Consider the following 72089-nt stretch of genomic DNA (forward strand, 5'->3'; position numbering starts at 1 on the left):
AGAAATTGAGGCAACCTTCTTGGGCTTTTTCTTTGCGACATAGATTTATGAATGGTATAACATGTATAAGACGTATATCTACAGAGGTTTGATTATCTGTTGATATTGCAGAAAAGTAAACAATGAAGAAAACTTCCATAAAACAAGACAAGTAAAGAAGTAAACATGAGGAAATCTGCAGATGCTGGAAATTCAAAACAACCACACACACAAAATGCTGGTGGAACACAGCAGGCCAGGCAGCATCTATAGGGAGAAGCGCTGTCGACGTTTCGGGCCGAGACCCTTCGTCAGGACTAACCGAAAGGAAAGGTCGTAAGAGATTTTAAAGTAGTGGAGGGAGGGGGAAATGCGAAATGATAGGAGAAGACCGGAGGGGGTGGGATGAAGCTAAGAGCTGGAAAGGTGATTGGCGAAAGTGATACAGAGCTGGAGAAGGGAAAGGATCATGGGACGGGAGGCCTCAGGAGAAAGAAAGGAGGGGGGGGGGGGGAAGCACCAGAGGGAGATGGAGAACAGGCAAACAACTAAATATGTCAGGGATGGGGTAAGAAGGGGAGGAGGGGCATTAACAGAAGTTAGAGAAGTCAATGTTCATGCCATCAGGTTGGAGGCTACCCAGCCGGTATATAAGGTGTTGTTCCTCCAACCTGAGTTTGGATTCATTTTGACAGTAGAGGAGGCCATGGATAGACATATCAGAATGGGAATGGGACGTGGAATTAAAATGTGTGGCCACTGGGAGATCCTGCTTTCTCTGGCGGACCGAGCATAGGTGTTCAGCGAAACAGTCTCCCAGTCTGCGTCGGGTCTCACCAATATATAAAAGGCCGCACTGGACGCAGTATAGCACACCAGCCGACTCACAGGTGAAGTGTCGCCTCACCTGGAACGACTGTCTGGGACCCTGAATGGTGGTGAGGGAGGAAGTGTAAGGGCAGGTGTCGCACTTGTTCCGTTTACAAGGATAAGTGCCAGGAGGGAGATCGGTGGGAAGGGATTGGGGGGACGAGTGAGATCCGACGCAGACTGGGAGACCGTTTCGCTGAACACCTATGCTCGGTCCGCCAGAAAAAACAGGATCTCCCAGTGGCCACACATTTTAATTCCATGTCCCATTCCCATTCTGATATGTCTATCCATGGCCTCCTCTACTGTCAAAATGAATCCAAACTCAGGTTGGAGGAACAACACCTTATATACCGGATGGGTAGCCTCCAACCTGATGGCATGAACATTGACTTCTCTAACTTCCGTTAATGCCCCTCCTCCCCTTCTTACCCCATCCCTGACATATTTAGTTGTTTGCCTGTTCTCCATCTCCCTCTGGTGCTCCCCCCCCCTTCCTTTCTTTCTCCTGAGGCCTCCCATCCCATGATCCTTTCCCTTCTCCAGCTCTGCATCCCTTTTGCCAATCTCCTTTCCAGCTCTTAGCTTCATCCCACCCGCTCCGGTCTTCTCCTATCATTTCGCATTCCCCCCCCCCCCCCCCCCCCACTATTTTCAAATCTCTTACTATCTTTCCTTTCGGTTAGTCCTGACGAAGGGTCTCGGGCCGAAACGTCGACAGCGCTTCTCCCTATAGATGCTGCCTGGCCTGCAGCATTCCAGCAACATTTTGTGTGTGTTATCGAGTAAAGAAGTTTCGACTTCCTGTCGTCCCAGCAAATGACGTCAGCATGAAACCGGTCTATCTTGCCTGAGCAGATGACGTTCGAGGGAGCAACCACCAATCCACGACGCTCTTATGAAATCGCATGTGCATCGAAAAACTCTCATCATAAAATACAGTCCTTTTTAAATAAAATATATAATTTTAAGTGGTATTATTGTAACAAAGAAAGTGATGAGTATTCGACTGCTTTTAATATCATTGGAGCAGTTTGACCTCTAACCCCCTTCATGGCAGTGCTGTGCCTGACCTGTGACCGGCAGCTCCTGCTTTGGACTCTCTCCACGGGAACTCAATGGATAAAAGTCAGCAGGAGCAACAGGAGGAGGATTATGGCTACGGGCTATTTCCCGAACACAAAAGTAGTAAAGAAAAGAGGAGCATGTTAGAGAAAAGCCTCTTTACCTTCAACCACAAATGTCAGCTGATGCTGAAGGTTGCTCTGGACACAAGTGAGTGCGAGGGGAGAGAGGCGGTACTGTGGATGCTGGGGTGTGTGAGGAGGGGGAGGATGAGCAAAAGGGGCCGGTGTGGAAGTAGGGGTGAGGGAGGGTGAAGTAAAAGGAGGCAATAGTGTGGAAATAGAGGGTGAGGAGGAGGTGAAGAAAAGGAGGCAGTAGTGTGGAAATAGGGGTGAGGAGAAGGTGAAGAAAAGGAGGCAGTAGTGTGGAAATAGGGGTGAGGAGAAGGTGAAGAAAAGGAGGCAGTAGTGTGGAAATAGGGGTGAGGAGAAGGTGAAGAAAAGGAGGCAGTAGTGTGGAAATAGGGGTGAGGAGAAGGTGAAGAAAAGGAGGCAGTAGTGTGGAAATAGGGGTGAGGAGAAGGTGAAGAAAAGGAGGCAGTAGTGTGGAAATAGGGGTGAGGAGAAGGTGAAGAAAAAGAGGCAGTAGTGTGGAAATAGGGGTGAGGAGAAGGTGAAGAAAAAGAGGCAGTAGTGTGGAAATAGGGGTGAGGAGAAGGTGAAGAAAAAGAGGCAGTAGTGTGGAAATAGGGGTGAGGAGAAGGTGAAGAAAAAGAGGCAGTAGTGTGGAAATAGGGGTGAGGAGAAGGTGAAGAAAAAGAGGCAGTAGTGTGGAAATAGGGGTGAGGAGAAGGTGAAGAAAAAGAGGCAGTAGTGTGGAAATAAGGGTGAGGAGAAGGTGAAGAAAAGGAGGCAGTAGTGTGGAAATAGGGGTGAGGAGAAGGTGAAGAAAAGGAGGCAGTAGTGTGGAAATAGGGGTGAGGAGAAGGTGAAGAAAAAGAGGCAGTAGTGTGGAAATAGGGGTGAGGAGAAGGTGAAGAAAGAGGCAGTAGTGTGGAAATAGGGGTGAGGAGAAGGTGAAGAAAAAGAGGCAGTAGTGTGGAAATAGGGGTGAGGAGAAGGTGAAGAAAAGGAGGCAGTTGTGTGGAAATAGGGGTGAGGAGAAGGTGAAGAAAAGGAGGCAGTAGTGTGGAAATAGGGGTGAGGAGAAGGTGAAGAAAAGGAGGCAGTAGTGTGGAAATAGGGGTGAGGAGAAGGTGAAGAAAAGGAGGCAGTAGTGTGGAAATAGGGGTGAGGAAAAGGTGAAGAAAAAGAGGCAGTAGTGTGGAAATAGGGGTGTGGAAAAGGTGAAGAAAAAGAGGCAGTAGTGTGGAAATAGGGGTGAGGAGGTGAAGAAAAAGAGGCAGTAGTGTGGAAATAGGGGTGAGGAGGTGAAGAAAAAGAGGCAGTAGTGTGGAAATAGGGGTGAGGAGAAGGTGAAGAAAAAGAGGCAGTAGTGTGGAAATAGGGGTGAGAAGGTGAAGAAAAAGGCAGTTGTGTGGAAATAGGCGTGAGGAGAAGGTGAAGATAAAGAGGCAGTAGTGTGGAAATAGGGGTGAGGAGAAGGTGAATAAAAGGAGGCAGTAGTGTGGAAATAGGGGTGAGGAGGAGATGAGGGAGGATGAAGAAAAGGCAGTAGTGTGGAAATAGGGGTGAGGAGGAGGTGCATAAAGGGGGGAAAGATGAGGTGGTGTGGAAGTGGAGGGGTGAGGAGGGAATGGGAGGGGCAGGATAAGGTAAAGGAGGCAGTGGTGTGGAAGTGAGGTGGGGAAAGAAGATGAGTGAGGGGCAAGATTTTTACACAGTGGTGGGTGCCTGGGATGCACTGGCTGGGGTGGTGGTAGAGGTGGAAACATAAGAGACTTTTAAGAAATGTTTATATAGGCACATGAACGTGAGAGAGAAGGGATTAGTTTAATTGGCTATTTAATTGGTTTAGCAAAACATTATGGGCCAAAGGGCCTCTTTCTGCGCTGTTCGATGTTCTGCTTTCCATAGTTTCTTATGTCCATAATGGGGATTGTAGGTTCAGTTGCACTGGAGGCTGTTGGGTTCAAAACATGAATAGAATGTGTTAAATTCGTGGGGAAGAGATGTGCTGGTTTCAGTGATGCTGCCTGACTTTGTTTTGTAGCTGGTTATAACATGGCTCATTACTCTGTGCTAGATGTAGCTCGAATGCCGTTGATAAATTCGCCAATGTCACCGCCTTGTTGATAGAGACTCAGATGGTGATGAGGCAGTATACCAGACGAGGATAGATCAGCTGACTGAGTGGTGTTGCTACAACGGTCTCACACACAAAGTCTGCAAGACCAGCAAATTGATCCCAAAGGAAAGGGAACCCAGAAGAACACACATCAGTTCTCATTGAGGGGTTAACGGTGGGAAGAATGAGTAGCTTCAAGTCCTGGTCATCAACATCTCACAGGATCTGTTCTGAGGTCCAACATATTGATGAAATCATGAAGAAAAACTATTTCTTTAGGAGTTTGAGATTTGGAATGTCAGTGGCTCTATGTCATTGGGAGTTTGAGATTTGGAAGGTCAGTGGCTCTACATCATTGGGAGTTTGAGATTTGGAAGGTCAGTGGCTCTACGTCATTGGGAGTTTGAGATTTGGAGTGTCAGTGGCTCTACGTCATTGGGAGTTTGAGATTTGGAGTGTCAGTGGCTCTACGTCATTGGGAGTTTGAGATTTGGAGTGTCAGTGGCTCTACGTCATTGGGAGTTTGAGATTTGGAGTGTCAGTGGCTCTACGTCATTGGGAGTTTGAGATTTGGAGTGTTAGAATCAAACAGTTTTATTGTCATTGATGTACAGTATGTTGTGAAATTTTTTTGCAGCAATGGTACAGAGCAAGATATGTTTCTGTAAGTTACATATTTTTTTAAAGTGCAAAAAAGGAATAGTGAGGGAGTATTCATGGGTTCATGGATCATTCAGAAATTTAGTGGCAGAGTGGAAGAAGCTGTTCCTAAAATGTTGAGTGTCCGTAGGTTTCTCTGGCTTCTTTCTGAAAGTAGTAGTGGAGAAGTGGGTACGTCCCTGATGCTGAGAGTCCTTGACGATGCCAGCTCCATCAGGGGCACAGTCCTCCCCACTGTCAAGGACATTTCACAAGGCAGTGCCTCGGTAAGGTGGTATCTATCGTGAAGGGCCCTCACCATTTGAGATATACCCACTTCTCATTGCTACTATCAGAGAGGAGGTACAGGATTCAGAATCAGGTTTAATATCACTGGCATATGTTGTGAAGTTTGTTGTTGTGTTGTACTCAGTCCTGGTTGCCTCAATACAGGAAAGATGTGGAAGCCATAGAAAGGGTGCGGAGGAGATTTACAAGGATGTTGCCTGGATTGGGGAGCATGCCTTATGAGAATAGGTTGAGTGAACTCAACCTTTTCTCCTTGGAGCAACGGAGGATGAGAGGTGACCTGATAGAGGTGTATAAGATGATGAGATGCATTGATCGTGTGGATAGTTAGAGGCTTTTTCCCAGAGCTGAAATGGCTGCCACAAGAGGACACAGGTTTAAGGTGCTGGGGAGTAGGTACAGAGGAGATGTCAGGGTTAAGTTTTTTATGCAGAGAGTGGTGAGTGTGTGGAATGGGCTGTCGGCAATGGTGGTGGAGATGGATACGATAAGGTCTTTTAAGAGACTTTTGGATAGGTACGTGGATCTTGGAAAAATAGAGGGCCATGAGGTAGGGACATGTTCGGCACAACTTTGTGGGCCAAAGGGCCTGTATTATGCTGTAGGTTTTCTATGTTTTTGTAGCAGCAGAACAGTGCAATACATATTAACAGAAAAAAACATGAATTACAGTAAATAAATAAATGATGCAAAAATAGAAAAAAAAAGTAGTTAGGTAATGTTCATGGGTTCATTGTCCATTCAGAAATCAGATGGCAGAGGGAGAAAAGCTATTCCTGAATTGTTGAGTGTGCCTTCAGGCTTCTGTACCTGCTCCCTGATGATAGAGAGAGAAGAGGGCATATCCTGGGCAATGGGTCTCTGTAATAAAGGATGCTGCCTTTTTGAGGCATCACTCCTTGAAGATCAAACCCTTTTTTACTGGGCATCTCTAGAAATGTGGCTCATTAGAGCCTCGCTAACAGCCACTGGACTCAGCGGTAAGAAAACCACCGTTCTCAGACTCTGTATGTCTAGGGTCGATATGACCTGGGTCCCACCATGAAGTTAGGACATCTCACTCAACCAAGCCCCAAATTGTGAGGATATTGCCCATGATGGAGCTGACTAAGTTTACACATCTCTGCAGCTTTTTTCAAATCTATGCAGTAGCCACCACTCTCCCCCACCCCTGGCCCCATAACCAGATGGTGATGCAGCCAGTTTGAATGCTCTCCATGGTACATCTGTAAAGTTTTGTGAGTGTCTTTGGTGACATAATAAATCTCCCAAACTCCTAATGAAATATAGCTGCTGTCATGCCTTCTTTGTAACTGCATTAATATGTTGGGCCCATTCTTTCAACTTCTGATCCCTCTGAGAACTGGTGTGTGTTCCTTCATCTTACCCATTCTGAAGTCCACAATCAGTTTTTCAGTCTTACTGAAGTTGAGTGCAAAGTTGTTGCTGCAGCATCACTCAGATAGTTGATCTATCTCGCTGCTATACACCCTCTCATCACCATCTGATATTCTGCCAACAATAGTATCATCAGCAAATTTATAGATGGCATTTGAGGTGTGCCTAGCCTCACTGTCATGGTGTAGAGAAAGGAGTGCAGTGGGCTGAGCTCATGTCCCTGAGGTACGTCAGTGTTGATCGTCAGTGAGGTGGAAATGTTATTTCCGATTTGCAAAGACTGCGGTCTTCTGGTTAGAAAGTTGAGGATCCAGTTGCAGAGGAAGGTATAGAGGCCCAAGTTCTGGAGCTTTTTGATCAGAATTGTAGATTGTGTTAAATTCTAAGCTGTAGTCAATAAACAGCATCCTCCCATAGTTATTTGTATTGTCCAGGTGATCCAAGGCCGTGTGAAGAGCCAATGAGATTGCAGTCACCATAGACCTATTGTGGCGATTGGCAAGTTGCATTGGGTCCAGGTCCTTGCTGAGATAGGAGTTAATTCTAGCCATGACCACCCTCTCAAAGCACTTCATCATTGTAGATGTGAGTGCTACTGGATGATAGTTATTAAGGTGGCTCACCCTCCTCTTCCTGAGCAGTGGCATAATTGTCACCCTTTTGAAGCAGATGGGAATATCCAGTTGTACCAATGAGAGACTGAAAATGTCTTTGAACTGCAGCAGTTAGTTGGCACAGGTTTTTGGAGGCCTACCAGGTACTCCATTGGGGCCTGTCGCCTTGTGAGGGTACATCCTCTTGAAAGACAGCATAAAGTCGGCCTCCGAGACACAGATAGATCACTGGGTGCTGCAGGGATCCTTGTAGCTGTAGTTTTATTCTCTCTTTCAAAGTGAGCATAAAAGGCTCATCTGGAAGTGAAACATCACTGTCATTCGTGTTGTTGGGTTTCGCTTTATTGGAAGTAATGGCCTGCAAACCCTGCCAGAGTTGACTGTGAGATAGCCCTCCATAATTCTTACCTGGCTTTCTCGTGCAGACCAGAGTTGCCAGACTTGAATCACACAGATCTAACCCTCAGCAGTCGATGAATTCAGTGACAGCTGTGGGATTCTCATTCAAACTCAAAGATGAATCCCTGAATATAGTCCAGTCCACCAAATCAAAGCAGTCCTGTAGGTGCTCTTGTGTCTCCCATGTCCCTACCTTCTTGGTCCTCACTACTGGTGCTACAGCATCAGTCTCTGCCTATACTCAGAGTAGAAGTACAGCCAGGTGATCAGGCTTTCTGAAGGGTAGGTGTAGGATAGCACATTAAGCAGTCTTGATGGTGGTTTAATAGTGGTCTAGTGTGTTGGTTCCTCTGGTACTGCATGTGATTTCATCACTCCTTAAAATTTGACCGGAATCTCATCATGTTTATACCATTGTCTTTAAGACAGCTCTGGCTGTTCACCCTCCCTGTCCAGGAATTTTCTTGCCAGCTGCTCATTGATAATCTCTTCACTGGTACTAAGAAGGTGAGTGGCTATAAACCGGAGAGAAGGGCAGGAAGTGGCTACTTCCATAACTTTGAAACTCTTCTGTGCTTTCAGCTTTGTCCCTATTCCGTGTACGATTGAGCTACCCATAGCTATGGTTTTAGCAATGGCTGCACTTCCCAGGAGAACCTCTGCTTTTAGGAGGACAAGATGTCCTTAAAGCTGAGAAGAAATGGGTGGTGTGCTGAATTATTAAATTGCCTGTTTTTTTTGTGGGAGGGGACTTTACTAGTAGTTGCTAATTTCCTCTTTGCTACATTCTCATGAGGTTTGGTGGGGGGTGGTAACTGTCTGCTAAAACATGGGAACTGTGTAATACTGAGATTCACAGAATGATCATTGTGACGTTACTATAAAATCTATCACTCTTGTCATTGAAGTTTATTTGATTTTGCTAGAACCCATTATAGGAGTTGTGAAGAGTTGTATTTCTCTATAATGTTGGTCTGGAAATATTGCTCTCTCATAACAGCTCTGATTAGCTTAGCTCTCATTCTAAGATTAAGGAGTTAAGCAGTGGCCTTCAAAACAAAGTTGAGCGTATGTGTTTGCAAATGTTCAAATTTTTCAGAAATGACTGAATGCTTAAATCAGTTTGCATTTTGAGTTTCTGATTATGAGTTCAGTGTTACTCTTAGCACATTTTTGACACTTAATCCTTTCTGTAGGCCCTTTTGCAAAACTACTTATGGATGCCATGAAAAGTTCAGGATGGTAAGTTGAATCTGATGTTGAGTCTTGGCAGCTGTTAAAAGTCTTTTCTAAATCTGCAAATATTTGCTTTCAACCAATTTTACTGACTATTCTCACTCCAATGCATTTGAAATAGAAAGAGTACAGAGTTACAATGGAAAACAGAATCCTTGGGGCGTCACGGTGGCATAATGGTTTTCTCCACATTCCAAAGCCATAATGGTGTGGGCATGCTATGTTGGCAAGAGAAATGTGGGCTTGTAGGCTGCCCTCAGTACAAACTTTAGACTGTGGTCATTGGTGCAAGCTACCATGTTGCTGTATGTTTCAATGTAAATATACCAAATAAAACTAAACTAAATTAGAAGATATTGAAGACCAGATAGCATCTTGGCATATATAGTGGATTCCAGTTAATTGAGACACATCGGGACCAGTACATTTTGGCTCAATTAAGCAGCTACCTCAGCTTGCCAAAATTTCATGGAAATTGTTGAAAGAAAGAAAAACAAACGACAATTTAACTGAGTAACAATTTAACTATTGAAATGAAGTACAGAACAATTTAGAACACTACCAATGCCTGTAAAGTACTATTAAACTGTGTATTAACCCCTAGTAGTTATTGACAGAAGAATTCATGTACTGTTTTATTTTGATTCACTGTAAATGGACAAAATCAGTGCTGACACCTAGTGCAGATAATGGACTGCCTTCGTATAATATTGTAGACAATTCCATCCTCCAAATCTACATTTTAATTGTAATTTTGAAATAGTGAAATCATTACGTTTTCACTCCCAGCCATCTCTGCCACCTCCAAGCCTAAATGCTTGAAACCCCAGTAAAGGAAACAGTTCTGAATTGCCATACTGCTTATTTCTTGCCAACTATCAGTTCAAAAATCACTCCTTTTTGAACACAAACGCATGCAACTAATGTTATTTAACAACTGATTTCTCTAAGCAGGGTGAAGTGTCTACTGGCCACATGTGTACGCAACTGAGATGTTAGCCAGAAACATTTTGGCAACCGTGTCCTGCACCAATTAAATGGTTAAGGTTCCAAATAAATGAAGGGAATCCTGGAAGTTTTCTGGATTAGTTTTTGTTCTTTAAGAGTTGTCCCAAATAAGGGCCTGCCCTGATTAACCGATGATCCAATTAACCAGAATCCACTCTACATAGATGACATATACCCATATAACAATTACAGTACGGAAACAGGCCATCTCGGCCCTTCTAGTCCGTGCCGAACACTTACTCACCTAGTCCCGCTGACCCGCACTCAGCGCATAACCCTCCATTCCTTTCCTGTCCATATACCCATCCAATTTTACGTTAAATGACAATACTGAACCTGCCTCTACCACTTCTACTGGAAGCTTGTTCCACACAGCTACCACTGTTTGAGTAAAGAAATTCCCCCTTGTGTTACCCTTAAACTTTTGCCCCCTAACTCTCAACTCATGTCCTCTTGTTTGAATCTCCCCTACTCTCAATGGAAAAAGCCTATCCATGTCAACTCTATCTATCCCTCTCAATTTTAAATACCTGAATCAAGTCCCCCCTCAACCTTCTACGCTCCAAAGAATAAAGACCTAACTTGTTCAACCTTTCCCTGTAACTTAGGTGCTGAAACCCAGGTAACATTCTAGTAAATCTTCTCTGTATTCTCTCTATTTTGTTGACATCTTTCCTATAATTTGGTGACCAGAACTGTACACAATACTCCAAATTCAGCCTTACCAATGCCTTGTACAATTTTGACATTACAGCCCAACTCCTATACTCAATGCTTGGATTTATAAAGGCCAACATACCAAAAGCTTTCTTCACCACCCTATCCACATGAGATTCCACCTTCAGGGAACTATGCACCATTATTCCTAGATCACTCTGTTCTATTGCATTCTTCAATGCCCTACCATTTACCATGTATGCCCTATTTGGATTATTCCTACCAAAATTTAGCATCTCACACATAACAGCATTAAACTCCATCTGCCATCATTCAGCCCACTCTTCTAACTGGCCTAAATCTCTCTGCAAGCTTTGAAATCCTACTTCATTATCCACAACGCCACCTACCTTAGTCAGACCCTGTCTATCCAGATAATTATATATACCATCTCTAAGAATACTTTCCATTAATTTACCCACCACTGACTTCAAACTGACAGGCCTACGAAGGGTCTCGGCCCGAAATGTCGACATTGCTTCTCCCTATAGATGCTGCCTAGCCTGCTGTGTTCCACCAGCATTTTGTGTGTGTTGTTGTTTGAATTTCCAGCATCTGCAGATTTCCTCATGTAGGCCTATAATTGCTAGGTTTACTCTTAGAACCCTTTTTAAACAATGGAACACATGAGCAATACGCTAATCCTCAGGCACCATCCCTGTTTCTAATGACATTTGAAATATTTCTGTCAGAACCCCTGCTATTTCTACACTAACCTCCCTCAAGGTCCTAGGGAATATCCTGTCAGGATCCGGAGATTTATCCACTTTTATATTCCTTAAAAGCATCAGTACTTCCTCTTCTTTAATCGTCGTAGTTTCCATAACTTCCCTACTTGTTACCCTTACCTTACACAATTCAATATCCTTCTCCTTAGTGAATACCGAAGAAAAGAAATTGTTCAAAATCTCCCCCCTCTCTTTCGGCTCCACACATAGCTGTCCACTCTGATTCTCTAAGGGACCAATTTTATCCTTCACTGTCCTTTTGCTATTAATATAACTGTAGAAACCCTTCGGATTTATTTTCACCTTACTTGCCAAAGCAACCTTGTAACTTAGCTTCTCTATTTTCTTTCTTAAGATTCTTCTTACATTCTTTATATTCCTCAAGCACTCATTTACTCCATGCTGCATTTACTCCATTTATTGTAGATATCTCTCTTTTTCCTAACCAAGTTTTCGATATCCTGTGGCGACCCACTTTCTGTGCAGGCAAACCGGCTCACAAATAGCCAGCACGCAGGGAGAGACTCTGACGTCATTTCCACCCAGAGAGGGCGGGCGCTAGGGATTAAATGCCAGCGCCGTGAAGTTTGAATAAACTAGTCTCGAAACGACTTACCGACTGTGTGTCATCTCTAGCTCTGTATGTAGTACATCGCTACAATCCCTTGAAAACCATGGCTCTCTCAAACTTTTAACCTTTCCTTTCAACCTAACAGGAACATAAAGATTCTGTACCCTCAAAATTTCACCTTTAAATGACCTCCATTTCTCTATTACATCCTTCCCATAAAACAAATTATCCCAATCCACTCCTTCTAAATCCTTTCGCATCTCCTCAAAGTTAGCCTTTCTCCAATCAAAAATCTCAACACTGGGTCCAGCCCTATCCTTCTCCATAATTATATTGAAACTAATGGCATTGTGATCACTGGACCCGAACTGCTCCCCAACACATACCTCCGTCACCTGACCTATTTCATTCCCTAACAGAAGATCCAACACTGCCCCTTCTCTAATTGGTACCACTATGTATTGCTGCAAAAAACTATCCTGCACACATTTTACAAACTCCAAACCATCCATCCCTTTTAGAGTATGGGCTTCCCAGTCTATGTGTGGAAAATTAAAATCTCCCACAATCACAACCCTGTGCTTACTACAATTATCTGCTATCTCTTTGCAAATTTGCTCCTCCAATTCTCGCTCCCTATTAGGTGATGTATAATGCACCCCTATAAGTGTTACTACACCTTTCCCATTCCTCAATTCCACCCAAATAGTCTCCCTAGACGAGCCCTCTAATCTATCCTGCCAGAGCACCGCTGTAATATTTTCTCTGACAAGCAACGCAACACCTCCCCCTCTTGTCCCTCTGATTCTATATACACCCCTCCTGCAACCATGTTTCACTAATAGCTACAACATCATATTTCCAGGTATCAATCCATGCTCTAAGCTCATCCACCTTTCTTACAATGCTCCTAGCATTACAATAAATGCATTTAAGAAATTCTCCACCTCTTCCTCTCTGTTTATCTCTAACAGTACAAATAACTTTACTGTCTTTTTCTTCCTTCTACCATACATCTGTTCCTACACTCTGGTTTCCCTCCCTCCTCATATCTAGTTTAAATCCACTGGAGCCTCTCTAGCAAACCTACCTGCAAGCATATTTGTCCCCCTCCAATTCAGATGTAAACCATCCCGCCAGAACAGGTCCCACCTTCCCTGGAAAACTGCCCAATTATCTATAAGTCTGAAGCCCTCCCTCCTGCACCATGTCTTCAGCCACGTGTTGATCTGCACTATCTTACTATTTCTAAATCCACTTGCACGTGGCACTGGTAGTAATCCTGAGAGGAAACATAAGAGGAAGTTGATGCTTTATGGTAGCAAACATAAGAGGCAATTAATGCATTGGGCAACTTCTGAGTACATAGAAGTTGAAAGAAGAGGACTAAAAGTGGTAATACTCTTGATAAAAGTGGAAGGCAGAAGTGGTTGATGATGATGATGATGGTGGTTATGTGAGGAAAAAACTGTGATAAGGATAAGTAAAGAAAATATTAACTTTTGAATAAGTCAAGTTCAATTTATCGTCATTCAACTGTATTGATGTACACTGCCAAACAAAATAGACGAAGTGCACAACATAAAGTAATATTGCCACAAATAATATAAATTAAAAAGTAAACTATATAACACTACTGGTGCTTCATATGTGATGAATTTTTGGTGGTGGCTGAGAATTCAGTAGTCTTACAGCCTGGGGGGAAGAAACTGTTTCCCATCCTAACAGCTCTTGTTGTAATGCCTCTGTACCCCCCACCTGATGGTGGGGGGGGGGGGGCAGATATTATTGGATGGATAGGAGGTTATCATTGACAGTGCTAAGGGCATTTGTTTGCAGGGCTCATGATAAACATGTTTGATGAGTGGAAGAGAGAATCTGATGATCTTTTCAGCAGCCCTCACAATCCTTTGTGGAGACATGGTCAGATGCCTTGTAAGAATTTGTTAGGTGGGGGTGGGGGGGTGATGGGAGCTTAACTTGCCTCAATCTCCTCAGGAAGTGGAGATGCTGATGTGTTTTCTTGCCCAAAGAGGTGGTGTTGAGGGACCAAAGATTTACGCAGCGCATCTATGTCTAGTGAAAGACTATATATCTGAGTTTGAGTTCCCCTTGTCCTCACCTACCACCCCACCAGCCTCTGGATTCAGCACGTTATCCTCCACAACTCCCTCCAACTTCAACAGGACCCCACCACTAAGCACATCTTTCCCTCTCTACCCCTCTCCGCTTTCCGCAGGGATCGTTCCCTCCGCGACTCCCTGGTCCACATGACTCTCTTCACGGATCTCCCACCTGGCACTTATCCCTGCAAGTGTAAGTGCTACACCTGTCCCTACACCTCCTCTCTTACCACCATTCAGGGCCCCAAACAGTCCTTCCAGGTGAGGCAACACTTCACTTGTGAGTCTGTTGGGGTCATCTGTTGCGTCCAGTGCTCCCGGTGCGGCCTCCTCTAAATCGGTGAGACCCGACGCAGATTGGGGGACCGCTTCGTCGAGCACCTCCGCTCCGTCCGCCACAACAAACAAGATCTCCCGGTTGCCACCCACTTCAACTCTGCTTCACATCCCCATTCAGATATGTCCATACATGGCCTCCTCTACTGCCATGATGAGGCCAAGCTCAGGTTGGAGGAACAACACCTCATATACCGTCTGGGTAGTCTCTAGTCCCTTGGCATGAACATTGAATTCTCCAACTTCTGGTCATTCCCTCCACCTCCCTTCCCCCATCCCAGTTTTACCTGCCTCCTCCTCCAGCGGCCTATCACCTCCCTCATGGTTCCGCCTCCTTCTACTACCCATAGTACTTTCCCTTACATTCCTTCTTCACCTTTCCTGCCTATCCCCTCCCTGCTTCCCCTCCCCCCCCCATTCCTTGATCTTTCCCCTTACTGGTTTTTCACCTGGCACCTACCAGCCTTCTCCTTTCTACCCTTCCCCCACCTTCTTTATAGGACCCCCGCCCCCTCCTCTTCAGTCCTGATGAAGCATCGTGTTCCACGGATGCTGCCTGACCTGCTGAGTTCTTCCAGCATGTTGTACATATATCTGACATGTTAACTTTATTAGTTACTCCACATTACTGTTGGATTTGATGTGCTTTCAGTTTGCTTTTTATTTCAGATATGCAGCAGTCATAGTGTTGTATTTTATATATCCACAACAAAAGCAGCCAAATGATATCTACAATATTCTATGTCTTCAGCACTGTTTATACAGATCGTCACTTTTCCTGTGAAGACTGTGATGGAACAGTCAGTGGAGGCTTTGATGCTGAAATATCGCAGGTGAGTAACACACCGAGACTAAACACACAGTTGGTCTGTTGACCTTGTGTTGGGTCCTTAAAGTTATTCCCACTACTCTGCTGATTATGTTATAAATGTATTCCCCTTGAAATATTTATCAAATTCCCTTTTGTGATTCACTATCTAAATCAATTTTCAGTGCCGATGTTCGTAGCTCTGCAAGGAACGTAGAAGGTGGAACACAGCACAGTTCAGGCCTTTGGGCCAAAATGTTGTGCCAACCTTTTAACCTAAGGTCAATCTAACTCTTCCCTCTTACATGGGTGTGCATTTTTTTTCTATCATCTCTGGGCTGGTGTTCAGAAGAATGAGGGAGTCGATCTTAGTGAAACCTACCTAACTTAACTATTTTGTGTGTGTCTGTCTGTCTTATAATTTACTGTAATTCAGATTTTTTCTATATTTATTGCATTGTACTGCTGCCAGAAAGTTAACAAATTTCATGACATATTCCAGTGATATTGAACTTGATTCTGATTAAATATTGGAAGGCCTAGATGGATGGATGTGGAGAGAATGTACTGCTGCCAGAAAGTTAACAAATTTCATGACATATTCCAGTGATATTGAACATGATTCTGATTAAATATTGGAAGGCCTAGATGGATGGATGTGGAGAGAATGTTTCCAATAGTGGGAGAATCTAGACCAGAGGGCACAGCCTCAGAATAGAAGGAGATATCTTTAGAATAGAGATGAGGAGGAATATCTTTAGACAGCTGGTAGTGGATCTGCGGAATTCATTGCCTCAGACGACTATGGAGGCCCAGTCATTGGATATATTTAAAGCAGAGGTTGATAGATATTTAATAAGTTAAAGGTGTCAAAGTTTATGGGCAGAAGGCAGGAGGATGGGGCTGAGAAGGAAAATAAGTGACCACGATCAAATGGCGGAGCAATTCAATGGGAAATAGCCTAATTCTGCTCCGTTATCTCTGGTCTTAAAGGGAATGTGATGATATCGTTTTGAAATTTATGTTAGAATGCTGTGGAAAAATTTAGATAAACTATATGAGGAGTGGAAAGTATTTGAAAGGCTGCTAATCATCTGGGCAGAAAAGCCACCTATGTCAAACTATTGTTTATTGACCACAGCTCCACCTTCAGTACTAAAATTCCAAGCAAACTCATCAACAAACTCTAAAACCTGGGATTCAACAGCTGGATCCTTAAATTCCTGACCAACAGACTATAGTCAGCAAGGGTAGGCAGCAACTGCTGTGTCTCGATTATCCTCAAGGTTGAGATGCTACTCCCTGTGCACTCATTACTACATGGCCAGATTCTGCTTGATTTCCACCTGCAGATGATACTCCTATAGTGGGCTAGTAATGGAGATGGACAACCCAATGATAGTGTCATGGCAACAACCTTTCCCTCGATGTCAGCAAAACAGAAGAGCTGGTCATTCATTTCAGGGAGACAGGTGGTGCATTTGCTTCTATTTACATTAACGGTACTGAGCTTGAGAAGGTTAAGAGCTACAAGTTTCTTGGAATGAACACCACCATTAACTGGTCCTGGTCCAACCATGTCAAGAAAGGCTCGCCAGCCTCCCCTCCAAGGACTCACCTACACTTTCACTGCAGTGGTAAAACGATCAAAGATCCCACCCACTGTCCCCGCCCCATCAGGCAAAAGATACAAAAATCTGAAAGCACATACCGCCAGGTTCAAGGACAGCTTCTATCCCGTTGTTATAAGACTATTAAACAGTTCCGTAGTGTAATAAGATGGATTTTTTACCTCACTATCCACCTTGTTTTATATGACCTTGTACGTTATTGTCTACTTGCACTGTACATTCTCTGTAGCTCCAGCACTTCATTGCGCACCCTGTTATTATATGACCTCAAAGAACTGTTGTAAAGAATCGATCTGGAAGAATGGTGTGAAAGATAAGTTTTTTCCACTTTCCCTTGGTACCTGTGACAATGATATTTACCAATTTATTTTGATCAGTCATTTGATACAACATACAGTGAAACAACCAAATGGTGCCACTTAGGTTACTATGATGCACTTAGAAAGTACATTTCAAGATGTTTGTGATGGAAAAAGACCCTCTATCTTTACAGAGCACAATAACATCCTGTCAAGCATCCTCCTCTCCAGGATTATTTATAATTTGTTTCTAAAGATGATGATTATGTGAAATCTGGACAGTTGCTCATACTGGATCCTTAATCAGTATAATATTGCTGATGCCTTATTATAAATTGTGGATACTCTTCAGTGTAAGACTTATAAATTGGTCAAGTATTTTAATCCACAGTTTCTGTGCATTTTTCCTTTCTTGATGTAGAATAAGCTAATGAAGAGCTAAGGCCATGGAATGATAATCTTCAAATTAATTGTCAAAATATGTACAATATACAACAGAGATTCATCTTCTTGCAGGGATTTACAAAACAAAGAAACACAATAGAATTCACTAAAAAAACTCTCCCTCTCTCTCTCTCTCTCTCCCTCTCTCCCTGAGAACCAAAATGTTGTGCTAACATTTTAACCTACTTGCATCTCGCATGAATAGTGAAAAAGTAAACAAAAACACAAGGAATGTGAACTGCAGAGTCCCGGAAAGTGAGTCCACAACTGTGGAGTCCATTCAGCATTGAGGTGAGTTAAGCCCGCTCGAGAGCCTGATGACTACTGGACAGTGAGTGCTCCTGAACCTGGCGGCATGGAACACAAGATTCCTGTACCTCCTGCTCGACTGTGGTAGCGAGAAGAGAGGGAGACTGGTCAAATGCAGGCGGACATCACTGAACACCTGTTTGCTTTCCACTCCATCCTCCATAATTTTAATCCTGATCAACGCTTTAACTGGCACAAGTAATGGAGCTGACCATGGGTTTGTCGTCTATTATCAGGCCTTGACACAGAGTCCACCCCCAGCAATGGCTATACCAGCACACTCGAGCTGGTACATGAACATCGAATTCTCCAACTTCCAGTAATTCCCTCCCTCTCTCTTCCCCATCACACTTTCACTCTGCCTCCTCTTCTAGCTGCCTATCACCTCTCTCATGATTCTGCCTTCTACAACCCATAGTGCTTTCCGCTTACATTGCTCCTTCACCTCTCCGGCCTATCCCCTCCCTGCTTCCCCTCCCCCACCCCTCGATCTTTCCTCTGATTGGTTTTTCACCTGCACCTCCCCCCTCCCCCCACTTTCTTTATAGGGCCCCTGCCCCCTCCTTCTTCAGTCCTGACGAAGGGTCTTGGCCCGAAACATAGACTGCTCATTTCAACGGATGCTGCCTGACCTGCTGAGTTCATCTAGCTTGTTTGTACGTGTTGAATGATTGGTAGTGCTGGATGGGGTGGTTTGAGTATCTCAGAAACTGCTGATTTCTTGGGATTTTCATGCATGATAGTCTCTAGAGTTTACAGAGAATGTTGAGGAAAAACAAAAAAAAATCCAGTGAGTGGCAGTGTGAAAATGCTTTGGTGTGATGGAGGTTAGAGGAGAAAGGCCAGACAGATTCAAGCAGACAGGAAAGCAACAGTATCTCAAATAACCAGGTGTTACAACAGTGGTGTAAGAGCATCCCTGAATGCACATCATATCAAACCTTGAAGTGGATGGGCTGTAGGAGTAGAAGACCATGAACATGCACTCAGTGGTACAGGAGGTATCTAATAAAGTGCCCACCAAGTGTATTTTAAAGGAATAACATGGACATGCATATGTTTGGAACCATAGGTCATTGTGGAGTAATAATGGTGTAGGACTTTTGTTAAAACTGAATTGCAGTTGATTCAAGAAGGTTCACTTGCTTCCTATGAGGGTATTGTATAATAAAACAAGCTTTAAATGGTTCAATGAGTTCAAGTACTTATCATTCACTCACCCAGTGGGCCAACAGGGTGAGTGGGCCAACAGTGGGCCACTGCAGGGACAGCCTATGGGAGCAGGGTCTGGATTTTCATGTTTAACTGTTCACAGAAGGACAGTGGTTACTGATGCACAGTGTACTGACATCGCACAACCAGAGGTCTGCTGTTGTTCAGACTGCTGAGCTTGGATGAGTATCTGGACTTGTGTAGAACTGGAGCAGGTCAAAGAAATAATATCTCTGCCTGTTACGCTAATAAGGATATAATTTTGTTTCCTTTGCATAAAATTGCTAAATCATGGTGAAAATGACTTTACCTGCTTAGTAATGTTAGTAGTTCATTAGTTTTACAACTCTCTAGGTTCGTATTCCCATTTTTTAAAATTTCACTGCACGTTACACTTAATGTCTTACAGATTAACACAACTGATTTCCTAGATCCTGGTAATTTTTGTTGAGACCCAGGGGTGTCGGGGGGTTGGGTGGTGGTTAGGATTAGTTGCTTTTGACATTTTCAACAGCAACAAATTATGCAAAAACACGGCATTTTAATTTATCTCTTCCAGACCATTACTATACCGAGCTAAAATAAATGTCAAATTTAAATAAACAAAATAAGTAAATAACACCAGACCAAAGAACTTCTCTGTGGATTGTAGTTGGGTATTGGGATAAGCTAATTAATGTCGCTATTAGAATAGCAAAGGAAATCTTTATGAATGTGACGAACTGGCAGTCATTTCGAGCCAAATTAAATAGGTGTGGAATCATTATTTATATCATTGTAGCACTAAATTTAATTTTAATGTACAAAAGCCTGTCTTTGAAAGGATTTCTACACTAATTTTCCTGTTTTTCTTTAAAAGTGATAAGTCACAAACAAAATGTCCTGTTTTGTGAAGTGGGTAGCCTCCGTCTTGTGGGTTGTTAAAGAATGGCAAGAGGTGTGAGGAGACAGATTTGCCTAAAGAGCAACATGCTCAGAATGTTGGAGGAATTCAGCAGGTCAGAGTCGATGTTTTGGGCCAAGACCATTCATTGGGACTCTGACCACAGGCATTTCCAACCTTTTTATGCCATTAACCAAGAGGTCTGTGGAGTCTACCACATTTTATTTACCTTAAATTTTAAATCTTTGAAAGGAGTTCAAAATCAGGTTTGATATCACCAGCATTTGTTGTGAAATTTGTTGTTTTACGACAGTGGTACATTTGTAATAATACAGGCAACAATTATACCAGTGCCTAAGAAGAAGAATGTGAGCTGCCTAAATGTCTATCACCCAGTAGCACTCATCTCGACAGTGATGAAACTAGACTAAACTCCTTCCTCAGCAAGGACCTGAACTCATTGCAATTTGCCTGTCGCCACAATAGGTCAATGGCAGACGCAATCTCAATGGCTCTCCACACGGCTTTATCACGTCAAGATGCTGTTCATCGACTATAGCTCAGCATTTAATATCATCATTCCCACAATTCTGATTGAGAAGTTACAGAACCTGGGCCCCTGTACCTCTCTGCAATTGGATCCTCAACCTGCTAACCGGAAGACCTCAATCTCTGCAGACTGGTGATAACGTATCATCCTTGCTGACGATCACCGCTGGCGCACCTCAGGTGTGTGTGCTTAGCCCACTGCTCTTCTCTCTATATACACATGATGGTGTGACTAGGCATAGCTCAAATACCATCTATAAATTTGCTGACAATACAACCATTGTTGGTAGAATCTCAGGTGGTGACGAGAGAGCTCACAGGAGTGAGATATGCCAACTAGTGGAGTGGTGCTGCAGCAACAACCTGGCACTCAACGTCAGTAAGACGAAAGAGCTGATTGTGGACTTCAGGAAGGGTAAGACGAAGTAACACATACCAAGCCTCATAAAGGGATCTGAAGTGGAGATGGTGAAGTTTCAAGTTTCTGGGTGTCAAGATCTCTGAGGATCTAACCTGGTCCCAACATATCGATGTAAATAGCTATAAAGAAAGCAAGACAGTGGATATGCTTCATTAGAAATTTGAAGAGATTTGACATGTCAACAAACACTCAAAAACTTCTATAGGTGTACCATGGAGAGCATAATGACAGGCTGCATCACTGTCTGGTATTGGGGGGGGGGGGGTGTTGGGGGAAGGGTGCTACTGCACAGGACTAAAAGAAGCTTCAGAGGGTTTTAAATCTAGTCAGCTCCATCTTGGGTACCAGCCTACGAAGTACCCAGGGCATCTTCAGGGAGCGGTGTCTCAGAAAGGCAGTGTCCATTAATAAGGACCTCCAGCACCCAGGGCATGCCCTTTTCTCACTGTTACCATCAAGTAGGAGATGCAGAAGCCTGAAGGCACACACTCAGTGATTCAGGAACAGCTTCTTCCCCTCTGCCACCTAAATGGACACTACCTCACTTTTTTTTAATATACAGTATTTCTGACTTTTGCACATTTTTTAATCTGTATACATTTTTATATGTATACTGTAATTGATTTACTTATTTATTATTTTATTTTTTCTTCTATATTATGTATTGCATTGAACCGCCACTGAGTTAACAAATTTCACGTCACATGTCAGTGATAATAACCTGATTCTTCTGATTAAGTACTCCTTATCTAAAATTCCAAAACCTGAAATCCTCCGAAATCCCAATTTATTTTGAGTGCTGACTAGACATCACAAATGCAAAATTCTACAAGACACTGAGAAAGCTCCCAGATGATGTGCAGGTCTCTGCATATCAAAGGCAGTTCTAAGAAGTTTTGAACAGAGTTTAGTGAAAAATATAAAAACACTGCATTGATCGTGTTTCGACAGAGTGGATTCAGAAGCATTGGTGGATCCCTTAACGGTATGCTGATCATGAAACGAGCAAAGACCTAACATGACAAACTGAAAATTGGAGTTATTTGTGAATATGTAGCATGCTGGCTGCAGAAATTTACGAAAAGGCATGACATTACATTTTTAGTGAGTTAAAAAATGTTAATGATAAAGCGTCTGCTGATCGCGAAAGAGCAGAGAAATTCATTGGTAAGGTTGGGAAGATCATCATTGATGGAAAATCTAACACCAGAACAAGTCTACAATGCTGTTGGTTTTTATACTTTACATAAACCTAAAAAGAAAAATACAAATAGTGTACAGTAATTTTTAATCAAAACACAGCTTCATAGGAGGAGATGTTTCTGATCCGCACTGTCTCTGGTCTCCTGATGAAGAGGGGGATCCAGTTGCAGAAGGAGGCACAGCGGCTCAGGTTTTGGAGCTTGTTGATTAGAACTGAGGGTATAATTGTGTTGAATGCTAGCTGTAATCAAATAACAGCAGCCTGACATAGATATTACATTGTCCAAGTGATCCAGGGCCCAGTGGAGAGCCAATGAAATTACATCCACTGTAGACCTGGTGATAGGCAAATTGCAGGTGAGTCTAGGTCCGTGCTTAGGCAGGAGTTGATTCTGGCCATGATCAACTTCATCACAGTAGATGTGAATACTACTGGGTGATCGTCATTGAGGCAGCTCACCTTGCTCTTGTGTATTGGTATGATTGTCACCCTTTTAAAGCAGGTGGGAATGTCCGACTGTAGCAATAAGAGATTGATTCGGCCTATTACTACAAGTCGTGTCTTGTAGCCATACCAGAATGCTGCTACCCAGTGGTTTTGCTAATAAGTTTTGTATTTTTCTGGGACTAAATTTTGCAATAAGTTTAAATCAAAGTTCAGTTGAAGTCCAGTCTATTTTCTAATGCACAAATACATGTATATCCAGATGCCGTGAAAAGCTTAGTTGCAGCAGCATTGCAGACACATAGCATCAGATAAGCAGCATTCAAAAGAAATGGAATGTACAGCATTACCAGGATGATGGCGGAAAGGTCCCTCGGCAAATAAAATGGATGACATTTGACCATTAGATGTTACAAGTCAAGTGAAGAAGATGGAGACGAAGCCGCCATATCTGTGCACCAAAATGAGTTGGTCATAAAGCATACTTCACCACCTCTACTTTTAAGACTTGGCTATCCTTTCTTTACTGTAAATAGTGAAGCCATCAAGCTAGAACCCTGCATTAGAAATTAGAGTCTGCATGAAGCAAAGTGCACAGCAGTCCCTGATGTCCCTCTGGTACTGCTTAGTCTTGCTCTGATGTCTTCAATTTTGTTTTCCAGAGACTGTACGTTCATCAGCAGTGGGGAGTCTAAGAACTTTGTGTTTGAATCGTACCTGTAAACCAGTGAACCATGCCACATCTGTTTTCTTAAAGGGATCTGTAACCTGAGTCTGATGTCCAGGGTCAGCTGATATCGATTTGAGTATTGGTAGTTTTTTAAAAGTCAATGCTTTCGAAGTACCCATGGCTGTGACTATGGATTTCAAATGTAGTAGTCCTACAGGAGTTCAGTGAGACCCTCTCACTCTGCCCTCCCTCACTGCTCTCCAACTCTTTGACCATGTGCTCACCCAGAGTCATGACCACAGTTCATGTTCTTCTGCCATGTTGTGTGTGTTACTCTGGATTTCCAGCATCAACAGTCTCTTGTGTTCATGGATTCCTTGAAGAGTTGTTTAGTTTTAAATGTCTTTCAAGGATGGAAGCATCAGCTATCTGGTTTAGTGGTTCCACAAGTCAGTAATCAGATTCGCTGCTATTTTCCCTGGAAAATAACTGTGCAAGCATCTCAGTTCATTGCCTCATTATGGGAATGGGTGGTGACTGCTGACTTGGCAACTGACGCCTACATCCAAGAAAATCATTGTATTTATCATTTTTCCTATCGCACTTTGAAAGAAATTATACATGATTGAAGATTATATAATGTCATTTCCAGTACACATTTGTAAAGAAGAATAAACTAATTGTTACTCTGGATCTGATGCAGCACAGAAAAAGCACAAAAATAAGCAAAAAACACAATAAATATAAATACATAATGTAGCTTGTATGCACTATGTCAAGGCCATACCATACCGCGCAAAGGACTTGGGCACATGTAATAAACATTGATATAAGAGGTGAAATCAAAACTGCATTATGCATCATCAGCAGTACTCTACTCTCCATCAAGGACATGTAAACATAAAATGATGCTAGGTACAGGAGGGTACTGATGGGAAATGATACGGTAATGGTGATAGGTTAGTGAATGGAGGTGTTACTTGGGCAAGTAACTGTTTTTGAGTCTGGTGGTCCTGGCATGGATGCTGTGTAGCTTCTCTGAAGGGAGTGGGATAAGCAGTCCATGAGCAGGGTCAGTGGGATCCTTCATATTACTGGCCTTTTTCCAGCAACTTTCTGTATATATGTCCCTTGCTGGTGGACAACCTCGTGTTGGTGATGGGCAGTTTTGACGTTACCTCATATCACATTTTTTTTTACAAAGTTCTGGATGGGCTTGATGGCAGATAGGCTGGTGCTGATGACGTGTTGGGCAGTTTTGATTATCAGTCATAGAGGCTTCCTGTCTGCCACAGTGCAGTTTGAAAACTGAAGGTATTTTCTTTGGATAGTGCTTTGAAAGTCCTGATCCTATTTTGGATGTGTTATAATCTGGTTACCCCATTACAGAAGGGTGTGAAAGCTTTGGAAAGGGTGCAGAAGAAGTTTACCAGGATCTTGCCTGTGAACTGATAACAGAGTAGTTCTTAGCACAGGACAATTAAGATGGGTAGATGTTGCATGGAAGAGATTGTAAAAGAGTATCCTTCAGGTCTCAGCCAAAACTTTTAAGGAGATTGTTAGGTTACTGCATGAGCTGTAAGGGGAGGTTGGACAAACTTGGGTTGTGTCCTCTGAGGGGAAATCTGACAAAAGGTTATAAAATTCTGGGAGGCACGGATAGGTTTCTTTCCTTCCCAGGATAGAATTATCAATTACAAAGGTGGGGAGTGGGGTTGGTGGGAAGAGAGAAAGTTTAAGGAGAAGTCCAGGTAACTTTTTTTAGGTGCCTGAAATAGTGGATATGGATTCACTGGTGTGTTTAATGCCTTTTGGACATATGGGTATGCAGGAACTGGAGGAGCTATGGATCATTTACAAACAAAAGAGATTAAATTTAAATTTGCAATATGCCCAGCACTAAGACTGTGAGTCAAAGGGTTTATTGCTGTGCTGTACTGATCTAGGTTCTGTAAGCAGCTAAATTTCCAACTATTTCCCTTTACTGATACACAAGGGTTAAAATGGTGTACTAACCAAACAGTGTACTGACACTTTGTATACTCTGTGTGAAAGCTTATGAAGACGAGTTAAGATGATAAGCTGACAAAGATAGTTCTGTCACCCAGGCTGAACATGGTCCTTGAAAGCCTGACTTTCCTTTGTACTTACAGCTTTTCTGTTCAAGCTCGGGAACCAAGGTCACTGAGCATAATCAGACAAGATAAAGATGTAAATGAAGGATTCTAGGACAGTTATTTTACTAATTCTCTAGTATCATTGGTCTTTAACATGTAGATTTAATTGGTTAATAAAACCTGAAATATATAATATAATGGGATTCAGATGTGCACGAAGTTTCTATTGGGTCAATATTTGTATACAGCTGGTCAATTTCAGTATAAAGATGCCATTTTTTTGTTCAGAACAGTTTGGTAATGGGGCCAAGCTGTTCTCCTTGTGCACAAGTAAATCAAATGTGTTTGAGGAACACGTGTGAGTTAATCAGCTGCAGAACAATATTTTACTTGTGCTTTTATTCTGTAGATCGTCTTATGCCAGAATAATATCCATCAGCAACAGCATATGAACCGGGTGGTGACCCATGAATTAATCCATACGTTTGATCACTGTCGTGCGCATGTAGATTGGTTCCACAATATAAAACATCTGGCCTGCTCGGAGGTAAGATATCACTTGAGTATGGTCAAAATCTCAAGATCTATGCAGGCAGTCTTTGATTGCAAAAGTGAGCTGTTTGTGAATGAGACATAAGTAACAGGTGACAGGTGAGCGAACGTGCAGGGGAAGAACTGGGCACAGGCTGGCCTTAGTGAGTGAGTCTGATCAGCAGTCTGGCTTTGCTGTGCTTCACCCAGACCTGATTTTTGTGATTCAATATTGGGGGTAAGGTAAGGCTTGTAGAAATGCCTCCTTTTAATCGGGAAGATCCCTATTGCTTAAAAAATCAATCTCTATCCGAAAAATACTTGTCCATATGTGCAGTTTGTTTATTAGTCAGGGGTTTCTAACCTGGGGACAACCTACATTATGAAAGGTATCTCCATATTCAAAGTTTTTCATATATTAATTATTAGCTTATATTTGTCACGTGCACATCAAAACATAGTGGAAAGTATTATTTGCATTAAGGATGAGCTAGCAGACAGCCATGCTTCTTTGCACCAACATAGCAAGCCCACATTTACTGACCCTAACCTGTATATCTTTGGACTGTAGGAGGAAACTGAAACATGCAGTCTTGGGGAGAACTCCCTGCGGACAATGGAGGGAGTTGAACCCTGAATATACAGCTGGTGCTGTAAAGCATTATACTAACCACATAGCTATTGTGCATCCCTCTTAACTCCTGTGTTGTTCCTGAATTTATCTGAATAAGTGTTTTGCATTGTGGCTGATCTTACATGAACTGTGAAATAGCCAGTATTCCAGGGATGGTGGCTGTGGAATGTACTGTGACCTATCTGCTTCCTGGTGTGGATGTAAACGGTCTTTCTTTATAATTCATCAAACACATGTTTATTTTCCTTTGCTGCTAAAATTTGCTATTGATGAACATCTGCCAGAGAGACAGTAATTGGCTCAGAGAAGACACTCTTCCTAGGATAGTTATTGTTCAAATCTCTGTGCATATTCAGATGAATACACAAACCTGCTAATGGCAGATGGCAACAATAATTACAAAAAGGTGGCAGCATCCTCATTTCCAGTGATTTTCCCTGAATTATTTAGCTACATAAAACATCTTCAAATTAAGTTTATTATCAAGGTACATATATGTCACATGTACAAATCTGAGATTTGTTTTCTTCTGGGCATACTCAATAAATCCAATAACCATAATAGAATCAATGAAAGAAAACAGCCAGTGTGCAAAAGACAACAAACCAAGCAAATACAAAAAGAAATATGATAATAAATATTGAGAAAGTGGAATGAAGAGCCCTTGAAAATGAGTCAATTTGTTGTGGGAACAGTTCAGTGATGGGAGGAGTGAAGTTAAGTGAAGTTAACTTTGGCTCAAGAGCCTGATGGTTGAGTGGTAATAACTGTTCCTGAACACGTTGAGGGGAAATAACTATTCCTGAACAGACAGAAGCAAAACACAGCCTGCTGGAGGAACTCAATGGGTCAGACAGCATCTGTGGAGGGAAATTGATGGTGATATTTCTGGTTGAGATCCTACATCCAGATTGAAAGATAGTGGGGAGATCACAAACAAGAAAAAATCTGCAGATGCTGCAAATTCACACAAACACAAAATGGAGGAGCTCAACAGGCGGGGCAGCATCTATGGAAAAGAGTACAGTCGACATTTCATCATCATGACTGGAGAAAAAAAGATGGGGAGTCAGAGTTGGAAGGTGGGAGGAGGGGAGGAAGAAACACAAGGTGATAGGTGAAACTGGGGGTGGGGTGGGTATGGTGAAGTAAAGAGCTGGGAAGGAGATACAATTCTGGAGAAGGGGAAATCTGAGAGAACAGAACTCCATGGAAGAAAGAAAAGTGGTGGGGGGGGGGGGGAGAGAGCACCAGAGGTGATGGTCAGGTAAGGAGATAAGGTGAGAGAGGGAAAAGGGAATGGTGAATGGTGTGGGGGGGCGGCATTAACGGAAGTTCGTGAAATCGATGTTGGTGCATCAGACTGAAGGCTACCCAGTCAGAATATAAAGTGTTGCTCTTCCAAGCTGAGTGTGGTCTCATCACAACAGTGGAAGAGGCCATGGGCTGACATGTTAGAATGGGAATGGGAAGTGGAATTAAAATGGATGGGTGGCCACTGGGAACTCTTGCTTTTTCTGGTGGACTGAGCATAGGTGCTCGGTGAAGCGGTCTCCCAAACTACATCGGGTCTCACTGATATACAGGAGGTCACACTGGGAGCACCAGATACAGTAGATGACCTCAACAGACTCACAGGTGAAGCGTCGCCTCACCTGGAAGGACTGTTTGGGGCCCTGAATTGTAGTGAGGGCAGAGGTGTAAGGGCAGATGTAGCACTTGTTCTGCTTGCAAGGAAAAGTGCCAGGAGGGAGATCAGTTACGGAGGGATGAATGGACAAGGGAGTCACATGAGGGAGCGATCCCAGCGGAAAGCAGAAAGTTGGGGGTGGAGGGAGGGAAAGATGTACTTGGTGGTCGGATCCTGTTAGAGGTGGCAGAAGTTATGGAGCTGTGCTGTTATGTGCTGGATACAGAGGCTGTTGGGTTGGTAGGTGAGGACAAAAGAATCCTTGTTCCTGATGGGGTGAGGGCAAACATGTGTGAAATGGAAGAGATGCGATTGAGATCAGCATTGATGGTGGAAGAAGGGAAGCCTAAAGAAGGAATACATCTTTAAAGAGCAGGTGCAGCGTTTGAGAGAAGGGGATGGCATTTTTACAAGTAACAGGGTGGGAAGAGGTATAGTCCAGGTAACTATGAGAGTCAATGGGTTTATAATGGACATCAGTAGATAAAGCTGTCTCCAAAGATGGAAACAGGAAATCAAGAAAGGGGAAGTGTTGTAAACAGACCAGATAAATTTGAGGGCAGAGTGGAAGTTGAAGGCAAATTTGATGAAGTCAGTGAGCTCTGCATGGGTGCAGGAAGCAGCACCAATGCAGCCGTTGATATATCAGAGGAAAAGTTGGGGAGTAACACCAGTGTAGGCTTGGAGCATAGACTGTTCCACGTAGATGGTCAGTAATAGAGGTGCGGGGGAAAGAGTGGAGCAAGAATGGTAATTGTTAGTTGGATCCAGGTGAGGAGGTGTGATTGGTAGATGGAGGAGGCAAGAATAGAAATAGCAACACACAGAATTCTGGAGAAACTCAGCAGGTCAGGCAGCATCTACAGAGGGAAGTAAACAGTCAATGTTTTGGGTCTTGATCCTTAATTGGGATTGAAAAGTGAGAAGAGAAATAGCCAGTGTACAAAGTGTGGGCAAGGTACTGATGGAATGAAACCATGACTATTTATTCCCCTCCATTGATACGGCTTGACTTTCTGAGTTCCTGTAGCATTTTGTGTGTTTGGCTCAGGATTACCAACATTTATGGAATCTCATCGGACTATAAGAAATAGTGTTAGAGGCTGTGAGGTTGTAGATGGGAACAGCTGAGAGTTCTTGGTGAAGATGATAAAACATGTCAGAACTTTTTAAGGGAAGTTAGGTTGGACATTATTTCATTGTTTGTGTAAAGGTTAAAGCACTTCTCTGCAGGCGTATTGCATATATGAATCCATGAACATCTGTGTTCTTCAGTGGGATATTTGAAGAATTGATATAATCCCATTTTTACACATCAGAAATCTATAGTCACAGAGCCATGGAATTGGGTTCAAATAGTTGTAAGATGGAGAATATTTCTGTATTATAAGTTATTGCTGTGTTCATTTCACTTTCAAGGCTGCTCACAGAAAGCTTTTGTTCTGTTCAATTGGATTAGTAATGTGATCTGTCAGTTTATATTGACACCTCCTAACTAGTTCAGAGAGAATTCTGATCTTCAGCCTGTGTAATCAATTCCACTTCAAAAGCGCTATAAATAGACATGTCTTTCAGTTAATTAAAGGGTCATTACAACTGGTCAGGAATAGTTTTATTTTAAATAAAATGTAACATTGCAATGCCACCCTTCCTTGAGAAACTGAGAAGAATTGATTGATCGCTTAGATAAGCAACAGCTTGTAATCACTAGACTGCTTTTATAAGGGAAAGAGATCATCAGAGAGAAAACCAGGAAGAAAGGTCTCGCTCTGAGTTATTTGGAAATGTTTCATGCTTCTCTGATGGCTTCAGTCATTTTTAATCAATATGTGAAACAGACTTGCCATTGTGTGATATTTCAGAAAAGAAATCTTGCTGGAGCTCTATTATATACACTGACCTTGACATTTTCAACAGATCCGAGCTGCTAATCTCAGTGGGGAGTGCACATTTCAGAATGAATTGAGCAGATTCAATTTTGGTCTAAAGCAACATCATCAAGTAAGTATGGTAATACTGCACGTATTACTAGAATCAGGTATTTCTTAAGGGATTTTTCAGATTAACATAGCTTTTGTGGAATTCAGGCTTGTCTGATAAACTTCTAGTAAGATTATGCTAGAAATTTGGGAAATCCTGTGGTGGATCCCGATGATGATATTATGATAAAAGGAGATATACACAATTGTATTTGTTCTTTTTATAAGGGCAAAATTCTAAATGTTACTCTAAACTTAGAATATTTATTCTCCCTCCTATGTATTTTGCCTTCTCACTAATAAATACTCACATTTATATGTGGTATCAAAAGTTATCCTTTTATCTAAACTAGCAAATTAAGCTCTAATGATCTGTTGTACAGTATTTGGGGAAAAATCTAAACCTTTACACTGCATTTATTCATGATGATGTGAAAATAATATAGCCGGAGTAGGAAAGGGTTATTTGACAGAGATTGTATGTTATCTCTTTTTGACAAGGAGAAAGATGTCAGGGTCACTTTTGCACATCCCTGAGAGTTACAAAAGTAATGTGCATGCTGATCAGTTATTGTTGGCTTTGTAAAGTTTTGTTTAATGGAGAGTTGATCATGAGTCTCCTGACCACCTTCTTCTTATCCCCATCACCTCAACTTGGGCATAGGCCACCTACAGCAGCTCGCCAAAGTCCTCTGTCCTGGGCCAGTCTTTCAAGTTGGCCTTGGGTGTATGCCGTCTTACATCTTTTAGGTGAAGATCTCTGGAGCTTCTGTTGGCACTTCTGTAGCTCTGGGATTTTGTGGGATAGGGTTTCTAGCCCCGTGTCCAACCCTCCTCCTTTTGCATCTGGGCTTGGGAGTGTCCATGGCAGAGTTCCAGACATTATGGCTGGGTAAATTGCATTGTGGCAAGGTAAGAAGGAATTACAAATCCACGTATTTTTAAGCTGATAAAGGTGCTGAGGTGTGTTCTAAAGCAACATTCAGAATGCTTTTCATTTTACTCAGAGGGATTACTGTACCAATTAATGCGAATGACATTTTGCTTGAACTGTGCTTTGTAATCGCTATCGATTTTGACTCTAGTTTAATTTTGCTCCTTTATTTCCACTCAGAAATGTGTCCGTGAACGAGCTTGCCGTTCCATTTTAGCTGTTCGCAAAGTCAGTCAAGAAACTGCAAAGAAAGCTGTTGATGATGTTTTTGATAGCTGTTTTAATGATCATGAACCTTTTGGAAGAATTCCACACAATAAAAAGGATGCAAAGTATGCCCATAGGGATTTTCAGAACAGGAACAGATTTTATACAAATTTTTAAAAAAAATTGTGGTGTGGTATCATTTCAATTAATAATCAACACAATTATAAAATCCATTGTAACTACAGATATTTCATTTTCCTTGAACATGACTTTTTTAATCAGGTGGTTAATAAAATAAACAAAACTCTTGTGCATGGCTGGACGTAAATCCTTTTAGAGTTTTTAATATAATTTTCTTTATTTTTTCATAAAATTATTCCAGTTTGTGGTGGTCATGTCACAGTTAAACACTGGCGATTATTCAATTATTACCATAAAATACCTGTAATGTACAAAAAGTATGATATGTAATACTGACTTTAGACCATTTTTCTTGCTCCAGTTGCCATTCTATATTTACTTGTTTTTGTTATTATAAGATTACTCATTGCATTATTACATTTCAAAGCAGAGATTTCAGACAATGAACTGACTTTACCTATAATGATCTGTTTCTGTGAAGAGAGGAAAGCTAGTCCAAAACAGAAAATCCTGTGTGAATTTATTTTCAGAACATAAAAAGTAAAAAGGGTTAATGGGATATCAGTACCAATTTGGAGAAAATGACTATCACACATCCTTCCTTTGTCTGATGTCAATTTTTTTTTTAATTGAATCTGGCTGTTCTACTGAATATGCAGAATTAACCTAATACATGTGTGAACAAGCAGATTGCCAAATGCTGATCAAAGGAAGTTATAGATATGGTTATGTTTTATATGACCAACAATATATGTGCAGCAGAGGAATATAAAAACATCAGTAGACTTAACTGTGATCTAATTTTGCAACTGTTATTACACCTCCTGTACATATTGCAAACATATACATAAAATCTTGTAATCATTGCTTATTTCATATGCTATTACATTAACTAATTTATTACAGTTTATGAAAGTAATGATAGATTGGCATTGATGTCACTTTTCTAAAAAATCCATTTTGTTTTTATTATGGGGCAGGCAGGAGAGGATATTTTTCCTTCCAATATATCATGTCTTTCTCTAACTCTATTTCTTCAAAAATGGAATTCTGTCTTGTTTCTGGTAAGTTTCTTTTTCCTTCATATGACACAGATAGAGGCAAAGAGGTCACTATCAATATAAGTGAAGAATCTATGGAAAGTTGTACAGTTACTTGTATTTACCAAAGAGATTTGGATAAATACGATGAGGGAATGCTCCTCCTCTGAGGAAAAGACTGAAAATCCTGACTCCTTTTGAGGATTCAGTTCTATTTAGTCTGAGGTTAGAAATGCTTTTGTTTCTAGCAGTGGTGAGCATGTCACTCATCCTGGACTTGCCTCCATACATTTGGTTCCTATCAACTTTAGTGGAATTGAATGTGAAGGTGATCTGATATTTTTGTGTTTAACACGTGATCAAAAACCAATGTTTTCCTGTGATCATCATGAATTGAGCACAATATTACATTGGTAACATTTAACCCCTCTGACATCAACAATGTTTGTTGCTTGCCTGTTCAAAATTGTTTTGTGAAGTTTCATAGAATTCTGGACCAAAACATCTATTGTTAATAATAGCTGGTACTGATGACAGGATGATGGGTATGGGCTGTAAGCAGGTATTTTTATATACATGAAATACATCACGTAGAAGTGTCTTGGCAGCTTTCATATTTAACGAAGCACCGTGAAGTGAACTCAGTTTGTTGTTTAGTTACTGAATTGGCCTGTACTGTTGTGAGAGGCATCACCCCAGGAAAAGAAGGAGTGGAAGTAGGCCAAATTAAAAGTTGCTGAAAACTTGATTTTCCTCCTTGGCTGCAGTGTGTGTGTGTGGAATAAGTATAAGGTAGAAAAGGAATATTACTTGCTATGTGGGTCACCATATTAGCTCTCAGGATATTTTTAGATATTATAATTTTCTTTATTTCCCATTTTAGTTAAAAGGCTGACTATCTGCCCTTTAATTCTGGAAATATCTATAATGACATACTTTAATAATGGCTTTATTAATACTGAATAGCTAAGCTTTCAGTTTTCTATTAAAAGAGATACTTTATCTGTTCTGAAATTCATTGTCTTTTGTGTTTGATAGTTGTTTAATCGTAAATAAATTATGTTTAAAACACTCGGGTTAAATATCTCATCTGTGTTTTATATATGTATGTTCAAAAGGAGTGTATGACATGGTGTTGTAGATCCACACAATGCAAGAGCAGGGAAGTTATATTGAAACTTTATGAAACACTGGTTGGACTTTGAGCATTGTGCCTATTTCTGGTTACCATACCTCAGGAATGTTGTAAAGACCCTCATTAATTTTTATAGGTGCACTGTAGAAAGCATTCTTCTAGGGTGCATCACAACCTGGTATGGAAGTTCTCCTGTCCAAGACCGGAAGAACCTGCAGAAGATCGTGAACATAGCCCAGCACATCACACAAACCAATCTTCCATCCTTGGACTCAATTTACACCGCACGCTGGCGGAGCAGTGCTGCCAGGATAATCAAGGACAAGACCCACCCAGCCAACACATTTTTTGTCCCACTTCCCTCTGGGAGAAGGTTCAGGAGCATGAAGATTCGTACGGTCAGATTTGGGAACAGCTTCTTTCCAACTGTGATAATACTGCTGAACAGATCCTGACCCAGATCTGAGCCGTACCTTCCAAATATCTGGACCTGACTTGCACTACCTTATTTTCCCTTTTCTACTTTCTAATTATGATTTATAATTTAAATTTTTATATTATTTACTTTGACTTGTACTTAAGGGAGCGTGAAGCGCAGAAACAAATATCACTGATGATTATACGTTCTAGTATCAATTGTTTGGTGACAAAGTAAAGATCCAATTTGTATATTCACGGTCTTTAAATCTGAAAGCAATCAAGCAAGATGGAGTTAATGCAGGAAAATAATGTTGGAGGGAAAATTTGCCATGATTTCATTGATAAGTGAAGCAGGCACGGGCCCAAACAACTTCTGTTTCTAATGTTCTTCATTAAATCCCTCATCCCTGATGTCATTCCATTTGAAGAGATTAAGTTGAATTGTTCTAGGAATGAGGATTTCTGCCAAAATTGGGAAAGTTGAAGTTGTCTCCTCCAAACAAAACAAAGAGCAGTTGACTGTAGTCCCTGATAGAGATATGAAGAGCATGACAGTTCTAGCTAAAGTAAAAAATGCTGATCCTGTTCGCACAGCACACACAAAATGCCGGAGGAACTCAGCAGGCCATGCAGCATCTATGGAAAAGAGTACAGTTGATGTTTTGGAACGAGACCTTTAATCAGGACAGAAAATAGTGGATTGGTTAATCAAGAGAAGGCAGAGAGTTGGTATAAATGGGTGTTTCTCTGGTTGGCAATCTGGTGAGTGGGGTGCTGCAGGGGTTGGTGCTGGGCCACAGCTGTTTACCATTTACACTGATGATTTTGAAGAGTGGACTGGGTGTAGCATAGCAAAATTTGCTGATGACACTAAGCTGAGTGGAAAACCAAATTGTACAGAGGATGCGGAGAGCCTGCAGAGCGATATAGATAGGTTAAGTGAGTGGGCCAAGGTCTGGCAGATGGAATACAGCATTGGTAAATGCGAGATCATCCACTTTGGAAGGAATAATAGAAAAGCAGATTATTATTTAAATGGAGAAAGACTGCAGCATGCTGTTGTGCAGAGGGACTTGGGAGTGCTTGTGCATGAATCGTAAAAAGTTGGTTTGCAGGTACAACAGGTTATTAAGAAGGCAAACAGAATGTTGGCCTTCATTGCTAGAGGGATTGAATTTAAGAGCAGGGAGGTCATGCTGCAAGTATACAGGGTACTGGTAAGGCCGCACCTGGAGTACTGTGTGCAGTTCTGGTGTCCATACTTGAGGAAGGATATACTGGCTTTGGAGACAGTGCAGAGGAGGTTCACCAGGTTGATCCCAGGGATGAAGGGGTTAACCTCTGAGGAGATTGAGTCGACTGGGACTATACTGTCTGGAGTTCAGAAGAATGAGAGGGGATCTTATAGAAACATACAAAATTTTGAAAGGGTTAGATAAGATAGAAGTAGGAAAATTGTTTTCATTGGTAGGTGAGACTGGAACTAGGGGACTTTACCTCAAGATTCAGGGGAGAAGATTTAGGATGGAGATGAGGAAAAACTGTTTTTCCCAGAGGGTGATGAATCTGTGGAATTCTCTACCCAGGGAAGCAATTGAGCCTTCTTCACTAAATCTATTTAAGAAACAGGTAGCTTTTTACATAGTAAGGGAATTAAGGGTTATGGGGAAAAGGCAGGTAGATGGAGCTGAGTTTACAGACAGATTAGCCATGATCTTATCAAATGATGGGGCAGACTCGAAAGGCCGGATGGCCTACTCCTGCTCCTATTTCTTATGTTCATATGTTCTAAGGGTCTCAGCCCAAAATGTCGACTGTACTCTTTTGCCATAGCTGCTACCTGGACAGCTGAGTTCCTCCAGCATTTTGTGTGTGCTGCTTGGATTACCAGCATCTGCAGATTTTCTCTTGTTTGTGATTGTTCCAGCTGGTGAATGGTTAAAGAATCAATTGATTTGGAGCTAAAATCATTAGCTGATGGTACAGAAGGGATGAAGAGAAAAAATATTTTTTACAAATGCAGTGTGTATGATTTAGAATTTACAGTTTGTGCAGTGGGTACTATCTAGGACTTGCAGATTGTAAGGCTTGTCATACAGGGTTTTCAAAAAAATACTTACGGTTTTCATGGAAAATAATTTCCATAGCTCTAGGAAAGTTGCAGAGGTACAGTACATATAAATGAGTTGCTCTATAACATGCTGGTATTTGCTTAGTGGATCAATTAAATAGAATCTGATTCACTGGCCTGTATTCACTGGAAAATAAGATCCACCCCCCCCCCCCCCCCCCCACACACACACACAAACATACTGAATATTTCAAGGTCTAAATAGAATGGAAGTGGAGAGGATGTTTCCAATAGTGGGAGAATCTAGGACCAGAGGACACAGCTTTGGGTTAGAAGGATGTTCATTTAGAACAAAGATGAGGAGGAATTTCTTTGGCCAGAGTTGGTGAATTGTCTGGTAAGGTGGTGATGCACATGGCCACGGCGGCCTCTATAATAAAACGTATAAAGCTATAGTTGTGCATCCTTTGTCTTTTTTATGATTGCAAGACTTTGTTGAACATAATGAACTTAAAGTACTGCAGGTCTACCTTATCAGCAAATTGTTTGATAATGTGTGGGGTCTGGACTGGAGGGGTTGCTTGTTACAGCCACTCAGGGGAAGAGACATTGGAGAGACTGGCATGGTGGGTGTTTATTCTGGGTAGAGGGCTGGCTTCTCCCATCGGTACACAAAAATACAACTGCAGATGCTGTGGATCAAAGAATACGAACACAACGCTGGAAGGACTCAGCAGGTCAGGCAGCATCCATGAGAAAAGAGTAGCCAACATTTTGGGCTGAGACCCCATTCCTGATGAAGGGTCTCAGCCCGAAACATTCCAGCGTTGTGTTCGTATTCTCACCCATTGGTGCTGTCTTTCAGTGTTCACTCAGTGGAAGAACAGCTGGGCTGCATTCGTCTGTGACTGCACTAGTGTGTGATGATTGAATTGCCTCAGATATGTTCTTGCTGAAATATCCCATGCACTATCAATCTACAGGACCTGGCAACCAGGAACTTGAGCTAGTTTATATTTTTTTGTGTGACTATGTTTCCTGCTATCTTGTATGTGTTAGATGTACTTTGTTCTGTGTATGACTGTTGATATTGTGTTTTACACTTTGGTCCTGGAAGGATGTTGTTTCATTTGGCTGTATTCATGGGTATTTGAATGACAATTGAACTTGAACTTTAATTCATTGCCACAGATAGCTATGGAGGTCAAGTCATTGGGTGTCTTTTTTTTATAATTCATTTTTATTGAAGTTTACTATCAAATAAACATTTCCATAAGATGTATTTCAGACACTGTACATATATATCATACCTGTATATTCATATTTGCCACAAATCTCCACATAATATTTATCTGAGGTATACACTTACATTAAAAAAATCCTCTCTTTTCTATGTGTATACCTCAGATAAACATTGGCTGTCTTTAAAGTGGAGGTTGACAGGTACTTAATTAGTTATGGTGTCAAAGGTTATGGGGTGAAGGCAGACAAATGGGATTGAGAGAGAAAATAAATCAGCCATGATTGAGTGATAGAACAGATTTGATGGCAGAATTCTGCTATGTGTCTTATGGTCTAATTAACATCCCATGCTCCAGCAGTTCTGATTTAGTCCTGCCGGATGGTTATCAGTTCAATTGTGCAGGACCAACCAAAAAGGAATAGTTATAACATTTTTTAAATATCCATAAATTATTGAGAAATTCTTGGCATTGTAATGTATATTGAAGTTATTCTGGGCAACAATGTTCAGGTTGTCAAGTCAATCCATCAGACAAGTTAGAAAAGCATTTGGTTGGAGTAAGGGGAATTATGAGGCTATCAGGCAGGAAATTGGAAGCTTAAATTGGAAACAGATGTTCTCAGGCAAAAGTATGGAAGAAATGTGGCAAATGTTCAGGGGATACTTGTGTGGAATTCTGCATAGGTACTTTCCAATGAGACAGGGAAGTTATGATAGGATACTGGAACCGTGGTGTGCAAAGGCTGTAATAAATCTAGTCAAGAAGAAAAGAAAAGCTTACAAAAGGTTCAGAGAGCTAGGTAATTTAGAGATCTAGAAGATTATAAGGCTAACAGCAAGGAGCCTAAGAAGGAAATTAGGAGAGCCAGAAGGGGCCATGAGAATGCCTTGGCAGGCAGGATTAGGGAAAACCCCATGGCATTCTACAAATACGTGAAGAGCAGGAGGATAAAATGTGAAAGAATAGGACCTATAACGTGTGACAGTGGGAAAGTGTGTATGAAACCGGAGGAAATAGCAGAGGTACTTAATGAATACTTTGCTTCAGTATTCACTATGGAAAAGGATCTTGGTGATAGTAGTGATGACTTGCAGTGGACTGAAAAGCTTGAGCATGCAGATATTAAGAGGATGTGCTGGAGCTTTTGGAAAGCATCAGGTTGGATAAGTCACCGGGACCGGATGAGATGTACCCCAGGCTACTGTGGGAGGCAAAGGAGGAAATTGCTGAGCCTCTGATGATGATCTTTGCATCATCAGTGGGGATAGGAGAGGTTCCGGAGGATTGTAGGGTTGCGGATGTTGTTCCTCTATTCAAGAAAGGGAGTAAAGATAGCCCAGGAAATTATAGACCAGTGAGTCTTACCTCAGTGGTTGGTAATTTGATGGAGAAGATCCTGAGAGGCAGAATTTATGAACATTTGGAGAGGTATAATATGATTAGGGATAGTCAGCATGGCTTTGTCAAGGGCAGGTCGTGCCTTACAAGCCTGACTGCATTTTTTGAGGATTTGACTAAACATATTGATGAAGGAAGAGCAATAGATGTAGTGTATATGGATTTCAGCAATGCTTTGATAAGATACTGCATGCAAGGCTTGTTAAGAAAGTAAGGAGGCATGGGATCCAATGGGACATTGCTTTGTAGATCCACAACTGGCTTGCCCACAGAAGGCAAAGAGTGGTTGTAGATATAATCTGCATGGGGATCGGTCACCAGTGGAGTACCTCAGTGATCTGTTCTGGGACCCTTACTCTTCGTGATTTTTATAAATGACCTGGATGAGGAAGTGGAGTGATGAGTTAGTATGTTTGCTGATGACACAAAGGTTGGAGATGTTGTGGATAGGGCTGTCATAGGTTACAGTGGGACATTGATAGGATGCAAAACTGGGCTGAGAAGTGGCAGATGGAGTTCAACCCAGATAAGTGTGAAGTGGTTCATTTAGGTAGGTCAAATATGTTGGCAGAATATAGTATTAATGGTAAGATTCTTGACAGTGTGCAGGATCAGAGGGATCTTGAGTTCTGAGTCCATAGGACACTCAAAGCAGCTGCACAGGTTGACTCTGTGGTTAAGACGGCATATGGTGTATAAGCCTTCATCAATTCTGGAATTGAATTTAGGAGCCGAGAGGTAATGTTGCTGCTATATAGGACCCTGGTCAGACCCCACTTGGAGTACTGTGCTCAGTTCTGGTTGTCTCACTATAGGAAGGATGTGGAAACCATAGAAAGGGTGCAGAGGAGATTTACAAGGATGTTGCCTGGATTGGGGAGCATGCCTTATGAGTAAAGGTTGAGTGAACTCGGCCTTTTCTCCTTGGAGTGATGGACGATGAGAGGTGACCTGACAGAGGTGTACAAGATGATGAGAGGCATTGATCGTGTGGATAGTCAGAGGCTTTTTCCCAGGGCTGAAATGGTTGCCACAAGTGGACAGAGGTTTAGGGTGCTGAGGAGTAGGTACAGATGAGATCTCAGTGGTAAGTTTTTTATGCAGAGAGTGGTGCGTGTGTGGAATGGGCTGCCGGCAACTGGTGGAGGCGGATACAATAGGGTCTGTTAAGAGACTTCTGGATCAGTGCATGGATCTTAGAAAAATAGAGGGCTATGGGTAAGCTGGTAATTTCTAAGGTAGGGACATGTTCAGCACAACTTTGTGGGCCGAAGAGCCTGTATTGTGCTGTAGGTTTTCTGTGTTTCTATGACTGTAATTTAGCACAAACTAATGATTTCATTGTTCTTTCCTACCAAACATTACATATTCAAAATTATTTTGCTCCTCTCTAGATTTTTCCATAAAAGATCTCCATTTTCACATTAAAATTTCCTCCGGTTTATAATCTTAAATCATGTGCTGAACACTTCTGCTCCACTCTCATGTTCTTTTGTTGCCACCTTTCCAGTTTATTGTCAGGGACAGAGTTTTCAGCATCTGATTGTTTCTCCCATGTTAAATTATATTTTCCTATGTTCACTTCCCATTTCCATTAATTCTCAACTGCTTTGTGAAGCACAAGACTAAAGATATGATTTAAGTATTTTGTGGACTTTTACTGATTCCAAGACAGTTGCTGCCTTCAGGCTGTAATGGATTTTAATAGAAAGAAATATTGATAAAAATTTTAAAAATATATGTTCAATCAACACACACAAAATGCTGGTGGAACACAGCATTTATACCATCACCAAAAGAAGAGCACCAGGCCACTGTCTCCTATAACATCACCAAAAGAAAATGTTCCACCAGCATTTCGTGTGTGTTGCTTGAATTTCCAGCATCTGCAGATTTCCTCGTGTTTGCTTTAAAAAAATATGTTATTGCCTTTGGTGTCTGGGTGCCTGATGTGGTGGCTTCACCTGCATCATGTGACAAGCAATGGTGGTGGGACTTCAGGATTTTCAAACGCTCAGTCAAGCATAATACCCACATATAACACACTCTTCCATATTATTATTTTGAATGCCATGTTTTTCTCGGGTATTTTCACTCAGTCCTTGAAGAAAGAAAAAGTACAACATGATGCAACATGAATGTTCTTTTAAGGTTGTAAGTAATGAACTGTTTTTCACATCAGTCAATCCAGATTAGCTCAAGAGTTAGTCAAAATTGAGTTTATTACATATCCACAAGTAATGTATGCAAAAATGCAATGAAAAACTTCATTGCAGCAGCATCACAATCACCTAGTATCAGATACAAAGCCCTCAGAAGATAAACATGAACTAAAATTTAAGGTGGGGGATTCTATGGGAGGCAGGGTTTGAGGGTCAGCACAACATTGTGGGCTGAAGGGCCGTAATGTGGTGTACTATTCTATGTTCTATGTAAATGAAATTATATAAGAATGAACAAAAATAAAGTTTACTGTACTGCAAAGTGGTCATAGTGTTGCTATAATGAGGTAGTGATTAGAGTTTTGCAGGTGCATTCAAGGTTGGGTCAGACTATAACTAGAGGTCATGGGTTATGGGTGAAAGGTTTAAGAAGAACATGAGGGGGAACTTCACACAGAGGGTCCTGACAGTGCAGAATAAGCTACCAATGAAAATGGTGCATGAGCTTAATTTCAGTGTTTAAAAAGGTTCATGATGGTAGGGGTATGGATGGCTATGGTCCAGGTGCAGGTCGATGTGAGTAGGCAATTTAAATGGTTCAGCATGCACTAGCTGGGCCAAAGGCCTGTTTCTGTGGTGTACTTTTCTATGATTTGATAATTAGCAGAATGGTTGAAGAGAGTGTCTTCTCCTTCACCAGGTTATGTGGGATTTAAGGCCTCGCTGACTCCTGTCTGATGGTAACTTTGAGAAGATGGCAGGGATTTTGATAATAGATATTTTTATAAGATTTTTATAAGTTTTGACTAGCATTTCTTTATTGTTGTTTATAACTTAAGTAAGTAAGAGACAATTTTTTTCAAAGGGCCAAAAGCATTATAAGGGATCACCAATCTGAGGAGTTGGACTACATGTCCAACATAGATGTGTACTAAACCATTTGGAGACAGCAGCCCATTCCACGTACTCACCACTCTCTGCATAAAAAACTTACCGCTGACATCTCCTCTATACCTATTTCCAAGCACCTTAAAGCTGTGCCTGTTCATGTTAGCCATTTCAGCCATAGAACCTTAGAACATTACAGCACAGAAACAGGCCTTTTGTCCCTTCTTGGCTGTGCCGAACCATTTTTTTTGCCTAGTCCCACTGACCTGCACCTGGACCATATCCCTCCATAGACCTCTCATCCATGTACCTGTCCAAGTTTTTCTTAAGTGTTAAAAGTGAGCCCGCATTTACCACTTCATCTGGCAGCTCATTCCACACTCCCACCACTCTCTGTGTGAAGAAGCCCCCCCCCCATGTTCCCTTTAAACTTTTCCCCCTTCACCTTTAACCCATGTCCTCTGTTTTTTTTCTCCCTTAGCCTCAGTGGAAAAAGCCTGCTTGCATTCACTCTATCTATATCCATCATAATTTTATATACCTCGATCAAATCTCCCCTCATTCTTCTATGCTGCAGGGAATAAAGTCCTAACCTATTCAACCTTTCTCTGTAACTCAGTTTCTCAAGTCCAGGCAACATCCTTGTAAACTTTCTCTGCACTCTTTCAATATTATTAATATCCTTCCTGTAATTTGGTGACCAAAACTGCACACAATACTCCAAATTCAGCCTCACCAATGCCTTATACAACCTCACCATAACATTCCAACTCTTATACTCAATACTTTGATTTATAAAGGCCAATGTACCAAAAGCTTTCTTTACTACCCTATCTACCTGTGACGCCAATTTTAGGGAATGTTGTATCTGTATTCCCAGATCCCTCTGTTCTACTGCACTCCTCAGTGCCCTACCATTTACCTTGTATGTTCTACCTTGGTTTTTTCCTTCCAAAGTGCAATACCTCACACTTGTCTGTATTAAACTCCACCTGCCATTTTTCAGCCCATTTTTCCAGCTGGTCCAAATCCCTCTGCAAGCTTTGAAAACCTTCTTCACTGTCCACTACACCTCCAATCTTTGTATCATCAGCAAATTTGCTGATCCGATTTACCACATTATCATCCAGATCACTGGTATAGATGACAAATAGCAATGAACCCAGCACTGATCCCTGTGGCACACCACTAGTCACAGGCCTCCACTCAGAGAAGCAATCCTCCACTACCACTCTGACTTCTCCCATTGAGCCAATGTCTAATCTAATTTACTATCTCACCATGTATACCTAGCGACTGAATCTTCCTAACTAACCTCTCATGCGGAACCTTGTCAAAGGCCTTACTGAAGTCGGTGTAGACAACATCCACTGCCTTCCCTTCATCCACTTTCCTTGTATCCTCCTCAAAAAACTTTAATAGATCTTTTAAACATGGCCTACCACACACAAAGCCGTGTTTATTCTCCCTAATAAGTCCCTGTCTATCTAAATACTTGTAGATCCAATCTCTTAGTACTCATTCTGATAACTTACCTACGACCAACATCAAACTTACCAGCCTATAATTTCCTGGATTACTTTTAGAGCCCTTTTTAAACAACAGAACTCCAATCCTTCGGCACCTCACCCGTAGATACCAACATTTTAAGTATATCTGCTGGGGCCCCTGCAACTTCAATACTAGTCTCCTTCAAGGTCCGAGGGAATATCCTGTCAGGTCCTGGGGATTTATCTACTCTGATTTGCCTCAAGATAGCAATAGTAATAACCTGAGCGGTAGGAGTCAAGTAAATTAATTTAACCCAATGAATAAAATAAGGCCCAAAATTAAAATTTCTTTGCAGATTAAGAAAGAATGAATAAGTGTATTTTAAGATGAAATGTAGTGTACGGCATGTGTTTTGCCCAGTTGACATACATACACTACATTCTACACATACCTCCTCTGAACGCAAATACATGACTTGCTTTGCTCAAATTCTGCCATAAAGTAATAATCACAATTGAATGAATTCATGAACCACAAGTAAGCAAAAACAGAGTGTGTGAACTTTCCAATCAATTATCAGCAGTCAGCAAAACCAATCAATAAAAAGATATTGAGACCTTGCAATGCATTTTCTTGCATGTACACCAGACATGGGATATTTAACCCTTTCACAGTCGCTACTAAATTTGCCCAGATAATGTAGTGCTTTTACTGCGGTCAGAACACTTTGGGAGCCTTCCAAATTTGTCATTCTTTGCTTGGATTTTTAATTTATTATTAGGATATTGGTATTGCTGGCTGAGGCAAGATTTATTAGCCATCCCTAATTATGGTAATCTAATCACAATTAGTTTTATTATTCCAGGTATATTTAAGTGAATGAAAGTACCATCTGAATTATAGTACTTACATTCACTTAAATTAAGTATACTCGGAATAATAAATATCATCAAGTTCTTGGTTTGGGTCCTTGGATTATGACAAAGGTAACTTGTGATCTGTGATCCTGCAGTTTGTTTATGAGGCAGAGTGGGAGTCACAAACACTTTTCTAAGGATTTTTCGAGGCACAAAGCCTTTGTTCTTCCTGTTCCTGATGATAATGTATAATCAATGGCAAGACTGTTTACTCACAGAACAAAGTTAAGGTAGGATACTTACTATATATATTGAAGGTTAGCTTTATGTGTTGAATTTATTGTACATTGAAACATCAAAACGTACAGAAAAATGCACCAGTTGCACCAATGACCAACACAGTCCAAGGATGTCACCAAGCTCCCAGCATCAGCATGGCATAGCCACAACTTACTAACCCTTAGTAACCTGTATGCCTCTGGAATGTAGGAGCAAACTGGAGCATCTGGAAGAAACACACACATTAATGAGGAGAAAGTACAAACTCCTTACAGACAGCGGCAGGAATTGAATCCTGGTCACTGATTCTGTAAATTGTTGAGCTAGCTGTTATCCTAACATTCCTTTGAAAGTAATACAAATCCTTTTTATAATCTCTGGAAATGAGAATTAATGTTACATAATTTCTTACGTGAGAAGGACAGAAAATATGATAATAATGGGATACATTGCCCTTAGAGAGAGCATCATATGTACTTATTAGAAAAATAACTGGTTAATTACGAAGGTTACAAGGACAGAATGCAAATTGTTTTCCATAGTACTTCAGGTGATTAACCGGAAATCTGAATAAAGTTTTCAAGTTAATAAAGGAAGATAACAGAGTGGATAGACAGAAACTAATTCTACCAGGCCTTGAGCTCTGAGAGCACAGAATAAAATTTAAACTCAGCCTATGCCTTTGTGGAATGAAACTAGGAACTATTTAGAACATAAGATATCAGCTAGGCCATTTGGACCATTGAAAACTTTCCGCCATCTCATCATGGCTGATCCATTTGTCTCTCAGCCCCAATCTCCTGCCTTCTCCCCGTATCACTTCATGCCTGAATATTTAAGAATCTATCAACCTCTGCTTTAAATATACACAATGACTTGATCAAATTCCGCAGATTCACCACTCTCTGTCTAAAGAAATTCCTCCTCATCTCCATTCTACATGGATGTCCCTCTGGCCTTCGACTCCCCCACCACAGGAAACATCCTCTCCACATCCACTCTATCAAGGCATTTCAACATTCAATTAATTTTAATGAGATTCCCCCCCCCCCCCCGCCCATTCTTCTGAAATCCAGTGAGTACAGGCCCAGAGTCATCAAACGCTCCTCATATGAAAAGTTTTTCAGTCCTGGAATCTTTTTCATGAATGTCCTTAGAACACTCTCCCGTGTCAGCACATCCTTTCTTAGAAAAGGGCCCAACACTGCAAGTGAGGCTTCACTAGTGCATTATAGAGCCTCAATGTTACATCCTTGTTTTTAAATTCAAGTCCTCTCGAAATGAGTGCTAACATCACATTTGCCTTCCTCATCAGTGTCTCAACCAGCAAATTAACATTTAGGGAATTCATTACGAGAACTACCAAGTCCCCTTGCTGCTCAGATTTTTGTAATTTCCTTTTATTCAGAAAATAGCCAACGCATCGATTTCTTCTGCCAAAGTGCATGGCCATACATTTTCTGACACTGTATTCTATCTACCACTTCTTTACCCATTCTCCTAATCTGCCTAAGTCCTTCTGTAGCCTCTCTACTTCCTTGAAAACCGTAAGACCATAGAACCATAAGACATAGGATCAAAATTAAGCCATTTGACCCATCGAGTTTGTGCCACCGTTCAATCACGGCTGATTCTTTTTGGACTTCCTCAAGCCCAGTTCCTGGCCTTCTCCCCGTAATCTTTGATGCCATGTCGTATCAAGAACCTATCAAGTTCTGCCTTAACTACACCCAAATTCCACAAATTCACCACCTTCTGGCTAAAGAAATTTCTCCATACGTCTGTTTTAAATGGACACCCCTCTATCCTGAGGCTATACCCTCTTGTCCTAAACTCCCCCACCATGGGAAAATCCTTTCCGCATCTACTCTGCCTAGGCCTTTCAACATTCAAGATCCCCCCTCATCCTTCTAAATCCCAGTGAGTACAGACCTAGAGCCATCAAGCGTTCCTCATATGACAACCCTTTCATTCCTGGAATCATCCTTGTGAACTTCCTCTTAACACTCTCCAATGCCAGCACATCTTTTCCTAGATGCGGAGTCCAAAATTGTTCATAGTACTCAAGGTGAGGCCTCGCCAATGCCTTATAAAGCCTCAGCATCACATCCCAACTCTTGTATTCTAGACCTCCAGAAATGAATGCTAACATGGCATTTGCCTTCCTCACCACTGAATCTACCTGCAAGTTAACCTTAAGGGTGTTTTGCACAAGGACTCCCAAGTCCCTTTGCATCTCAGATTTTTGGATTTTCTCTCCGTTTAGAAAATTGTGTGCACATTTATTTCTACCACCAAAGTGCATGACCATGCATTTTCCAATATTGTATTTCATTTGCCACTTTCTTGCCCATTCTCCTAATCTGTTTAATTCCTTCTGCATCCTACCTGTTTCCTCAACGCTACCAGCCCCTCCACCAATCTTCGTATCACCAGCAAACGACAGCAAAACCATTGGTTCTATTATCTAGTTCATTTACAGACAAAGCGGTCATAACACAGACTCCTGAAGAACATCACTAGTCACTGGCAGCCAACCAGAAAAGGATCCCTTTATTCTCACTCGCTGCTTCCTACCAATCAGACAATTCTCTAACCACGTTAGTAACTTTTCTGAAACACCTTGGGCTCAACTTGGTAAGCAGCCTCACGTGTGGCACCTTGCCAAAGGCCTTCTGGAAGTCCAAATATACAATATCCACTGCATCCCCTTTATCGATCTTACTTATAATCTCCTCAAAGAATTCCACCAGGTTTATCAGGCAGGATTTTCCCTTAAGAAAACCTTGCTGACTTTGTCCTATCTTGTCCTGTCTCCATAAAATCCTTAACAGCTGACTCCAACATGTTCCCATCCACTGAGGTCAGGCCAACTGTTCTATAATTTCATTTCTGCTGCCTCCTCCTTTCTTTAAGGATGGGGTGACATTTGCAATTTTCCAATCCTCTGATACCATGCCAGAGTTCAATGATTTTTGAAAGATCATTACTAATGCCTCCACAATCTCTAACACTACCTCTTTCAGAACCCTAGAGTGCAGTTCATCCAGTCCAGGTGACTTATGTACCTTTAGGTCTTTCAGCTTTTTGAACACCTTGAAATAGTCACTGCACTCACTTCTCTTCCCTCACACCGTTCAACATCTGACACACAGCCAGCATCTTCCACAGTGAAGACTGATGCAAAATACTCATTTAGTTCATCTGCCATATTCCTTGTTCCACAGAATTATTCCTCCAGCCTCATTTACTAGCAGTCTTATATCCACTCTCGTCTCTCTTTTATTTTTACATACTTGGAAAAGCTTTTACTATCCACTTTGATATTGTTTGTTAGCTTGCTTTCATATTTCATCTTTTCCCTTCTAATGATTCTTTTAGTTGCTCTCTGTAGGTTTTTAAAAGCTTCCCGATCCTCTGTTCTCCCGCTAATTTTTGCTTTATTGTATGCCCTCTCTTTTGCTTTTACAATAGCTTTGACTTCCCTTTGTCAGCCACAGTTGTACTATTTTGCCATTTGAGTATCTCTTTGTTTTTGGAATACATCTATCCTGTACCTTCCTCATTTTCCACAGAATCTCACGCCATTGCTGCTCTGCTGTCATCCCTGCCTGCATCTCCTTCCAATTTACTTTGGCCACTCCTCTCTCATACCACTGTAATTTCCTTTACTCCATTGAAATACTGTTAAATCAGATTTTAATTTCTCCCTATTAAATTTCAAGTTGAACTCAGTCATATTGTGATCACTGCCTCCCCTTAGGGTTCTTTTTCCTTAAGCTCCCTAATCACCTTCAGTTCATTACATAACACCCAATCCAGTATAGCTGATCCCCTAGCAGGCTGTTCTAAAAAGCCATCTCTTAGGCATTCAACAAACTCACTCTCTTGAGATCCATTATCAATCTGATTTTCCCAATTGATCTGCATGTTGAAAGCTCCCATGACTATCATAACTTTGCCCTTTTGACATGCCTTTTCTATTTCCCATTGTAATCTGTGGTTCACATCCCAGTTACTGTTGGGAGGCTTGTATATAACTTTCATCAGGGTCCTTTTAACCTTGCTGTTTCTTAACTCAACCCAAAAGAATTCAACATTTTCTGATCTTATGTCACATCTTTCTACTGATTTGATGCCATTCTTTACCAGCAGAGACACGCCACCCCAACTGCCTACGTTCTTATCCCTCTGATACAACATGTAACCTTAGACATTCAGCTACCAACTACACTACAAACCATCCTTCAACCATAATTCTGTGATGGCCACAACATCATACCTGACAATCTGTAATATTGCAACAAGATCATCCACCTTATTTCTTATACTCCGCACACTGAGATATAACACTTTGGGTACTGTATTTGCTATCCTTTTTGATTCTGCATCCGTATTGCACAGATACTCACCCTGCTGGCTGCAGTTTTTTCCCATCAACTACTTCCCCTCCTGACAGTCTGACTGCACACTATCTTTGCCTTTTTACCATCCGTCCTATCCTAAGTCCCATCACTCCGGTTCCCACCCTGCTGCCAAGTTAGTTTAAACCTCCCCAACAGCTCTAACAAACCTACCCATGAGAATATTGGTCCCCCTCGGGTTCAGGTGCAACCTGTCACTTTTGAACAGGTCATACCTGCCCCAGAAGAGATCCCAATGATACAAACACCTGAAGTCTTGCCCCCTGCACCAGCTTCTCAGCCACACATTAATCTGCCAAGTCATCCTGTTTCTACCCTCACTGGCACTTGGCACAGGCAGCAATCCAGAAATTACTACCCTGAAGGTCCTGCCTCTCAGCTTTCTACCAAGTTCTCTAAATTCTCTTAACAGAACCTCTTTGCTTTTTCTTCCTATATCATTGGTATAATTGGTACCAATATAAACCAGGACATCTGGCTGCTCTCTTCCCTCCCCTCCAAAATGCTGTGGACACAATCCAAGACATCCCTGACCCTGGCTCCTGGGAGGCAACATATCATCCAGATGTCCCATTCATGTTCACAGAATCACCTGTCTGTTTCCCCGACTGTTGAGTCCCCTATCACTACTGCTTCCCTCTTCTCCCTCTTTCCCTTCTGCACTAGATGCTAGAGTCCATTATTAAAGATGAAATAGTGACATATCTAGATAGCAGTGATAGGATTGGGCCGAGCCAGCATGGATTTACCAAGGGCAAATCATGCTTGACTAATCTATTGGAGTTTTTCAAGGATGTAACCAGGAAGTTAGATAAGGGAGATCCAGTGGATGTAGTGTACCTCGATTTTCAGAAGGCATTTGATAAGGTCCCACATAGGAGATTGGTGGGTAAAATCAGAGCTCATGGCATTGGGGGGAAGATATTGACATGGATAGAAAACTGGTTGGCAGATAGAAAGCAAAGGGTAGCAGTGAATGGGTGTTTCTCGGAATGGCAGGTGGTGACTAGTGGGGTGCCACAGGGCTCGGTATTGGGACCACAGCTGTTTACAATTTACATCAACGATTTAGATGAAGGCGTTGAGAATAACATCAGCATGTTTGCTGATGATACTAAGCTGGATGGCAGTGTGACATGTGATGATGATGTTAGGAGAATTCAGGGTGACTTGGATAGGCTGGGTGAGTGGGCAGATACTTGGCAGATGACATTTAATGTGAATAAGTGTGAGGTTATCCACTTTGGGAGTAAGAACAGGAAGGCAGATTATTATCTGAACGGTGTAGAGTTAGGTAAGGGAGAAATACAAAGAGATTCTAGGAGTCCTTGTTCATCAGTCACTGAAGGTGAATGAGCAAGTGCAGCAGGCAGTGAAGAAGGCTAATGGAATGTTGACCTTTATTACAAAGGGAATTGAGTACAAGAGCAAGGAAATCCTCTTGCATTTGTACAGGGCCCTGGTGAGACCACACCCGGAGTATTGTGTACAGTTTTGGTCTCCAGGGTTAAGGAAGGACATCCTGGCTGTAGAGGAAGTGCAACGTAGATTCACAAGGTTAATTCCTGGGATGTCAGGACTGTCTTACACAGAGAGGTTAGAGAGACTGGGCTTGTACATGCTGGAATTAAGGATATTGAGAGGGGATCTGATTGCAACATATAAGATTATTAAGGGATTGGACAAGATAGAGGCAGGAAATATGTTCCAGATGCTGGGAGAGTCCAGTACCAGAGGGCATGGTTTGAGAATAAGGGGTAGGTCATTTAGGACAGAGTTAAGGAAAAACTTCTTCTCCCAGAGAGTTGTGGGGTTCTGGAATGCACTGCCTCGGAAGGCAGTGGAGGCCAATTCTCTGGATGCTTTCAAGAAGGAGCTAGATAGGTATCTTATGGATAGGGGAATCAAGGGATATGGGGACATGGCAGGAACCGGGTATTGATAGTAGATGATCAGCCATGATCTCAGAATGGCGGTGCGGGCTCGAAGGGCCAAATGGTCTACTTCTGCACCTATTGTCTATTGTCTATTGCACCACGGACCTGTGTTCAGTGCCAGTAACCTGGTCTCCATGGCATTCCCCTGGGAGGTCATCCCCCACAATAGTATCCAAAGTGGTATACTTATTATTGAGAGGAATGGCCACAGGGCGCTCTGCACTAACTGCCTATTTACACTTACATTCCTCCTGACAGTCACCCAACTACTTGCCTCCTGCAGCTTCGGGGTGACTGCTCCCCTGTAACTCTGATCAATTATCTCCTCACTCTCCTGTACAAACCAAAGGTCATCCAGCTGTTGCTCCAGATCCCTAACACAGTTTTAAGGAACTGCAGCGGGATGCACTTCATGCAGATGTAGATTCCTGAGAGACTCCTGGTCTCCCAGGACTCCAACATCCAGCATGAAGAACACACAACAGCCATTTACTACTCTAGGTACAGTAAGAGAAAAAAAGGGAACCTTAACAGAAGCTTACAAAAAGCCTCCTTTGAGCCAAAGCCTGACACTCCTACTCTCTCCATTGGCCTACTGCTAACAACAGCCACCCTGCCTATCCCTTTTCTACTTTTAAACAAACATCGTAGACTTGTGAGAAACGTTATCACTGTGGCCTACTTCTGCACTCTTTGGGCTACCAGAAAACAACCTGCTCCTCCACCTATCTTTGTATGGTCCACAAACTTGGACACAAAACTACCAAATCTGTCATCCAAATTATTAATATATAATGTTAAAAAGTAGTGCCCACACAGGCTACTGTGGAACACCACTAGACACTGGCAGGCAATCAGAAAAGGCTCCATTTATTCCAACACCTTGCCTCCTGCCAGTCAGCCAATGCTATATAGACAACCCTTTCATTTCTTCTAACAAAGTGCATGACCATATACTTACCGGCACTGTATTCCACATGCCATGTCTTTGCCCATTGTCTTAATCTGTCAAGTCCTCCTGTAGCCTCTCTACTTCTTCAAAACTGCCTGCCCCTCCACCTATCTTTGTATCATCTGCAAACTTTGCAACACAGCCATCAATTCCATCATCCAAATCATTGACATAAAAGAATCATTCCCAACACAGACCTCTGTGGAACACGACTAGTCACTGGAGCAGCCAGAAAAGGCTCCCTTTATTTCCACTCTTTGCTTCCTGCCAATTGGCCACTGCTTTATCCATGCTAGAATTTTTCCTGTAATACCATGGGCTTGTAGCTTGTTAAGTTGCCTCATGTGTGGCACCTAATTAAAGGTCTTCTGAAAATCCAAGTACACAACATCCACCAATTCTCCTTTGACTATCCTGCTTCTTATTTCTTCAAATAATTCCAATAGATATGTCAGGCAAGATTTTCCCTTGAGAAAACCATGCAGACTATGTCCTTGTTATATCATGTGCCTCCAAGTACCATGACACATCATTCTTAATAATCAACTCCAACAGTTTCCCAACCATTGAGGTCAGACTAACTGGCTTATAATTTTCTTTCTTGTGCCTCTCTCTGTTCTTGAAGAGTGGTGAGCCATCTGCAATTTTCCAGTCTTCTGGAACCATTTCAGAATCTAGTGATTCTTCAAAGATCATTACTAATGCCTCCACAATCTCTTTAGCCACTTCTTTCAGAATTCTGGGGTGTACACCATCTGGTCCAGGTGACCTATCTACATTCAGATCTTTCAGCTTCTCAAGAGCCTTCTCCCTAGTAATGATAACTTTGTATACTTCATGACCCCTGCCACCTGGAAATTCCATCATACTGCTTGTGTCTTCCACTGATGCAAAATACTTATTCATTTCCTCCGCCATTTCCTTGAACCCCATTACTACCTCTCCAACATCGTTTTCTTGCAGTCAAACATCTACTCTTGCCTCTCTTTTACATTTTATGTATCTGAAAAAATCTTTGGTATCCTCTTTAATATTATTGGCTAGCTTTCATAATTGCATCTTTACCTTCTTAACGACTTCTGTTGCTTTCTGTTGTTTTTTAAAAGCATCCCAATCCTCTAACTTCACTCTAATTTTTGCTCTATTATATGCCCTCACTTTGCCTTTTACGTTGGCATTAACTTCACTTCTTAGCCACAATTGCATTATCCTTTAGAGTACTTTAGAGCCTTTAGAGCCTTTAGAGTACTTCTGCTTTGTGATGTATCTATCACAGCCCTTCCAAATTGCTCCCAGAAATTCCAGCCATTGCTGTTCTGCCGTTGTCCCTGCTAGTGTTCCCTTCCAATCAATTTTGGTCAACTCCTTTCTCATGCCTCTGTAATTCCCTTTACTCTGCTGTAATACTGATGCATCTGACTTTAGCTTCTCCTTCTCAAAATGCAGGGTGAATTCAATCATACAATGATTGTTTATCCCCAGGCATTCCTTTACCTTCAGCTCTGTAATCAATCCTTCTTCACTGAACAACACCCAATCCAGAATAGCTGATTGCCTAGTGGGCTCAACCACAAGCTGCTCTAAAAAGCCAGTTTGTAGGTATTGTACAAATTCTCCCTCTTAGGATCCAGTACCAACCTGATTTGTCCAATCTTTCTGCATCTTGAAATATCATAACATTGTCCTTTTGACATGAATTTGCTATTTCCCATTGTAATTTGTAGACCGCATCTTTACTACTGTTTGGAAATCTATTTATAATTCCTATTCCCTCATGTCTTTTTACCTTTTCAATTTCTTAGTTACACCCACAAAAATTTTACACCTTCTGATCCTATGTCGCCTCTTTCTAATGATTTGATTTCATTTTTTTATCACCACAACCCCTCAGCCTACAATACAAGTCCTTTCAATACAATGTATATCATTGGACATTCTAAAGAGTTTGAGAAGTTCTGTACTACAAATACCAAATGTAGTAGTACATTTCATAATGTAGTAGATCATAATCATATCTATCTTTATTTATTTATTGAGACCCAGTGCAGAATAGGCCCATCTGGCACTTTGAGCCATGGCACCCTGGAACCTCTGACTTAATCCTATTCTAATCACAGGACAATTTACAATCTCCAATTAACCTGCTAACTGATACATCTTTGGACTGTGGGAGGAAACCAGTGCACCTGGAGGACACCTGAATGGTCACAGGACAACATACAAACTCCTTACAGACAGTGGCAGGAATTGAACCCGGGTCACTGGTAGTGTATGTATCACTGACGTGGTATTTGTTGCTTTATGACAGCAGTACGGTGAAAATACATAAAATTGCTGTAAACTACAAAATAAATAAACAGTGCAAAACAAAATAATAATGAATAATGTTCATGAGTTCAAGGACCATTCAGAAATCTGATGATTTTGTTAACCAAAGCTATTAAAGATTATAGGGAATTGCAGATCTAAGGATTTAGGACATAGATTTAAAAAAATCTCACTAAATAGGCTCCAAGATCAAAGTAGCCTGCAGCTTTTCTGATGTTTTATATCACCTGCTTTAGAGGCTGATAAATAGCTAAACCCCTGCAGCATTAGGTGCTAAACTGCAGGGGGAGCTCCAATACCACCGAGGATAAAATTCTGATCAATGGTGTAATGCTACCACATTGAGAGACACAACAGCCCACTGTTTAAACTGGCCAGTCTTTTGTTATGGTAAATCTAATTGTACAATAAATAAAAGTTTATTCATTAAAGGCTTCAGCATCATCATCTCACATATTTGCTCATCAGACACACTTGTATTAAACGTAGTCTAAAATCAGAATCAAAATTAAGTTTATTATCACTGACATGTTGTGAAATTTGTTGCTTTGTGGCAGCAGTACAATGCAATATATCCAAGTTGGTATAATTTACAATAGGAATATATACAAAAATAAATAAAGCAAAATAGTGAGGTAGTGTACATGGTTTCATGGGCTGTTGAGAAATCTGATGGCAGAGATGAAGAAGCTATTCATTGAGTTTGTGTCTTTGTTGTTCTGTTGGTAACAATGAGAAGAGAGCAAATCCTAGATGGTGAGGGCTCTTAATGATGGATGCCACCTTCTTGAGGCATTTCCTATTGAAGATACCCTCAAAGCAGGCAGGCTATTAGCCATGATGGAGCGGGCTGAGTTTGCAACCTTCTGCAGCTTTTTCTGATCCTATGCGTTGGTGCCTCCATACTAAAAGATGATGCAACCAGTCAGAATGCTGTATATGTGTAGCAATTTGTGAGTCTTTGATGACATATCAAATCTCCTCAAACTCCAAATGAAGTATATCTGCTGTCATGCCTTCTTTGTAATTGTACTGATATGTTAGGCCTCAGATAGATTCTCAGAGACGTTGACATCCAAGAACTTGAAGCTGCTAACCCTTTCCATTGCTGATCCTTCAATGAGAACTGGTGAGTGTTCTTCCAACATCACTTTCTTCAAGTTCACAATCAGTTCCTTGGTCTTCCTGACATTGAGCAAATCATAGACATATGATAATTTATAGCTTACATAATTCGGACAACCCTGCTTGATCCTGTTCTCTAAATGAGCAATCAGTCCCTCAGAATCACAAGAAATAGGAATTGCAGTAGGCCATTCAACCCCTTGAGTCTGTTCTAATATTCAGTAAGATCATGGCCACTCCATTTCAGTACCATTTCCTTGTTCTGTCATTATAGAAATCATAGAAAACTAAAACACAGAAGAAGGGCCTTTGACAAATCTAGACTGTGCTGCAATATTAGTCTGTCTTGTCCCATCAACCTTACCAGAACTATAGCCGTCCATTCCATTTACCTATCCAAATCTCTCTTAAATAGTGAAATTGAACCTGCATCCATCACTTCCGTTGGCAGCTCGTTCCACTCTCACCATACTCTGAGTGAAGACATGTCCCCTCATGTTTCCCCTTAAATATTTCACCTCTCACGTTTAACCCATGACCTTTAGTTCTAGTCTCACCCAAGCTCAGTGGAAAAAACCTGCTTGCATTCATCCTATCTACAGCCCTCATAGTTTTGTATACCTTTATTAAATCTCTCCTCAGTCTTCTACATTTGAGGGAATAAAGTCCTAACCTATACAACCGTTCCCTATTACTCAATCCCTCTAGTCCCAGGAACATCCACGTAAATTTTCTCTGCACACTTTCAATATCTTTAGTAAGCCTGTGATTTCTTCCACTACATCTATATCTGTTCTAATCCCTTCTACAAATAAACAAAGGTGACCCTCTTCACCACTTTTCGATTTTGGGTGAAAAAAAAAGTCACTTTTATGTAGAATTTTACAATCATAGAAATTTGTGGCAGTTCAGCCCATCGTGCCATGCAAGACAAAAATGGCATATTTAGACTAATCGGATTTTGCAGTTTTCATTCCACTACCTTGTAGGTTAATGGTTTTCATTTGCTAAATGCAAACATTTTAACTGTTGTAACATTCCCTGCTTTGCTACTTCATGATGTCATGTTTTGTCAAAGTGAAATATTTAGCTTGTTTGCTCAGAATAGGTTTCAGGTTTAAGAGTCGGCAATCCAGACAATTTACTTGAAAATTTTAAACTCACCTCCAAAAGGCCCTTGCTTTTATTTTGCTTTATGAAGCATTTTCATTTTGGTTAAAAAGCACTTTATTAAAGCTTTACAATAAGCCTTTGGAATTCACATTTAGAGTAGTTAGAGTTGTAACCCATAGAGTACTGTAGCACAAAAGTAGGTTCTTGGCCTCATCTAGTCCATGCTGACCTGATCTTTTGCCTAGTCCCATTACCTGCACCTGGACCATATCCCTGCAAATGTCTCTCTCCATGTACCTATCCAAACTTCTCTTAAATGTTACAATTTAATCCACATATACCACTTCTGCTGACAGCATGACCCACACTTGTACCATCCTCTGATGAAGAAGTTTGTCCTCAGATTCCCCTTGAACATTTCACTTTTTACCTTTCACCCTAAACCTATGACCTGTAGTTCTAGTCTTACGCAAATGGAGGAGAAAAAGTCTGTGTGCATAATGAAGGCTTATGAAGGTTAAACTGAGTTTGAATTTATTTAAATACTTCACCTCCACTGGTCATTTCTTTGTCTTTCTTTGAATTGCCTCTTTCCATTCTTTATAACTATCACACTCTAAGATTAAACATTTATCTGTGTTTCATTATAGCTCGTGTTGCAACAATAACTCTGCACATTAATATGAATCTGCATTGGCTAATTTATTGCTGACCTCAGTTTAGCAAGTAATAACTCACCTTTACAGTTACAGCCACCAGAGCATGAGACTTCTGTATAATGTCAGGTCCTTTTCACCAGCCAGCAACTGTATACTAAAATCTTGTTAAGTGCTAACACAAACATCAGACCTTACAAATGAATCCATTCTTGCAATCAGCTGGCCGCTACTGATTTCACAATCTGACTGCAGGAGAAACAAAGGTCTTTATCTGTTTCCCTTTTCTCACCATTTGATCTTTGCTTTGTTCAGTGAATCAATTGTGAGACCTACCATCCTTAATTACCATTAAAATTATCCTCCCGCTGCCCCGATGACCCTGTGATTTCAGTCTCTGAGGCCAACATGAGAGCATCTTTCAGGAGGGTGAACCCATGGAAAGTATCTGGCCCAAATGGGGTACCTGGCCGAGTTCTAAAGACCTGTGCTGATCAACTGTCAGGACTGTTCGCCGATATCTTTAACCTCTCACTTCGGTAGACTGAGCTTCAATTGTATACCAGTGCCTAAAAAGAACGTGGTAACCTGTCTCAATGACTGTCATCACTTACATTCACAGTGATGAATTATTTTGAGAGGTTGGTGATGAAACACATCAACTCCTGCCTGAGAAATGACTTGGATCCACTCCAATTTGCCTACCTGCACAACAGATCCACAGCAAATCAGAATCAAGTTTAATATCACTGGCATATGTTGTAAAGTTTGTTAACTTTACAGCAGCAGTACAATGAAAAAGATGATAAATAAATATAGAGAAAAAAATCTGAGTTACATTAAGTATTTATAAGTCCATTAAATAGTTAAGTTAAAATAAGTAGTGCAAAAAAACAAAAATTAAAAAAATGTGAGTTAGAGTTCATGGGTTCAATATCCATTTAGAAATCGAATGGCAGAAGGGAAGAAGCTGTTCCTGAATCACTGAATGTGTGCCTTCAGGCTTCTGTACCTCCTTCCTGATGTTAACTGTGTGAAGAGGGCATGTCATGGGATCCTTAATGATGGACACCACCTTCTTAAGCCACTGCTCCTTGAAAATGTCTTGGATACTATGGAGGCTAGTACCCATGATACAGCTGACTAATGTTTCATGTTTCTGCAACTTATTTCAGTCTTGTGCAATATCCCTCCACCTGATATGGGGGCCCCACCATATCAGACACCTTTTCATTGGCTCTTCATTCAACTCTGCAACATCTGGACAGCGAAGATGCATGTAACAGGATGCTCTTTATCAACTACAGCTCGACATTCAATATCCCCTAAAACTAATCAATAAGCTTCAAGACCTTGGTCTTAATACCTCCTTGTGCAATCGGATCCTCGATTTCCTCACTTTCAGACCCTAGTTAGTTCAGATTGGCAGCAACATCTTCTCTACAGTCTCCATCAGGACAGGTGCACCAAAGGCTGTGTGTTTTGTCCCCTGCTCTACTCACTTTACACTTCTGACTGTATGGTTACACACAGCTCCAAAGCCATGTTTAGAATTGCTAATGACACCACTGTCATAGGCTAAATCAAAAGTGGTGATGAATCAGCATATAGGAGGCAAATTGAAAATCTGGATGAGTAGAGTCACAACAACAACCCCTTACTCAATTATCAGCAAAACCAAGGAGCTGATTATTGACTTCACGAGAAGGAAGCTGAATGTCCATGAGTCAGTCCTCATTGGGAAATCAGAAGTGGGGAGGGTCAGCAACTTTAAATACCTCAGTGTTAAAATTTCAGGTTGTCTGTCCTGAGTTCAGCACATAAGTGCAAATACCAAGAAAGCATGGCAGCACCTCTTCTTCCTTAGATGTTTGCGAAGGTTTGGCATGACATCTAAAACTTTTAAATACTTCTACAGATGTGTGGTGGAGAGTATATTGACAAGTTGCATCATGGTCAGGTATGGAAACACCAATGCCCTTGAACAGAAAATCCATCATAAAGTAATGAGTATGGCCCAATCAATCACAGATAAAGCCAATTGAGCACATCTACGTGGAGCGCATCACAGGAAAACAGTGACTCCCACCACCCAGATCAAGCTCTCTTCTTGCTGCTGCCATCAGGGAGAAGACACAGGAGCCTCAGGACTCACATAGCCAGGTTCAAGAACAGTTATTACCCCTTAACCGTCAGGCTCTTGAACCAGGGGAGATAACTTCACTCAACTTCACCTGCCCATTACTGTACTGTTCCTACAACCTATGGACTCACTTTCAAGAACTCTTCATCTCATGTTCTCAATATTTATTATTTATTTATTATTAATATTCCTTTTGTTTTTTAGTTGCACATTGTGGTCTGTTGCACATTGTCTGCCCTGTTAGGTGCAGTCTTTCATTGATTCTATTATGGTTCTTCGATTTACTGTGAATGTCCTCAAGAAAATGAATCTCAGGTTTGTATGTGGTGAAATATATGTACATTGATAATAAATTTACTTTGAACTTTAAAATGATTGAATTTTGAGGCCATGTTGAGTTGACCATGTTGCTGTAATTTTGGAATTACAATCAGGTAGACTGGGTAAGAGAGAGGAATTTCCACCCCAAAATGGTATCAATAAACCAGAACCGTCATTGTAGAAAACATTGCTATTGCTTTCTAAAAATTAAAATTAAAGATTATCTTTAGTTATCACATGCATGCTGTAAAACATGCAGTAAAATGTGTTGTTTACATCAAATCAAATGAGTGAGTCCTGACGAAGGGTCTCGGCCCAAAATGTCGACAGTGCTTCTCCCTATAGATGCTGCCTGGCCTGCTGCGTTCCACCAGCATTTTGTGTGTGTGTTGCTTGAATTTGCAGCATCTGCAGATTTCCTCGTGTTTAGTGAGGATTCTGCTAGGCAGCCTGCGAGTGTCACCAATGTAACATGCTCACAGCTCACTAGCCCTAATGTACATCTTGGGAATGTGGCAGGAAACCAGAGAAGCCAGAGGAAAGCCTGAAACTGGCTCTATAACTTGGGATCTATAGAGTTGTATAAAATGATGATAGGTATCTTTAGAGTGAATGCACAGTCTTTTGCCCAGGGAAGGAGCATAGGTTTAAGGTGAGAGCAGAAAACCTTAAAAGGGACCTGTGGGGCATCTTCTACAAGCAAAGACTAGTGCATACAGCACTGAGCAAAAGTCTTAGGCACATATAAGAAATTTCTGTAAAGTGAAAATGCTTACAAAAATAATTAAGTGAAAAGTTTCTAAATATCAAAAAATTACTATGAAGAGCAGTAAACAGTAAAAAACCAAATCCAATCAACATTTAGTGTGACACCCCCACCCCGTCTTTAAAACTGCATCAATTCTCTTAGGTACATGGTCACACAGTCATGCATTTATATCTGAAAATTGGCTGGTAGGTTGTTCCAAACATCTTGGAGAACTTGCCACAATTCTTCTGTAGACTATGGCTGTCTCGCTTGCTTCTATCTCTACAGGTAATCCTAGACAGCTTCAATGATGTTGACATCAGGGATCTGTGAAGACCATATCTGAAATCATATAAAAAATCTAGGGTGCTTAAGATACAGGATTATATGTGGAATGAGCTGCCAGAGGAAATGTGTAATTCAAACCTATTGAATAATGAAAGGTCAACATAGAGTGGTTGTTTCCTATAGTGGTAAGACTAGAACCAGAGGGCACAGCCTCAGAATAGAGGGACATTCTTTTTGAATAGAGATGAGGAGGAATTTCCTTAGCCAGAGGGTGTTGAATCTATGGAATTTATTGCCAAAGGCAGCTGCAGAGGCCAGGTCATTGGGCATATTTAAAGTAGAAGTTGATAGGTTTATGATTAGTCAGGGTGTGAAGGGTTATGGGGAGAAAGCAGGAGAATGGGATTGAGAGGGAAATCAATCAGCCATGATAAAATGGTGGAGCAGACTCAATGGGCCAAATGGCCCAATTATGCTCCTATATTTTATGGTATTATGCTCTTATAATCAACATGGAAGAAACATTTGGTTGTGAAGATGAACAGGAGCGTTTTAGAATGCAAATGAGACCAACTTAGTTGAGTACCTCAGTCAGCATGGACAGAGCATGTTTCACTTAGATCTTATTTACAATAGATCTTATTTCTTCCTTATTCTGATGTTTAGTTTGAAAAACAACTGTGCCTCTAGACCAGGTCTGCACACTTTTTATGCATGGAGTTGCCACATAATTGGCTGATTAGATTGTTTACATTAATGACCAGGTGTACAGGAGTACCTTGTAAATTGGCCACTGATTGTACTGTATATTGAATGATTTTGCAAACACACTTTTTAAACTAAGATGTGAGATGTAAGACCTTATTAGTACATGCTCTTCTATGTAAATTCTATACTGGAAATGTACCATAATTAGAATTCAGATGTTAAAAAGTTTGACACATGAAACTGATGTTTGTACTCACAAAGAGTGTCAAAATTTGTTTACTCATCTCATCTGCTTATTAATAGAGCCATCAGATGCATAATAATTTTCCTATTGACAAAAGATTTTGCAGATGCTTGATATCTGCAGTAATAGAATTTTCTTATGTACAGTATAATCTACTCCCATTAGAAACATAGAAATCATACAGGCCCTTCGGCCCACAATGTCGTACCGACCATATAACCTACTCTAGAAATTGTCTAGAATTTCCCTACTGCATAGCCCTCTATTTTTCTAAGCTTCATGTACCTATCTAACAGTCTCTTAAAAGGCCCTATTGTATCTGCCTCTGCCATCTTTGCTGGCAGTGCATTCCATGCATCCATCACTCTTTGTGTGAAAAACACCATGCCTGCAACTTTCAGTTGGTTTACATCCCATAAAGTACTAGATCCCCCTCCATCCCACCCCCACCCAAACACACTGTCTGTCTGCCTTGCTCTCTCTTTCCCCCTCTCTCCCCCTCTCTTTCATCTCTCCCTCTCTTCTCTCTCTCTGTCTCTCCCTCTAACTCTCTGTCCCCCCTCTCTCTCCCTCTCTCTCTGTATGTGTGTCTCTCTGTGTGTGTCTGTCTCTCTGTTTGCCTCATCTCTCTCTGTCTCTCTCTATCCCTCTCTCCCTCTGCCTTTCTTCTCTCTCTGTCAGTCCCTCTCAACCCTTTGGCTCTCTCTGTCTTTCTTTCATGTGTCTCTGTCTCTCTGTCACTGTCTCTGTCTCTGCCCCCCCTCTCTCTCTGTCTCTCTATCCCACTCAGTCTCTCTCTGTTGCTCTGTCGTTGTCTCTCTCTGTCTGTCTCTCTATCTCTCTCTCTGTCACTCTTATTGCCTCTCTCTCTCTCCCTTTGTCTATCTCTCACCATGTCTCTCTTCCTCTCTGTTTGTCTCTATCTCTTCTCTCTCTCGCATTGTCTGTTTGTCTATCCCTCTCCTCTCTCTGTCATTCGGTTTGTCTGTCTCTCTCTCTCTGTCTCTGTCTGTTTCTTTCTGTCTGTCTGTCTGTCTGTCTATCTTTCTCCTCTCTCTGTCAGTCTCTCTGTCTCTCTCTGTCTGTTTTTCTCTCTCCCTCTGTCTCTCTCCTCTGTCTGTTGTTCTCCTCTCTTTCTTTCTTTGTCTGTCTTTCTCCTCTCTGTCAGTCTCTCTGTCTCTCTCTCTCTCTCCCTTTGCCTGTCTCACTTTGTCTTTCTGTCTCTCGGACTCTCCCTGTCAGACTCTCTCTCCCAGTCACTCTCTCTCTGTCCTTGTCTCTCACTCCCTCTGTATGTCTCTCTCTCCCTCTCTGTCTGTCTGTATTTCTGTATCTCCCTTTCTCTGATTGTCTGTCTGTCTGTCTCTCTTTCTCGCTGTCTCTCTCTTTCTCTCTCTCTGTCTCTCTCTCTCACTTCCTCTTCCTCTATGTCAGTCTGTCTGTCTGTCTCTTTTCTCTCCTTCTCTCTCTGTCCCTCTCTGTCTGTCCATTCCTCTCCACTCTCTCTGTCTCTCTCTCCTTGTTTTCACTCTCTCTTTCTGTCTCTTTGTCTTTCTCCTGTCTTTCTCTTTCTTCCGCTGTCTACCTGGCTTTCTTCTCTCACTCTCTTTCCCTCCTCTCAGTTTCTATCTGTCTTTCTCCTCTCTGTCTGACTGTCTGTCTGACTCTCTCTTTCCCAGTCTCTCTCTCCCCGCCTGTCTCTCTCTCTCTCTTTCTCTGTCTGTCTCTATCCCCCTCCTTCTCCCTCTCTCTCCCTTCTATGTCTCTCTGTCTGTCTCTCCTCTCTCTGTTTGTCTGTCTTTCTCTCTCCCTCTATCTGTCTGTCTCTCTGTCTCTTTCTCCCTCTGTCTGCCTCTCTCTCGCTGTTTCTCTTCCTCTATGTCTGTCTGTTTGTCTCTGCCTGACCGTCTGTCTCTCTGTTTCTCTCCCTCTTTATGTCTGTCTATCTCTTTCTGTCTGTCTCTCTGTCTGTCTCCCTGTCTATCTGCTGTCTGTCTCTTTTTAAGGCCACTGACAGCAGTGGAGAGACTGAATGATAAGACAATTATTGTCTGCCAGCTTTAAAACATTGACAAGGTCTTCCACTTAAACTAAAGTCTTCATGTGACACAGGCGCTGATGCTCGTGGTGGTGAACTGAGGTGTACAAAGTCTGCAGTATCTGTTTGAGTGCAAGAATTCCTGTATCTCTGTTTGTGATTGCATAGTCGAAATGAAATCCTTTCGTTTTGCCTTTCATTTTCCATGCCTTTACTGAGGACATCTTCAAAAGGAGGTGCCTCGAGAAGATGGAATCCATAATTAAGGGCCCACACCAGCCTCTCCTTACTACCTCATGCAGGAGGTACAGGAGCCTGAAAACTCACTCTCAGTGTTTCCTTCTCTCTGCCACCAGATACCCCAATGATCCATGCACCCATGAAACACTGTCTTACTATTCCTCCTCTTCGAAGGCAGGGCTTTCCAAACTCTTTTATGCCATGGGTTCCTACCATTAACCGTGGATCCCAGGCTGGCAACCCCTGCTTTAAGGGAACCTGAGGGGAAATAGCTTCTTCTCCAAAGCCATCAGATTTCTGAACAGACAATCAACCCATGACCACTACCTCACTATTTTGACTTTTTCTCACAAGTTATTTATTTAGGTATGTCTTGTTGTAACCTATAGTAATTTTTATTCATTGCACTGTACGGCTGCTGCAAAACAATTGATTTCACAGCACACAGAATGCCAGTGATAATAAACCTGATTGTGATTCTGATGTGGATACTGGAACCCCATCTTCCAATTCCCTGACGCTATGTTCTATCTTCAAAATGAGAAATCCACAGCCTTAATTCACTGTTGTCTTCAGATCTTGCTGTTGAAAGTTGGCCGGCATTCTTGAAATGCATGACAGCAATGGTTGTTGTCAAAGGGCAGGTTTCAGTGAATTAGAGTGATAGGATGGTGAGTGTGTCTGCTGTGAAATGTAATTTCTTAACAAATGTCTTCATGGACAACAGATGTAGCTTAGTTTCATGGCACAATGCAAATAACATACATGTTGAGTCTTCAACCACCTGCTTGTTCTGGACAGTGTTACACCCAAAGACACTAGTGACCTCAAGGCTTTCTTGTCCAATAAAATAGTACAGTCTGCACACACACACACACACACACACACACACACACACACACACACACACACACACACACACACACACACACACACACACACACACACACACACACACACACACACACACACACACACACACACACACCAGCACAGAAACAGGCTCTTTGGCCCATCTAGTCCATGTTGAACCTAGTCCATTCAATAGATACCTGGACCATAGCCCTCCCAACTATGAACTTATACAAACCTCTTAAATGTTGCAATCGAACATGCATTCACCACTTCCACTGGCAGAATATTCTAAAAGGCAAGACGAGCATCATTTTGAGCAAAAGCCTTATTCAGTGTCATTCAGGTATCTGCTCTGTTATTCATCTGCTGACTCTATTAATAACCAAGTGAGATTACTGAGCTGATTCTGACACAGTATGTAAGTACAAATGTCGATTTTATCTGACAAAATTTTTAATATCCAATTTCTAAATATGATGCATTTCTGTATAAAATTTACATGATTTTAATATGATCTTTCATTACTTTCAAAGCCCTTTGTAAAACCCTTTAGTTTCTTTTATACAATTTGGTAGACTGAGAGCTCAAAGGAAGTAATCTAACCTAAAGTAGAAGCAAGATTAACTTTCCAACATTATGGACACAGCACAAGTCAGCCTAGTATGCACTGGAATAACTAATTATAGACATACAACACTTTAGCAATCCATTTGACAAGATCCAGCATGGGAGGCTGGTCAGGAAGGTTCAGTCTCTCGGCATTCAAGATGAGGTAGTAAATTGGATTAGACATTGGCTTTGTGGGAGAAGCCAGGGAGTGGTAGTACATGGTTGCCCCTCTGACTGGAGGCCTGTGACTAGTGGAGTGCCGCAGGAATTGGTGCTGAGCCTTTTGTTGTTTGTCATCTATACCAATGATCTGTATGAAATGTAGCTAACTCGATCGGCAAATTTGTGGACGACACCAAGATTGGAGGTGTAGTGGACTGCGAGGAAGACTATTAGCGGGATCTGGGCCAACTAGAAAAATAGCAGATGGAATTTAATGCACACAAGTGCTAAGTGTTGCACTTTGGGAGGACCAACCAGGGTAGGACTTACACAATGAATGGTTGGACACTGAGGAGTGCGGCAGAACAAAGGGATCTTGGAATATAAGTCCATAATTCATTGAAAGTGATGGCACTGGGTTGTAAAGAAAGCTTTTGTCACATTGGCCTTCATAAATCAAAGTATTGAGGACAGGAGATGTTGAAGTTGTATAAGACATTGGTGAGGCCTAATTTGGAGTACTGGGTGCAGATTTGGTCACCTACCTACAAGAAAGATGTAAATAAGTTTGAAAGAATACAGAGAAAACTTACAGGGATGTTGCTGGGACTGGAAGACCTGAGTTATAAAGAAAGATTAAACAGATTAGGACCTTTTTCCTTGGAATGTAGAAGACTGAGAGGAGATTTGGTAGAAGTATACAAAATAGTGAGGGGTATAGATAGGGTAAATGCAAGCAGGCTTTTTCCACTGAGGTCACTGATCTACAACTAGAGGTCACAGGTTAAGGGTGAAATGTGAAATGTTTAAGGGAAACATGAAGGGAAACTTCTTCACTCAGGTTTTTGAGAGTGTGGAATGAGCTGCTAGTGCAAGTGGTGCATACAAGCTCGATTTCAACTTGTAAGATAAGTTTAGTTAGGTACATGGATGACAGTGGTATGGAGGACGATGGTCCAGGTGCAGATCAGTGGGACATAGCTGTTTAAATGGTTCAGCACAGACTAGATGGGCTGAAGGGCCTATTTCTGTACTGACCTTTTCTATGACTCTATGAGTCACTATGAGTACAATACAGTGCATACCCTTTGGCCCACGATGTTGTACCAATCTTATTCTATGATCAATCTAACTCTTCTATTCTACATAGCCTTCCATTTTTTATCACCTATGCAACCCTCTTAAATGTCCCTGATTTATCTCCCTACACCACAAGCAGGATGTTCTATGAACTCACCACTTTCTGTGTAAAGAAACATATCTCTGATATTCCCATGAGTGTGTCCTGATGAAGGGTCTCGGCCCTGAAACCAAAACTCTGTTTTGATTCTGATGCTTGGATTCAAGGTTCTTTTGAAGTCAGTAAATTTGTTGCTTCACAATTGCTTTGCTGACAGAGCAAAGGAAAAATTAAACAGATAAATGCAGGAGCAGAAGCAGAACAAATAATTCAAGATGTTGCTCAGTATGGAGCAGCTCATTTTCTACACAGAGGTAAGAAAAACATTCAGACTTACAGCTAAGTGTCAGCCAATCAGAAAGCTGCTATTTGAATAATGCAATACCAAGAGAAGCTTCCAGAATTATAGAAATGTAACTACTATGGCACACACCATACGAGGGGTGATTGATATGTTTGTGGCCAAAGGTAGAAGGAGTCAACTTTAGAAAACCTAGCACATTTATTTTTCAACATAGTCCCCTCCTACATTTACACATGTAGTCCGGCAGTCATGGAGCTTACAGATCTTGGACCTCCAGAAAGTGCCCACAGATGAGTGATTGATAAGTTCGTGGCCCAGGGTAGGAGATGAGTTATGCAGCTCTCGTTATATGCACATGCATGTCAACTTCTTGAGTGATTATGCAGCGTTTGAAGTTAATAACTCATCTCCTACTTTAGGCTACAAACTTATCAATCACCCTGCTGTGGACACTTTCTGGAGGTCCAAGATCCGTATGCTCCACGGCCACTGGACTAAGTGTGTAAATGTAGGAGGGGACTATGTTGAAAAATAAATGTGCTAGGTTTCTAAAACTGACTCCTTCTACCTGAAGCCACGAATATATCAATCACCCCTTATATACACATACCATGACCATTAGGAAGTTCAGTTGTTGCTGCTGTTGTTCGGGCAAAATGTGCTCCGTATTTGTGACTTTGTCTGTGGGATGGATGTTGGTACCAGAAAGGGTGGTTTGAGTATCTCAAAAACTGCTGATCTCCTAGGATTACCACTCACAACAGTCTCTAGAGTTTATAGAGAATAGTGTGAAAAACAAAAAAACATCCAGTGAGCAGCAGTTCTGTGGATGAAACTCTCTTGTCAATGAGAGAGGTCAGAGGAGAATGACCAGACTGGTTCAAGCTGACAGGAAGGTGACAGTAATGCAAATAACCCCGCATTACAACAGTGGTGTGCAGAAGAGCATCTCTGAATCTTGAAGTGGACCAGCAACAGCAGCAGAAGACCAGGGGCTAAAGGAGGTAATTAATAGAATGGCCACTGCATGTAATTTACAGTTTGTTCTTTAGCTTGGACATTCAGCAGAATATTAATATCACAAGTGCAAAATTCAACATGAAGCAATGAAGTTAAATAAAAAAGTATGGTCCTCTCTTTGGATAAAGTTTAAAGAATTATATTTTAATTTAGCAGTTCAGTTTAAGCAGAACATATGGACTTTGCCTTCAAGTCAATGAAACAGAAAGGTAAGATAACTGTAATTTGAATATGTTTCACTGTTGTCATGTGAGACAGTGATGGCATTTTGAATGTGAAATTATAAAAAGACAGGCTGTTCTTTCATAAAGAGAACACAAAAGCAATGAATATAATTCTGAAAACTGAAGTTTCCCCTGGGTGTTTTATTTTTCTCTTAATATCTGGGGCTGTACAGCCTTAAGGATAATAGGAATTATGCAAGTTGGAATCGAGCACAGAAAACTTGATTGAAAGGTGACATTTCAATTTTAAATCCAGCAGTACTGATATTTGATCATTCATTGAATGTGATTACATTTCAAGTATGATTTTATATGTAATGTTTCCACCAAAATATGGTGACATTTACTTGTCTTCTGTCTGATCTTAGTTTAGTAGAGGATATGAATATTGTGATAACATTGTTATGCCTCCAGTCAGGCTGTGCTTTTAACAATAAGCAATTACAAAGGAGTATTCAAATGAGCTGAATTAAACCAATGGGGAACATAATCAAGACAGTCAAATGGGCAGAAAATCTCTGTTTGCAATTACAACCTTCTGGCCAACCGCACATTCTTGGAATGTAGTTCTTTCAGGAACAGTGCACACCCTTATGGAAAGATGGTTGAAGGAAGCCATTAAGTACTGCACTATTTTAGAGGATATTTTAGCCATCCAAAAATTAAGGTATTACAATAATCAGTCTCACGGTGGTAAACCAAATGTTCCTTTTTAAAACACTTCATCTTATTTGGCCATGAAATTGATTTGGATAAATTCAGAGATTGTAGTGGGATGATATTCAGTCCCTCTGCTCTCAATGAGTAACATTTCAAGTGTGCTAAAGGTAAATCAAAATGCAATACAGTCTGAGCAATTTTTGATTCTTATCTGTCATTGTCTAAAGTTGATTTCTTATGTCAGAATACATTTTCATTAACAGTGCAGTCCTGTGAAGCATCAGTGTGTAACATAACCTACCTTTCTGGGTAATGGCCTCTGATTCTGCAGATCAGCACAGTCAGCCTACATCCTGACTTCACTCACTGAGCAATTTAGGAACAGCTTCTTTCTCTCTACCATCAGTCCACGAACCCATGAACACTACCTCACTGTTCATATTTCTGCACTATTTATTTGTTTTTGAAACTTATAGTGATTTTATGTCCTTGCACTGTCCTGCTGTTGCAAAACAACAAATCTCTTGTCCTATACATCAGGGTTCTCATTCTGCAGGAGGATTAAAAACCATGACATGATTTTTTTTAGTTCTTAGCAGGGTAACTCAAGAGAACTTTTATAATGGCTTCAGGGTCAGCAGACACTGATGGTGAGATGGTAACCCACTTGCTTTAATGGTACATTAATCCTCCAAAACTGCAGACTCTGCAAATCTGAAATAAAAACTTAAAATACTGGAAATACTCAATGGGCAGCATCTGTGCAATCAGAAATGTTAGGACCATATAATACAAGAGTAGAATTAGCTATTCAGCTCATCGAGTCTGCTCTACTATTCCATCATGATTCATTTCTCATCCCCATTCTCCCACCTTTGTGCCATAACCTTTAGCCCCCCCTTACCAATCTAGAATCTATTAATCTGTTATTTTCTATACATATACAGTAATATGCCTTACCTGATGAGTCTTTCCCTCGTTTATGTTTTTAGTTTATCCATTATGACTCTGATTATATCTATAACAATAGTACAAAAGTTTTCAGTACAGTGCATTATAGTTAATTGGAAACAGTATATTTTGGATAAATTAAGTGGCTGTTGCAATTAGGTGAAGTTTTGTGGAAATAATTAAAATGCATAACAAGGACAAACTACTATTTAAATAAGTAACAAATTATGTACTTAAATGAAATATAGAACAAATTATAACACTACCACTACTACTACTACAGTGCTATGAAACTGGGTATTAGTTATCGATGGAGGAATTCATCCAGTGTATGCCTCCGTGTTTTTTTGATTGACTGTAAATGAAAAAGATCAGTGCAGATACAGTGCAGATATTGGACTGCATTCATTGCCTTCCTGCATGAAGTAATGTCAAAAGTCACTGCTTTTTTATTCATCTTCAATCAGCCTAAATGAATAACATAACACAAGCATACACAATTAACGCTATTTAAAAAGTGTTCTCTCTAAGCAGTGTAGTGCCTAACAGCCACACAAGTGCATGCAAATGATGCTAGTTAGAAACTGTTCAGTAACAGTCTCCTGTCCTAATTAGTGGTGTAGTGTCCCAATTAAACAAAAGGAATCTTGACGATTTTCTTGATTAGTTTTTGTTCTTTTGAAGTTGTTCTAAATAAGTGGCTATCCTGATTAACTGATGGCCCAATTAAATGGAATCCACTGTATTAGATGCTGCACTGAGTTCTTGACATTTTAGTTTATAACGATGCTGACAATTCTCCATCTAAATCTGCTCCATTTTCTTTTGTGATAGATGTTTAAAGACAAAATCTAAAATAAAGTCACCAGCAGTAAAGGACAGAGAGCAGCTAAGTAAACAGACACTTAAATAGTCAAGACAGAAGAATATTGAGATTCTGCAGATACTGTACTGGAACACACACACACAGAATGCTGGAGGAGCTCAGCAGATCAGGCAGCATCTCTGGAGAGGAATAAACAGTTGACATATTAGGCTGAGACACTTCATCAGGGAAAGGAAGGGGGCAGAAGCCAGAATCCAAGATATTGGTATTTGTATTAGTTTATTATTGTCAGATATACTAAGATACAGTGAAAAGCTTGTCTTGTATACTGTTCATACAGATCAAATCATTACACAGTATATTGAACTAGAATAAGAAAGTGGTCCTAAATGTGCACAAATTGGATAGGCAAAGATAGGGAAAAGGATGGCATGGACATGGGCTCTTTCATTGCTATACAACTCTATGACTCTATTATAACAAACAGAAATAATTGAATTGGCTTCCAAGGAGAAAAAGGTCACTAAACAATCTAACATTTCTTGATCCTGTACCAGAGAAGCACTCTCCATATTACAGCAGGTGTCCATTCAATAGTTTCAATAATTTCAATAGTTCCATTTAACATCAGAGAAATATGTGTAATCTACATCCTGAAATTCTTATTCTTCACAGACATCCACAGGAGTGTCCCAAAGGTGAGTGACAGTAAAAAAATTTAGAACTCCAAAGCTCCCACTCCCCCTCCCATGCACAAGCAGCAGTAAAGCAATGACCCTCTCCTTCCCCATTTACTTCAGCAAAAAGCATCAGCACCCTCTACCCACCAAGCAAGCAATAGTAAAGCCCCCAAGAAAGACCATGATCTACAGTACAACAAAAACTAATCGTTCACCCGACAAGTTTGATGTACCACAGGCTCTCTCACTCTCTTTCTCTCTCTCTCTCTAATAAAGGGGGAGAGAAATGTCATTCAGTGAGAGGGGAGACATAAACAATACAACTCACTGATCTGCAATGATAAATTCTGCAGCATCGCTTGTTTTCCAGGTTCCCCGACTCGAGAATTGGCAACAAATTCTCCCCCACCAATGAGAGAGAGAGAGAGAGAGAGAGAGAGAGAGAGAGAGAGAGAGAGAACAGCACACGTAATTTGCCAAGTACTGTGCACCTGAGATCCGATGCACTATCCCCGATGGTCTGTTTTCTCCCTTCAGTCGGTGGCACTGGCAGAAAGTCAGCTCATCCATAGGGCTGCAAAGCCTTAGAACCTTGAAGGCACGCTCGTCTTTTAGCCCGTATCCTTGGGATATCAAAAAGGGGCTGGTTGTGAGTCCTGAGAGCAGGTGCCACCATCACAAAGAACCAAAGTCTGAATGTAACTTCAGGTCAGGGTCTCTGACAGAACCCCATCCACCCTGAAAAGGAAAAAGAGAGACATCAGAGGTAGAAATAAGGTTGTTTCTGCTGATGAGCTTGGAGGGCCACCCTCCCAAGAACCATTCACTTCTTGGGTCATAAGTGATCAGCAGTGTGTGGAAAATGATCACAGAAAGAGTGTAGCCAGGGGACCAGGGGACTGAGCAGGCACAGGAGAGCATCTGCAAGCCAGTTTAACTGACTCTGTGAGTCTGCTCAGTGTTTCCAGCTCTGCTTGTATTGGCCCAGCTGGCTCGAGGGAGTTAGGGGGAGGCTAGTGGGA

The 72089-nt window shown here is 41.4% G+C and overlaps 1 protein-coding gene across 2 annotated transcripts; it reads left to right on the forward strand.

Annotated features, from left to right (window-relative positions):
• Positions 1-1899: 1899 nt before the first annotated feature.
• Positions 1900-31514, forward strand: atp23 (ATP23 metallopeptidase and ATP synthase assembly factor homolog). Of its 2 annotated transcripts, XM_073058722.1 has the most exons (6): positions 1900-2124; positions 8717-8762; positions 14991-15072; positions 25640-25777; positions 30003-30086; positions 31179-31514. In XM_073058722.1, exons 1-6 carry the CDS (start codon positions 1968-1970, stop codon positions 31380-31382), a joined length of 711 nt encoding a protein of 236 aa, XP_072914823.1. In that variant the 5' UTR covers positions 1900-1967; the 3' UTR covers positions 31383-31514. The 2 variants fall into 2 exon arrangements, with proteins under 2 accessions (XP_072914823.1, XP_072914824.1); XM_073058723.1 differs by lacking the exon at positions 8717-8762 and having other exon boundaries at positions 1952-2124.
• Positions 31515-72089: the final 40575 nt, after the last annotated feature.

The sequence above is a fragment of the Hemitrygon akajei genome, chromosome 10, assembly GCF_048418815.1.
Source record: "Hemitrygon akajei chromosome 10, sHemAka1.3, whole genome shotgun sequence".
Classification (NCBI taxonomy): domain Eukaryota; kingdom Metazoa; phylum Chordata; class Chondrichthyes; order Myliobatiformes; family Dasyatidae; genus Hemitrygon; species Hemitrygon akajei.

Bases quoted from the DNA above. Each gene is read 5' to 3' on its own strand.
- atp23 (XM_073058722.1), top strand. From the start codon at position 1,968: ATGGATAAAAGTCAGCAGGAGCAACAGGAGGAGGATTATGGCTACGGG. The intron at 8,763-14,990 runs GTAAGTTGAATC...CTATGTCTTCAG, and splicing joins GCCATGAAAAGTTCAGGATG to CACTGTTTATACAGATCGTC. The intron at 25,778-30,002 runs GTAAGATATCAC...CATTTTCAACAG, and splicing joins AACATCTGGCCTGCTCGGAG to ATCCGAGCTGCTAATCTCAG.